A 69,594-nucleotide genomic window follows, 5' to 3' on the forward strand; every position below is an offset into this window, starting at 1 on the left:
TGATTTTGCTAGATGCAAGACCACTAACACCAAAGCATCAATAAGTATAATATCTCCACTCTTATAAAAAATTAAGTTGGTGTGATGGTGTGTCTGCCATCTTACAATATAGATCATCCGACCTATATCTGAAGGATAGAAAGCAAACTATGGCAATTTTGCAAAAAAAATACCCGCACCTCTCTTTACATTTGCAGATAAGGCCTTCCCTCGTTCGTCCTTATCTCCCACAACCTCATTATTGAGCACTTAAAAAAGGAAGCCTCTGGAACAATCTGGCATGGTGGCCGCTGCCGACGTCGTCCATCCCCATGCCTCCGCTCAGTCCGACTACAAATCACCACCACGCCCCACTCCTCACATTATCTCTCCTCTTTCTCAAGATATCATTAGTTTTTATACATGTGATTACTCCCGCATGGGTCAATCACAACAAGTGTTTTGTAATAAAAAATGCATTTTGATGTTCCGTGCAATGCATGGGCATCTTGCTAGTATATGAACTAAACAACAATGGCATGACACACAAGATAGAAAAAGAACACCTAAGATTAGATTACCATTTTATTTGACACGCAGACTCACACCAACGTCATAAATCTATCAATTGGATGACAATTTTCATCCTGGATGATAGGTCCCGCTAGTCAAAAGCCAGACTATCGGCAGGAAGACAAACATCTTAAAAAAGATAACAACACACTTGTGCCATTGAGTCTGGCCAGTAAAAGTTGTATGAATTTTCACCCGGACATGAAGCGGTGTTTTAGTCACTTATGCAATCGTACATGAAATCCCCATCTTCGTGGGGGTGTGGCGTAGCTGGCGAGAGCGTGTCGAAAATGGGCCAGAGCCAGGACGACACGACCGGTTGCGGGATCACCGGTGGTGGAGAGAGTCCGAGAGTTGTTGAGTGCGGGTGAAGGATGGGGATTCGTTGATGCCAGAGAAGGGGGTTTAGGGGGTGGTCAGGGCGGCAGCGGCTCCGCCAAGTTGATGTCTTGGCCAGGAAGGGGGCGAGGCGACACAGTAGCCCAGTGGCGACGGGTGGATCGATGGCGATGGCGGGAACACGGAACTTGATTGAACTTGAAAAAAAAAATCAGAGTCCGCTGTTCGAAAATGTTACTCCTACTTCTCAAAAAAAAAGGGAATTCGACTCCTACACAAGTCATGATTACTCGCTGCCTGAGGCCCTGAGGTGTGGGCTCGTTCGCTGAGAAGTGGCGATCGCGCGCGCGCGAACCAAACCAAACTCGATCGCGGAATGGAGCTCGACGCGTGGCCCCTAAATTCGTTGGGCCCGTCCTTTCATGCGTCCCTCTCCTACCTAGCTCACCGTCCCCAACCACCGCCGATTGGCCGCCACAGTGCACTGCGGCCCCGCAATCTTCCCGCTCACTCACACCTCCGACTCCCCCAGAGAAGAGCGCCGTCCTGCCTATATATCCCGCGCATGCACCGGCGTCTCGGCTTAGGCTGCAGCTCCATCGACCGACCGACGTCCGCGCCGCCGCCCGCAGAGACGCACCGACACGGAACGGCATACCTGAGAGCGCCGTAGCGCGCGCCTCCGCCAGGCCGGGTCACCATGAAGACCGGCGCCGGTGATGCGGTCAAGTCGCCGGTGGCCGGGCTGCGGGCCGGGGCCATCGTCAAGCTCAACGCCGCCTTCCTCGCCTTCTTCTTCCTCGTCTACATGGCCCTCCTGCTCCACCCCAAGTACTCCCACATCCTCGACCGCGGCGCCTCCTCCCTCGTCCGCTGCACCTTCCGCGACGCCTGCCCGTCCACGTCCCAGCTCTCACGGAAGGTAAGGTACGTGAGCGTGAGTCCCGGCCGCTGCCACCGGTGGGGTTCTTGCCTTGCCGCCCGACATTAACTCCGGCCGGCCTCGCCTCGCCACCGACACCGAGCATACGTTCTCGATTAATTAACGCGCTCAAATGCATTCCTGCAGCCGGGAGGAAGATCGGCGGCGTCGGCGAACAAGGTGGTGGCGACGGAGCGGATCGTGAACGCGGGGCGCGCGCCGACCATGTTCAACGAGCTGCGCGGCCGGCTGCGGATGGGCCTGGTGAACATCGGCCGGGACGAGCTGCTGGCGCTGGGCGTGGAGGGCGACGCGGTGGGCGTGGACTTCGACCGGGTGTCGGACGTGTTCCGGTGGTCGGACCTGTTCCCGGAGTGGATCGACGAGGAGGAGGAGGACGGGGTCCCCTCCTGCCCGGAGATCCCCATGCCGGACTTCTCCCGGTACGACGACGTGGACGTGGTGGTGGCGGCGCTACCGTGCAACCGGACGGCCCGGGGGTGGAACCGCGACGTGTTCAGGCTGCAGGTGCACCTGGTGGCGGCGCAGATGGCGGCGCGGAAGGGCCGGCGCGACGGTGCCGGCCGGGTGCGCGTGGTGCTGCGGAGCGAGTGCGAGCCGATGATGGACCTGTTCCGGTGCGACGAGGCCGCGGGGCGGGAGGGGGACTGGTGGATGTACACCGTCGACGCGCCGCGCATGGAGGAGAAGCTCCGGCTGCCCGTCGGCTCCTGCAACCTCGCGCTGCCGCTCTGGGGGCCAACAGGTACGTTTACGTACCTACGTAATTCTTGGATTGGATGGCGTACTACGTATAGCAGTATACGTACGTACGTGCGTGCGTCCGTGCGCATATATAATAATTTGCTCCGTCGTGTCGGTCTTGTTGCAGTTGCACCGACGCACGCGTGCAAATATATGCATGTAATGTAAATCAAGCGTGCAGTTGCACCCATGCTAACAACCAGTAGTGGTAAGATAGACAGATATGGGGACGCTGATGGTTCTTCTAGAAATCGGAAGAAAACATCTGAGATAGATAGCAGCAAAGGAAATGCTAAAAGATGACATCACAAGAGCAAAAAAACAAAAGAGCAAAGATTGCCAATTGACATCAAAACCAGAAAAATGTCATTTTTGGGGGAAATTTTCTGTCTGCCATATTTGAATCATGCGCGTAGATTTGTCCGAAAAGTACTTTTGTAGTACAATAATTGTTAATTTTATACTTCCATCTTTTGGAGCTTTGCTAGTTTCAGCTAACCAGTTTTCTTTACAAAAAAAAAAGACACGTAAACTTCAACTTTCAAAGTGCACAATTTTAGTGTTAATTATGTCAGTGCAATTTTTTCAGTCCGTGGGTATATAGTACTATAAACTCAGAGACTGAAAAAATGCATTGACATAACTAACACGAGAATTGCGAAATTTGAAGTGAGCGTGAGATGATAATGATTAGATGTTGATCCATTGGCTTACACTCAAGGCAATCTAGGAATTGACAATCCCATTAATTTACCGCTAATAAAAAAATAGTGTTATCCAGCTCTGAAGCAAGTGTTTGGAGAAAACATGATAATACCAAGAACAGTGATCCCCTCAAAAAAATAAGATATCGAAAAACTAGATTATAGCATCGGATCCCCCACGCGTACGTGTCGGTGCGTTACACAGCTGTGTTATAAGGACATAACACTCCACCTAATGCAATTGAGGCGACGATACAGCGCACAATAATCAAGCCTGCCTCTTTAATTTTCCCGCCTCTCTTTTCCCCCTTGGTAATGCGGCATATGTATGATCGTAGGGACCATATGCACGTTAATCAACGTGCATATATATATATATGTGTGTGTGTGTGTGTGTGTGTGTGTGTGTGTGTGTGTGTGTGTGTGTGTGTGTGTGTGTGTGTGTGTAGGACAAGCCACCTGGAAGAACATCTATATCTATCTACAGGAATCTGGTCGGGAAATGCTGCGTACGATGGATCAATCGATCGAGCTGATAATGCATCGATTCCTATCATCACTCCACTGTCCTTGATGCTAAAAACACAATGTTCCGTAGCCCCCATTCCCAACAAACTTAAGAATCTGGCCCGATCACTGGCTTAATCAACGTACTCATCACTCAGCCGCGTGATGATTACTCCATTCTCACATACTAGTAATACAAAAGTAATTGACGATTGTGCGTGGATAATTAGGGCACACACAAGAACGTACTCCGTCCGTCTAATACAAAGTTAGTATAAAGTTGAGTCGCTTATTTTGAAACAGAGGAAGTACTACGCTACCATATGTTTGGTAACTACACGTATGGCCGTACGTACATTTATTTGCGACCGTTAAATTGGTTCCCAAGTACGTACTATCATATGCATGCGTTCCACGTTAGCCCTACACGTCCTAGCCTTATATCCTAGCTAGTACCTAGCTAGCAAAGCATATATCCCACCATTTGAAATGGAAACTTCTGTTGGTAATCATGGAGCTATCTATCTATCAGCGTCGTGTCACCAGTGCTGCCCAAAAGCGACCCAAGATCTGTCCTCACGGCCACAGCAAGCAGATGGATCAGATCATGATCGATCTAGGTAGGTGCGGTGTGGCTCCGTCCCAAGCTAGCTAGCTATTCCCAAGTCTCGACCGATCACTTTCCTGTGCCCTCCCTGCTGCTAATTAGACAAGATCGTCGGACAAGGACGCCACTTCATTCATTGCTTCGAGTCACAACTCCTGGTCAGTGAACATGGTAAGAAAAGAAGAACAAGACATGAAATGTTTGAAGTGAGGCTTGAGAAATGACCCGTGGCTGGGGCCTCTGCACCTAACGCTTCTGGTTGCGAGTCCATCTCTCGATCGATCGCCTCCCCGGCCGGCCGGCCATGTCGACCTCGATCGGTCGGTCGAGGGGAGCACTGTGGCGGCGGATGCGTGCGTGCGTGCGTGCGTGCGTCGATCGGTCGATCGACACGAGGCCGTCGACACGTCAGATGGAGCTTAGATTCGGTTGGTGTGACAGACACAGGGTGGCTTGTCCGATTAGCTGGCTGGCTTAGCTTGTGCATGCACCAAGGGCAATGCCAGGCGATACTTGCATTGCATGCTACTACACTCTAGTAGCGGAGTAGATGGACCGACGGCCAATCCACACCAAACGTACGCAACGTCGGAAAACCAACGCAAAAAGTACCGTGTGTGTGGTTATATAATTCGATCTGCCTTTTGTTGTTGGTGGTGGTTTTGACCTCTCCAGTCTCCGGCAGTAGCTTGCAGTTTGTTTCAAGCTAGCTATGCTCTGGTTGATGGATGGCGTTCACAACTTGCACATGTGCACGTGTGCATGCTCGGAGAAGGACAGAGGCGTGCGTTGCGTGGGTAAAAAACTAAAATGCGTCTATACACATCTGATTCAGGAAAAAAAAAGGTTTATAACGTCTTATAGTTCGGAACGGATGGAGTACATCTTTGGTCCCTCGTCTATTACAATAAAGTTGAGATTTTCTCTGTTAACTCTAGAACTAAAAAACAATGATCTCTCAATACCATCTACACACCCCTTCGATCCATGTTAATTGACGTTGGTTTAGTACAAAGTTAGTACAACTTTTGTACTAAACCAACGTAAAACTGTGTAGTAAAATAGCGCCAATTAATATGCATCAGAGGGAGTAGTTTTTTTATTTCTATTTGCAACATTGAAAACGATTTTAGCAATGATGTGATGACGACATCGCACCCTGAGCAACCCAGTTGGTGTAAAAATGACCACAAAGATAAAAAAAATAGAAAGTAGGAAAGAGGGAAAATGATTTATAAACAACTAATTCAGAAGGAAATGAGGAAACATATTTTTTGCAGAATACATAAAAATAAAAATAAATTAAAATTATTATGAAACATATTTTAAGTTGAAAATTGAGTGTCCAAAAATACTACTCCCTCCGTTCTAAGATAAATGTTTCAACTTTATACTAACTCTAGCACAAAGTTGTACTAAGTTTAAAACACGTATTTCAAAACGGAGGGAGTACTTCATTTTACATTGTATAAAGGTTGCGTCAATTAACTCTGACCAGAGGGAGTAGTGTTATTTGTCTACTAATAAATGATATAGAGACGATAGTGCACATTAGCTTGTGTTTTATCTGTAAGAGCAATGATATACAGACGATAGCTTTCCTTTCCGATTTCTACACAATGGGTCAAAGCATCCATTGGATCGCATCATTTTACAAATAAGCACCTTTCAAAGAAGGAAGTGTTAAAAAATCGTGCGTGCACTGTCGTGTGTAGAGTAGTTTTGTACTTCCTCCGACTGGAAAAACTCATCCCTCAAATGAATGTATTTGACACTAAATTAATGTTAGATACATTAATTTGAGAGACAAGTTTAGGACAAACTTTTTTGGACGGAAGGAGTATCTATAAAGTGAGGCGAGGCCTGTTTCATGGTTTTATAGTTAGGTTCCATTTTTATTTATTTTACTGTTCCTATCACGTTCCGGAATTTAACTAACCATGCATTGCAACCCGTACGTACACAGGCATCCACGAGGTGTTCAACGCGTCAGACCTGACGGTGGTGGACGCCGGCAGCCAGCGGCGCGAGGCGTACGCGACGGTTCTGCACTCGTCCGACCGATACCTGTGCGGCGCCATCGTGCTGGCGCAGAGCATCCGGCGGTCGGGCTCCACCCGCGACATGGTCCTCCTCCACGACCACACCGTCTCCAAGCCGGCCCTCCGCGCGCTGGTCGCCGCCGGCTGGATCCCGCGCAGGATCCGGCGCATCCGCAACCCGCGCGCGGAGCGGGGCTCCTACAACGAGTACAACTACAGCAAGTTCCGGCTGTGGCAGCTGACGGAGTACTTCCGCGTCGTCTTCATCGACGCCGACATCCTCGTCCTCCGCTCCCTCGACGCGCTCTTCCGCTTCCCGCAGATCTCCGCCGTGGGCAACGACGGCTCCCTCTTCAACTCGGGGATCATGGTGCTCGAGCCGTCGGCGTGCACCTTCGAGGCGCTCGTCCGCGGGCGGCGCACCATCCGGTCCTACAACGGCGGCGACCAGGGGTACCTGAACGAGGTGTTCGTGTGGTGGCACCGGCTGCCGCGCCGGGTGAACTACCTCAAGAACTTCTGGGCCAACACCACCGGGGAGCGCGCGCTCAAGGAGCGGCTGTTCAGGGCGGAGCCGGCGGAGGTGTGGTCCATCCACTACCTCGGGCTCAAGCCCTGGCGGTGCTACAGGGACTACGACTGCAACTGGAACATCGACGACCAGCGCGTGTACGCCAGCGACGAGGCGCACCGGCGGTGGTGGCAGGTGTACGACCAGATGGGGGAGGTGATGCGGGGGCCGTGCGCGCTGTCGGAGCGGAGGAAGGTCGAGATCGCGTGGGACAGGCACGTCGCCCAGGAGATCGGCTACGCCGACCAACACTGGAAGATCAACATCACCGACCCCAGGAAGTGGGAGTAGAGCACCACGCGAAGGCGGGTCTCCGTGGACACGAACGTGACTAGTCTAACTGGCCGCGCCGGAGCGGCGGCAGCAGCTGATCGAGCTCGCGGCATTTTGAGTTTCGGTTTCTCTACTATTTTTTGTCCATATAATACGTACGTATACACAAGCATGCATGCATGTGGTCATTGCACAAACTTTGGTGGTTGAATAATGAGTAGTCATTCAGTTGAGGAAATCTCTAGCTAGTTGCAAGCACTAATACTGAAATCACTGGCAGCCCGTTCCATTGGCATTGGTGGCAATGGTCATGGACATCTCCACTCACATTCCCCTAGTACATAATCCTGCGATGAAAGACACATCTATCTCACATCATTGGAGGGAACTATGTGCAACGCAGACATCGTAAAAAGATATGTGCGTGATGCAGACCCATCGAACACGATTTAGAAAGGAGATGTGTGTGCTTTTTCAGGCAGGCGAGGATACAAATCTACTGCCCCTTCCAACCTCACCTGTCATAATTGCTCAAAGGTTCCTCGCCATTTATGAAATATAATGCTCAGAATATATCCACAAAACATTATGTCTACATTCTCTGATGAATATCATTTGTACTATTTTTCCCACCCAATTACACACGACATACATGCCACCTATGACAATACACCCGCAACTCATAAGCAAATGTCTATCTACATGAAAGACAACGAAACCAGGCAATGCTTCCTAAACTTCCATGCTTATTAAAATCATGTGATCAAACTCATGCCTAACTTTGTCTAGTTATAATGTAAGTATTAAAATTGCGACACACATCTGTGTTGGTGTTAAATGTCATTAGCTTGAACATTATTGTGTTTATATCTATCATGGCAAGATGGAGCATAAACATCTATGTGATTGCTTCCCCATTTCATAGCTTATGTTAAGGATACTTTTATGTGAAAGTCCGAAAGAAATTCAATCTTAATCCTTTCCCATCTACACCTTAGTTTGATAAATCAAATGATTGCTCTTTTCTATATGTTGCAATATGTAGTACAAACCCCAATTTTATTGTATTCCTCTGATCAAGCTTACTTTACATCCATATAATGTACATTAAAATCAGGGTCAACGCAAAAAAATGACTTTAAAGAAGGTGATGCCGACAAATTTAACAAGTATGACTACACTCACAAACCCAACAGAGCACCATGGTTTTCCAATAACTAGATAAGGTACACAAATACTAACTTGTTGGTAGCAGTTAGAAGTAAGTATCGGCAACAACCAAAGTACATAGTACTATAAATCACCTAAATCCTTTGGCAGTACCTGAAGCATCACATTTCTCAAATGGTGTTAAGCTTCAGTAAACTCAGAACCAATGTGTAAACATAAAATAATAATAAATGCAATAGCGATGACATGTCTTTACCATAGAGCACAAAAATTAGTAGTACCGAACACAAGGATTAAAAAAATCCTCCCAATTCTATCCTATCTCGGATGTCCGCTCCCTCCACGAGAAATCTCAATCCAAATCCATCCATAGCAGCTCAGACAACTACTCCAGCAATGCCAACCGCCCCCAAAAGGGTGTCGAGCTGTTAAGGCCACTGTTCTCAAGCGCATGAGACAGATGTGCCACCTGCTGAAGAGTTATTTTGGTACTTTTGGACCCTTCGTGAGACTTTTTTCTTGGGTTGCAACTTAAATGGGTGAATTGTTGGATCAAGATGTGGTAACACCTGTCTTGGGGCGGAGGAGTCTTCTCCATCTCTCCTTATGGCGTGCACCGCGAGAAGGGACAGCAGGCTTCCCAAACTTCGCCTCTTGTGATCCTATACGGGAGAAGGGCGATCAGGATTTTAGGAAGCGCACTCGCGCGATCGCTGGCGGCGACGGCTGCGCCGACGACAACTTCTTTCCCGACCTCGGCAACCTTTTCATCAACACATGGGTGACAACATCAACGTCGGCAGTCCTACTCCCGCTACACCGTATGGGATTCTGTCCTCCTTATTTGGGATAGTACTAGAATTCCTATTTCTAATATGTGCCTTAGATCCGATCTATTCATCTACTTTGCTAGTCCACATGATTAGTTCATTCCCTGTTAGTGTCATCAAGATTTATTTACTGTTTATCCTGACCAAAGTTGTATTCTGTACCTGCCCACCCAGATAAAAGTCATACAAGAACCAAGAAATATGATGCCAAGGAAGCAATGATTTAAGCTCTCTACGAACGGTACGATCAAACTACTCACTCAAGAGCCCCCCCACCCCCCCTCTCTTGATACTACGGCAATCAATTCTATAACCCAGGCTCCCAACTAACACCATGAGACCGGTAAAATAAAAAATATATCAAGGACAAACCTCCTCCTCGTCATCATCACCGCCACCGTTCCCTCCTCCCGTGCCGACGACGCCACCCCCGCCGTCCCACAACCCAGAGGCAGCACTATCTCTAGCCCGGGAGCTCCCAACCTCCACCTGGTATTTCTGCGGCTCGTGCTCATCGCCGTCTCCCCGGCCTTCCTCACCTACACCGCGTTCCTCTCCTCCCGCTCCCTCCTACCCCTCCCCACCGCCTCCTCCTCCTCCTCCTCCCGTTGCCTCGCCTCTGGCGGCACCGGCAGGCGGAGGCTGTTCCACACCGCGGTGACCGCGCTGGGGTCCGTGTACAACACGTGGCAGTGTCGCATCATGTACCACTGGTTCAAGGAGGCACCGCGGCAGCCGGGCGGCGCCGACATGGGCGGCTTCACCAGGATCCTGCACTCCGGGAAGCCTGACGAGTTCGTCCACGAGATCCCCACCTTCGTCGCCGACCCGCTCCCTGACAGGGCGGATCAGGTAACAGCAACACTCTACGCTTGGTTGCTCGGTTAGGTGAAATGGCAATTTTACCCTGTTGCTCGGTGTTTTTCTTAAAAAAATTGTCGCTTCCCAACAGACGATCGACCATCTTCCAGATGCCGCCGATGCAAACCACAATCTGCATTCGCTCCTGGATTACCTCCCAAGCTCCTCGTCGGCGATGGAGCAAACACTGCCGTAACGACAGAGCCCGAGAACACATGTCCACCACGAGGATATCGACGCCGCCGCACCATCCTTGCTTGAACAGACTGGATTCCAAATCCATCACCAACCATAGGACTGATCATCTCGTCGGAGTAGGATCTGAAGAGACTTCATTCAGCGCTGTCATCGCCGCCGCCGAACCCAAGACAATGAACAACCTAAAAACTAATCTACTTTGGTCTAAAACTATCCACACGCGTGGATCAGGCGACCCCACTCACCAGCGACGACCGAGGTCGTCGGCGGAGGGGAGCCGTCGGAGGAACTCCCTGGCGACGGGCGCTGGCGAGATCGCAATTTCCTCTGAGAGGAAGAAAGAACGACTTGATCATATTTCCCTGTCCCGGCTAAACTAGCCTGTTCTGTTAAACGCATACACTCATTCCTATAAATGTATGTACACACACCTTATTTCTATGAGTGCCCCCAAGATATCGAGGACACAACATCTTAAAATTGAAGAAGTCATCACAGATGCTTCATAATCAGACGGGACGTCTTTTTTCACTGAAAAGTCTGAAATAAATCTAGAAAATGCGAGCGCCTTACACTGGCCGGGCCGGTAGATGGATCGTGCGTGCTCCACCGACGCGGCGTCGCCGTTTTCGTCGCAAACGCGCCGTCGATGGACCCGATCGCACCCAAGAGGCCAAGACATGAGGCCCCCAAGCACGCTGCATTGACCCCTTCAACCTTGCACTGCTATATTTAAGCGGTGACCCTGCATGCATGCAAGCATGCACGAACCAAGACCAGCCGTACGTCCACTCTCCTCCCTGCGATCGACCTCCGTTCGTGGTGCGGCTGGCTGGCTGGCTGTCTGTCCTCCGGCGACGGCGCGCGCGTGCAGACGAGACGTACCCATAAACATTTCCCTCCTCCCTTCCGGAGCCCCCTTTCCTGGCCTCTTCTCCTCGGGAGCCTCCCCTTCGCGGGTGCTCCATCCATCCAATCCTATTATGACATTACGATGCCACTCCCCATTGCCTTCCTCCTCCCCCTCTTCTTCCTCCTCGCCGCCACCGCTCCCTCCTCCCGCGCCGCCGACGCCGACGCCGCCCCCGCCGTCCCGCAACCCAGAGGTACCAACGATCCAACCAGCAGCCTTGGATGAATTATCGGCATCGCGTTGGTTGATCCGTCCGTTTGACAGGGTTCTACATAAACTGCGGCGCGGACAAGGAGGTGCAGGTGGGGAGCATCAAGTGGGTCCCGGACGCCGGCTTCATCGCCGTCGGCAACGCCTCCGCCGTCAACAAGCCCGCCATCCTGCCGGTCCTCGCCACGCTGCGCCACTTCCCGGACGCCACCGCGCGCAAGTACTGCTACACCGTCCCCGCCGTCAAGGGCTCGCGCTACCTCGTCCGCACCACCTACTTCTACGGCGGCTTCGACGGCGGCGCCGAGCCCCCCGTGTTCGACCAGATCGTCGACGGCACCCTATGGAGCGCCGTCAACACCGCCGACAGCGCCCGCCGCGGCATGTCCACCTACTTCGAGATGGTGGCGCAGGCGCAGGGCAAGTCCATGAGCGTCTGCCTCGCCCGCCGCCCCGACACCAGGTCCAGCCCCTTCATCTCCGCCCTGGAGCTCGTCGACCTCGAGGACTCCATGTACAACACCACCGACTTCGACAAGTACGTCCTCAGCACCGTCACGCGCAGCGCCATGGGCGCCCAGGGCGAGATCATCAGGTACGCACGCTGCACGTCCGTCGGCGCCGATCGACCGGCACCGGCGCTGCAGCGCATGCATGCATGGCAGTGGCATGGCATCCATCCATGGAGACCCCTAACGCGACGTGCTGCTTGGCATTACCAATTCTAGCTATCCAGATGACCAGTACAACCGGTACTGGGCGCCGTTCACGGACGGCAACCCCACGACGGAGAGCCACTCGCCGATCGCGCCGGCGGATTTCTGGAACCTGCCGCCGGCCAGGGCGCTCAAGGGCGCCATCACCACCAGCCGGGGGAAGAAGCTGACCGTGCAGTGGCCGCCCCTGGAGCTGCCCTTCGCCAGCTACTACGTGGCGCTCTACTTCCAGGACCCGCGCACGGCCAGCCCCTACAGCTGGCGCGTCTTCGACGTCTCCATGAACGGCAAGGACTTCTTCCGGGGGCTCAACGCCTCCGCCGCCGGCGTCATGGTCTACTCCAACACCATTCAGCTGGCCGGGAAGACGGAGATCCTGCTCACGCCCAACGGGACCTGCCCCGTCGGCCCGCTCATCAACGCCGCCGAGATCTACCAGATCGTGCCCGTCGGCGGCAGGACCGCCACCAGCGATGGTATGTGCTACTCAATTTCAGACCCTTCATATCACATGCCGATATGTAGGTACTTTCAGACTGTAAATTGTCATCATCTACAGTAGTAATTAGTGTGTTTCACCTTACGTTTGTGAAATTAGTGATTGGGTGATAAAAAGGTTCAGGCTTCTTCTACATTGTGCAGTGGGTGCAATGGAAGATCTCGCGAGGAGCTTGAAGAACCCGCCGCCTGACTGGGCCGGCGACCCCTGCCTGCCGCGGCAGAACTCGTGGACCGGGGTCGGTTGCTCCGACGACTCACCCGTGCGTGTCCTGTCACTGTAAGCATCCAGATTATATGAACTCATCCAGTTGCTAACATGGCTCAAACTGAAATAATTTCGATCAAATTTGGCCACTGGAATTGTGATACAGTATTATGAAACTTAGAGTCAGTGAACTGTTCTGACCATTTCTGCAACAATATGACCTCTGTTCTGTACTACAGGGATCTAAAAAATCGTGGTCTTTCAGGATCGCTTCCCGACAGCATTGGAAATTTGACAGGGATGAATACCATGTAAGCTGTACAATAATAAAACCATTAACCATGTGTGTCAAATAGACAAAATAAGAAAAACACCCCTTCTAACCTTGCCTCTGATCTTTTCACTCCCTGCAGTTCTCTCAGTGGCAACAAACTCTCAGGACCCATACCTGACTTCAGCAGCACGCAGACCTTAACTGCACTGTAAGCCCAATGCATATATTGAATTATTCATCCCAGGATTATTTTCCTGCATGCTAACATTCCACATTTCAAAAAAGGCATCTTGATGGCAATCAGTTCAGCGGAGCGATCAACCCGTCGCTGGGAAACCTCACCAATCTTAAGGAACTGTAAGCGCTCAGTTTCTCCTCCTCAAGTTTCTTTCACCGGCTTTCTTCCCCTGATACATTTGCTCTGCACAATGTCAGGTTCCTGAACAACAACAATCTCTCCGGACTGATACCACCAAGCCTGAAAACCAAGCCTGGACTTGTCATGAGGTATGCCGATTGATGACGAGTAACGAATCGCTCCGCTTAAGTTGTTTACCTTTTTCCTCATGATGATGATATGGTTTGCATGAATAACTTCTGATAGGACTGAGGGAAACAAACTTCAATGAGGCTGGCAAGGAGGAAATATCGTGATGCTAATTTGTGAATCTAATGGTGCACTTATGTATACAAGAGATACAATTTGAAGAAGGGAGAAGAGTGAAAGGGCTTCAGAAAGTGTAGGATGATGATATACTGATGTACCATGTGTATTTATGTGAGCTGAAGATTGATATGATATTTGGCATCCTTTTGAGCCATTGTGTCCTTCTCCTAGTTTAGGAATTAGGACTTTAGGTACATACAATTTTTAGGCCAAAGAATCATTTCCTGGTCTATATAAGGAAAATTGTGTATTATGTTACACTAGAGACTTCATTTAGGAAGAGCAATATGTAGTAGCAGACAGACACACAATTAGCTGATTACTTGCCATCTGATCTCATTATCAGTACTGCTGGACACGGAAACATATTACATAGCTGCGCGGGTAATCCTGATACACAAAAGCCTACACCACGCCCCAAATCCTACTTGCCATCTTGTAAGCCACTGTTGGACATACCAACAAAATGCATAACCGCAGCACAGGCGATCCAGATAGATAAAGCTTAAGCCATACCAGACTCCTAACTAGTACCATCTACCGATAGGTTAGTTCTTAGCAGTGAAGCTGCAAGGTATGCTCACTCCATTTCCTCGTTGTCATCATCACCAACAGCAGCTCGGATGATATGCACCTGAAAAGAAATTCAGTTATTCACAGTAGTCAAAAGTAAACACCATCTTGAGTTCACAACTGCGTATCATTCAGATATTAGTGTCCAGTAGGTTTTCAAACCTTGAAGGTTGTAGGCTTGATCAGCTGAAAGACCGTCGAGTCTCCATCCCGAATCACATGATCCAGAGCAAAACCAGCCCAGCCACCACTTAGCCCCTTCTTGTAGGCAAGGTATTTGGACTCGAACTCCTCATCTTTCTCATCCACCAAAGTGATAGTGCAGTCATTCTTTGGCAGGTACGTGTCACAGAAATGGCTTGGGAGACCCTTTTGATCATGCCATACAACAAAGTTAGGACGCAGGAGAATACAAGATCGATGAGCTATGAATTTACTAGGAGGACAAGTCATAGTAGTGCAATACTCACCAACCAGAACCCTCGCACCACATGTGAATGTAGCATCCGCTTCATGAAGGATGGAAATTGAGGGTCAAGTTGTGATTCTAACTCCTCAGCTTTGCTTGCTGCCTCCATCCTAGCTTTCATGGAAATTGGTCCACCTCCACCTCCTGCTAAGTAGATGCTGCCACTTCGCCTTCTAGGAGACCACCTGCAGAAGAAATGGATAGATACGATGAAGTTATTTCACACGATGGAAGAGGTTACAGGTCTTGAGCTCCTATGATAATGATAGCACATATTCACAAACCTTCCCACTCTCTCACTATCTTCTCCCACCTGTCAATTGAAAACAAACCTTACTTGTCAGAGAAGCAAATATGGAATTCAGTTGATTACAGTAGGGACAATACTACAATGGCTCAATGCCTGTATAGTTCTCTTAAGGATACGAGATTTTCCAGAAAAGAATACAAGCTGCCTCTGAACAGAAGCAGTTGGCAGGAAATTTTAGAATCAGAATTTAGAATAACATACACTTGTTTTTATTCTTACTGCTTCATAATAAATTGACAGGGACAGTTCAACAGATAAAAAAAGTGAACTAAAATCATCTCCGGTTCTGCAACAGGCTGCACTTGCAATCACAGTATGAGCAGCACTAGGCAGTACAAACAGCTGAGTAAAAAGCAAATTAGTTGCTATCTCACAGCAAAAGGTGGCTATATCAGTTGCGATCTCACAGCAAAAGGCAAATTAGCTATGCAAGGGACAACGTAGAAAATGTATTTAAAGATCACAATACAATGGCTCAATGCCTGAGGCCTTTTGTTTTAGGATAGGACATTTTTAAGCCTTTTGTTCAGATGCCTCTGAACAGAAGCAGAGCAGTTCTAGAGCACCTATGCTAATGCTGCCCCTGTACTTGATTTAACTCTTACTAGTTCATACTTTTAGGAGTAGTAAATTTACATAATCTGGGTCACTTCAACAGACAACAACGTGGAGCAAATATCATCTTCAGTTGAGCAACAGGCTGTACTACTTACAGTATGAGCAGCACTAGACAGTAAAAACAGTGAGGAAAAGTCAAACTAGTTCGTAACGAATTGACATGATCTGGGACAAGACAAGTCATCAACAGATAAAAATGTGAAGTAAACATCATCTTGCAGTTCAACAGTGTATTTGCAGTTACAGTATGAGCAGCAATAGGCAGTAAAAAAAAACGGCGAGCAAGAGGCAAAATGAGTTGCCATCTCACACCAAAAGATGGACAAAATCAGTTGCCATCTCGCAGGAAAAGGCAAATTAGCTACGCAAGGGACGAAATAGAAACCGTGTGCACGCAAAAATCACAAGAAACAGGTGCATTTATCCATTATAAGCATTTCCCCCAAAAGCTTGGTACAGATCAGGCAAGGGGGCAGGAAGAGATGGACGGGTGGATGGATGGATACCTCCGCGCAGGCGTCGGCGTACTTGACCTCGGGGAGGTGGGCGAGCCGGCGGGACCTCCTCGGCGGCGACGGGACGGGGGTCGCGGCTTCGATGACCCTGCGCCTCTTGTGCTTCTGCTCAGGCGCGAAAACAAGAAAGGGAAATGCACGATTAATGGCGACGAAACGACCGATTCAGCAAAGGGAACGGCCGCGGAAAGAGAAGGCGGCGAGGAGGGAGGGATGAGGGAGAGGGGTGGTGACCATGGGGGAGGGGGTCTTGGGTGCGTAGGTGGCGACGGCGGCGGAGAGGTGGCGCAGGTTGAGCGCCTCCATCTTGCGCTTGTTCTCCTCCACCGTCCTCTCCCGCTCCGCCTCGTACGCCGACATCCCCTTCTTCTCGATCGCCATCGCCGCCGGCGCACCTCGATCCCGGAGCAGCCGCAGGTGGTGGTGGGATTGGGTTTCTTGGAGGCAGGCGGAGGCGGGGGCGGGGGAATGTTGGGGTTTTAGCCGGGGATTTCGGGGAGTGGTGGGAGGGGGTTGGGGGTTTTCAAGGTGCCTCGGGGGCGTAGCGCGGTGGAAATCGACCGTTGGAGGCTTCCGGAAGAACGTGTGGGCCGGGCCTGCATGGGCTGGCCCAAACGTCTCCTCGGCTGCACTTGTGTGGGCCGTCTCGTGGTGGTGAGTTCGTTGTGGTTGGGTTGACCGGTCCGCGGAGAGGGGAAGAGTGGTTGGCTGGATCCATCGGCTGCTCTGCTCTGGCTCTGCTGCTGCCGGGCGGGATGAGGGTGGTGGTGACGGGCGCGACGGGGTACCTGGGCGGGCGGCTGTGCGCGGCGCTGGCGGGGGCGGGGCACGACGTGCGGGCGTTCGTGCGGCGCACCGGCGACGCGTCCGGCCTGCCGGACGCCGTCGAGCTCGCCTACGGCGACGTCGGCGACGCCGACTCCCTCGCCGCCGCCTTCGACGGGCGCGACGCCGTCTTCCACGCTGCCGCCTCCGTCGAGCCATGGCTCCCCGACCCCTCCGTCTTCACCACCGTACGTGCACACACACTAGTACTACTTGCTGAATCAAGCTCTTCTCTTTTCGGTTTTTCCTTCCAAGGATTAGAGGTCACTGTAGAAAATTGGGTGGTTTGGTTCGTGGTGTGGGTGGTCACCAGTGATCCAGGGTCGACAGTGAACCATGACGCATTTCGTGCTTGCTTGTTCTATTCGGTTCATCGGTTGTATGGTCAGCACAAATCTTTTGTCAGCTGTCCATGCTGCCGCGGAGTACAATTTGGCCAGTACAGTAATAATTACTACAAGGCACATAGCTGGATGATAGCAACTTTGCAAGACAGTAAGTGAAACAAGAGCATACTATTGAACATGTGTGTTTCATGCTGCCATTATCAGGTCAATGTGAGAGGGCTTGAGAATGTGTTAAAGGCGGCCAAGAGAACACCGACAGTAAAGAAGATCATATACACGTCGTCCTTCTTCGCACTTGGCCCAACGGATGGTTGTGTCGCAGATGAGACACAGGTAAAATCGTATTGTTCAACTGTATTGGCCTTTGTCATTGTCCATCTTGCTAGTTTCTGTGAACATAAATGATATGATATCATTTCCTCATGAATGATTCTTTAGCAAAACTTGGTTGGTAGTCCTGTTCTGGGCGGATGCATTATCAATGCTGTTTGTTAGCTAGCACGTTGGTTTACAAGAGCATACAGATATTTACTTGACTGCATCACATTGCAAGGGTAGATAGATATTCTACAATGTTCAAACCTTGAAACCTAACTGCTTTGGTCGCTGTTGCTATTTCCAAGAACAGTTCTGCTAGTCAGACTGCTACTCTGCTATTAAAATTAGGGTACTGAGTTATCTACATTTACACAGAGATTTTGCGCAAACGCTGCAAGCTGTAAAACAGTTAAATTGTTCTAAATTGCAGATGCACAAAGGAAAAACATTTTGCACGGAGTATGAGAAATCAAAGGTTCTTGCAGATAGAATCGCATTGCAGGCAGCAGCAGAGGGGGTGCCAATAACCATTGTCTATCCAGGAGTCATCTATGGTCCTGGAAAACTTACAACTGGAAACCTTGTTTCCCGCATTGTATGACGACCTTCTTGCCCATGAATAAGTCATATATACTCCCTCTGTCTCAAAATATAAGACTTCGTTTGGCCTAAATCATGTCTTATATTTTGAGACAGAGGGAGTAGTTATTTATCACACATTTGTGTATGATTCATAAAATACAGCGTCTTGACAAATAGTCAGGACCAGAAACTGAACCTCGGTGATTTTTTGCAGTTAATTGAAAGGTTCAATGGCCGTCTACCTGGCTACATTGGAGATGGGTATGATAGAGAATCATTTTGCCATGTCGACGATGTTGTTAGTGGGCACATTGCAGCTATGGAGAAGGGCAGAGTGGGAGAAAGATATCTGCTCACCGGCGAAAACTTGTCATTCATGCATATTTTCAATATGGCTGCTAATATCACAAACACAAAGGCCCCGTACTTCCACGTACCACTCTGGCTGATTGAAATATATGGCTGGATTTCAGTTTTCATTGCTCGAATCACTGGAAAGCTCCCTCTTATCAGTTACCCCGTATGTCCCAGCATTTTTTTAAAAAAATTCTAAGCATTTAACTTTATTGTTTGCATATAGTCCATCCTTGTGGGTTTAATAGTGTCTCCATACTGTGGATTGCAGACGGTTCGTGTTATTAGACATCAATGGGCGTATTCATGTGACAAAGCAAAGAGGGAACTGGGCTACAATCCAAGAAACTTGACTGAAGGTCTAGCTGAGATGCTTTTATGGCTGAAGAACGAGAAACTGATCAAATTTTAGTGTACTTTGCTATTGCTTCCGTTACATTTCACACTTCATGTAGACCGTGATGTTCTATGTACTAGAATCATCAACATGTATATACTGCAGTATGCCACTGTCTTGTTGTATCAAGTTGAGATGTAATAATGTAATACTGAGTCCGTATTCAGATACAGGAAGAAACGGTATTATTTTTCAGATACTGGTTGATTCTATGCATGCTGCAATTGCATGAATAGTTGCTTTTGGAGTATTGAAAGAAAGACAGAGTTGAGAACAAATGCACCCAAAAGTATGAAAATTTTGTGTAGGCCGAATACTTGGGAGTTGATAGATATGCGCAGATCTTTTGGAGCAATCCATGCTTTGATCAAGATATCAAACATGGCCTTCTGAATACAGTTCCGTATTGAAAATTACACAATGCCATATTGAAACTCACAACAAAAATGCTGAGACAAAGAAAGATAATAACATGAGTAACATGCAACATTCAGCCATTTCATAAATCTTAAGTGATGGATAATCTATGTAGAACAGTATGGAATACTCAACTGAGTTAATTTCATGGTAACACTACATGTAGCAGATTAATCCTCTCCTTTGGAAGAGTTTTGCTGAATCAAATAATCAACCGAAAGGTAAAAAATTCAGAATATCAGGCCAATTCTTGCAGCAATTTCCCCAGCGCATCAGGAACAAGGGGGATGTGGAGGCAATCTTGGCCATCAGAGTGCTTTTTGATCTTTATAAGATCATGATCTTTAAACTCTGTCAGGTGGGAGTTCAATGTCACTTGACTGCTCACCAGGAAACGCTCACGGCATTTGGTATACAAGCTGCTGACAGGCATACCTGACAAACATTGCAAATGTGATTTAGTGTACAAAATATGGAAAGTCTTGCAGGGAAAATAAGTTCAATAAAACAGGCTGCCCTGTGCTTCTCAAGAAAAAACACCACATTACTTACCTTCCTCTTTTTCATTTGCTAACTGATATTCAGCAAGAACTCTAAAGACACTTTGTGCATTTGGTGTCAGACTCTGAAGAACAACGAGGGCAGTTTTTGTGGTTTGTGCATGACCGCCACTGGCAAGTATCAATGGGTAGAACACACATTCAACTTTGTAGGGTGCAAATGTTGGGACATGGTACCAGCTCCACTTGAACTGTGTGTGCACCATCTTCTTGTCCCACACTACAGTAAGTCAGTAATTGCCAGTTTAGGATACCTTAAACAATGAAGGCGTTAGAAAAGAAGGAAGCTAAATGTGGCAGGAACTTACATAAAGGTGCGTTGACATGATCCACTGATGCAACAACGTGGATTTGTGGACAGCAAGAAACTTGTGCTAGACACTGCTGTGATTCAGCATCACGCAATGCAGGTCCATCTATATTGTGAATGAGAAGGCACACGCCATCAACCCCATCTTCTGATGTCTGGTTGTTCAAAAACGAGATAATATCATCCATTGATTGGGATGCAAAATTTTGTGATGGTTGGGACCTTGTTCCTGAGTGACGTTTTCGCTTAAGTTTTGTCTGCTCCCAAAACATTTCAGCTATTGTTGCCAATACCTGAAAAAGAAGAGATTAAGAGAGGCAGAATTGGTACTTCAAAGTGCGTTTATGTTACAAATCTAGCAATCAAATGCGGATGCATTTCCTTTACCCAAGGCATCAAATCTGGCAATCTGGATGTGCAAACCAAGATCGCACGGAAACTTCCTCTAGGTGTTCCATACAATACAACTATAAGACCAATTTTTTCATAGCAATTGAAGTTGTAGTTGGTAGATTTTAATATGCAAAAGTTTACCCCTGTTTCATGTGGTTGTTTCATCTACTTTTCATTCCCAAACCTGTTAGCTAACAGAGGTTAAAGCCAATTGATCTCTGTGAGCGTTGGTTGATAGAAACCAAGCCAATTCAGCCATTTTTGGTTTGTTTGTCCACGAAGACTGAAAGTTCAAGACAGCTACACATGATACATGTGCAACAGTTTTGAAAGCATTTAAAAGAGAGTACAGAGGCAAGCAATTATACAGGCAATAGATCAGTATATTAGGCAGAAGGCCATACTTGCTTCAAGTTGATGGACGGAAGATAACCATTGACCACAATGACAGTGAAATCGGTCAAGGTCGTGGAGGCAAAATCCTCCAGCAACAGCTTCTTAGACCCAAATCCATACATCAACAGGCCAAAACCGCACCTACAGCAGAACAGCGCGACCATTCATTTCGATCGACATTATCAGTAATCCAAGCAGAAATGAAATTTGTGCGGTGCCGTGGCGCTTATTAGCGTCGGAAGAAGGCGATACCTCAGCTCGAAAAGCCAGTTGCGGTACTGGTCCTTGTAGCTCCTCGTGAGGGCCTCCACCTCCTTCTCGTGCTTCGGGGGGATCTCGGCGAGGGACGCCCGCAGCACCTGCCCAGATCCCAAATTAATCAGCAAATCGTAGCAAGATAAATAAGGGCGCGAGAAGCGAAGAGGTGGGTCGGAGGATTCCGAGGAGAGGTGGATTGGTAGACCTGCTCGTCGACGAGGTTGAGGTCGGAGAGCTTGCCGACGGCTGCGGCGGCGCGGGCGCGCTTCTTGGCCGAGGAGGTCTCCTTCTCCTTGGCGAGGAAATAGCTCCTGGAGAAGCCCGCCTCCGCCTCCTCCTCCTCGTCCTCCGAGCCGGAGCTCGCCGCCGCGTGACCGCCTCTCGGGGCCATAGGAACTCGCTTCCTCTTCCCCCGCCGCCGCCGCCACCGCCGCCGCAAGGATGGAGGACGGGGAAGGGGCACACGGGCGGTTAATGCTCGGTGTCAATTGCCTTTCCCGCGCTTCGTTGCCTCTTCTAGCGGGAAATGGGGCTCGGCTTTGTGGGCCGGGCTGCGCAAGGCGGTTTTGTTCGGCCTTGGTTTGTACCGGTTTTAGAAGCTTCAGCGTGGATTTTTATCGATTTTTTTATATTGGGTTTTCATTTTTTTACTTTTAAATATTTTTTACTTTCAATACAAGTCTACTTTTTCCAATACACATTTTACATTTTTCATATTCAAGTACATTCTTTTAATATATGTTAAAAAAATTCAAATAAATGTTGAACATTTCTTTGAATGGTGTGAAATATTTGTTTGAAATTCTGCGGACATTTTTTTACATTGTAGTATTAACATTTTCGTAAAATGTCATGAACATATTTTTGAAACAAGTGAACATTTTTTTCAATGTCATGATTTTTTTGAATGATACAGGCTTTCAAAAGATGTGTGAACATTGTATTAACATTTCCTTAAAATGTCACTGACGCCCTTCCCCAGATTTGTTGGCGTGGTGCTAGCAGAGTGGAACCCCTTGACTTTGGGCGATTGACGGCTGGGGCTTGGATGCTAAAGACGGGCTGGAGGTCAGACCGGCAGCCGGGTGGCGGATCTTCTTGCGCCTCTCCTGCCCGATGTCTTCTGACGGGTCTGGTGGCTCGATCTGGGAACCCGTGGCTAAGATTTTGAGTTCTTGATCTTCATTGCTATATTTTGTTGATTATATGAATTTCCAAATATTTACTTAAAGAAGTTTAAAATTGAACTACAGGTGTGTTGAATTTTGGTCCTAAAAATTGACAAAAATCGTTTTAAGGTACTCAACTAGAATTGTATAGAATATCCACACACAAAAAAATCAAAGAGTTAACCCCTTGCTACGAATACTCATGCATGCAATTTTGACATCGTTTAAAAATTAAAGAAAATGAAGAAAAAAATCCAAAATTACGATCCATTCGCATGTACTCATTTTTTGTGTAGTGCTTGCGAGGAAAAATGATAAACTAGGAACACTGTGATTTAAAAAAAATGTTCGCAAAATGGTCATAGCTTTCAAGCCAAATGACAAAATTCATGGCCATATCCACGACATAGTTTATGATATGGTGATCATATTTAGCACACGCGCGCGCACACACACACATGTGGCTTGGCATGCCAAATAAGAACGGGAGAGAGTCTCTAACTTTTTATGGGAAGACATTGATTTTCCGTTTGCGAAATGCCAGAGATATTTTTTAGTCAAGTACCACACATAAGATTGAAATTTTGATTTTGCTATTTTCACATAAAGTAGACCGTATTGGCGGCATACCGCCAAAAGATTTCGAGTCTTTGCTATATTCCAATGATTATATGAATTTTTGGACATTTACTAAAAGTAATTCAAAATTGAACTGCGAGTGTGTTATATTTTGGTACTAAAAATTTGCAAAAAACAGTTTAAGATGCTCAAGTAGGATTGTATATAGTATCCAAAAAAAGTAAAAACTTCATACCTTACTATGAATGGTCAGGCTTACAATTTTGATCTCATTTAAAAAAGTGAAGAAAATTGCACCCCTTTCACATGGAGTCCTTCTATATGTATTAGTTGCCAAGAAAATAATAAACTAGGAACATGATGATTTCTTAAAAAGGTGTTCACAAATTGAACTAACATGTAGGAAGATCCATGACTTTCAAACCAAATAACCAAGCTCATGGCCATATCCATGACATAGTTCATGATAAGGTGACCATATTTGGCACATACACACATGTGGGTTGGCATGCCAAACAAGAATAACAAAAGGAGTTTCCAACTTTTTATGGGAAAACATTGTTTTTTCTTTTTTTCAAGTGCCAAAAATGGGGAGGGGGCTAGGAATCAAGCACCACAAGTAAGATTGAAATTTGGCTTCTGCTATTTTCCACACGGATTAGATCATATTGGAGGCCTATTGTTGAAAGATTTTGTGTTTTCGAGATTCTTTGCTATCCTCCATTTATTGTATATTCCGGACATTTACAGAAAGTGTTACAAAATTGAATTACAAGTGTGTTACAATTTGATCCTAAAATCAGCAAAAAATATTTTAAGGTACTTCAGTAGAATTGTATGTAAATGACCAAAGTGCACCATAAATAAATTCAAATGAATTTGAAATGATGATCGAACAGGCCTCAGAATGATTAATTAAAGTGTTGAAACCGTAATTTTCCTTCATTGTATCCAAAGTACCTTTCTAAACCCTAGAGATATTGGCTAGAGCTCATCCTATATACCTAAGAGATGTTGGGGAACACAGTAATTTCAAAAAAATTCCTACGCACACGCAAGATCTATCATGGTGATGCATAGCAACAAGAGGGGAAGAGTGTTGTCCATGTACCCTCGTAGACCGTAAGCGGAAGCGTTATGACAACGCGGTTGATGTAGTCGTACGTCTTGACGATCCGACCGATCTTATTACCGAAAGTACGGCACCTCCGCAATCTGCACATGTTCGGCTCGGTGACGTCTCACGAACTCTCGATCCAGCTGAGTGTCGAGAGAGAGCTTCGTTAGCACGACGGCGTGATGACAGTGATAATGAAGTTACTAATAATCCATAAGTATAGGGGATCAATTGTAGCCTCTTTCGATAAGTAAGAGTGTCGAACCCAACGAGGAGCTAAAGGTAGAACAAATATTCCCTCAAATTCTATCGACCACCGATACAACTCTACGCACGCTTAACGTTTGCTTTACCTAGAACAAGTATGAAACTAAAAGTACTGTGTAGGTGTAACGGGTTAGGTTTGCAAAAAATAAAGAGCACGTAAATAAAAAGTAGGGGTTGTTTAGGTAAAGAAGCAATAAAGTTAGTATAGCGAGTGTGGAAAAGTGGTGGTAGGAGTTGCGAAATTGTCCCTAAGCAATTGACTACTTTACTAGACCGATAGCAAGTTTTATGTGGGAGAGAACACTGCTAGCATGTCATCCCTGACTTGGAATTCTATGCACTTATGATTGAAACTATTAGCAAGCATCCGTAACTACTAATGTTCATTAAGGTAAAACCCAACCATAGCATTAAGATATATTGGTCCCGCTTCAATCCCGTATGCATCAATTTCTATACTAGGTTGAAGCTTTTTGTCACTTTTGCCCTCCAATACATAGTCCTATCAACATACGACTAACCCTATGGTGTGATCCACACGCGCGTTCATCAACCACCGATAGGACAACGAAAATCTACTCAGACATCATAGGATGGCAACACATCATTGGATAACAATATGAAGCATAAAGCACCATGTTCAAGTAGAGGGTACAACGGGTTGCGGGAGAGTGGACCACTGTAGATAGAGGGGGGTGATGGAGATGTTGGTGAAGATGGTGAAGGTGTTGGTGTAGATTGCGGTGATGATGATGGCCCCCGACGGCGTTCCGGCACCACCGGAAGCGAGGGGGAAGAGCCCCCCTCCTTCTTCTTCTTCCTTGACCTTCTCCCTAGATCGGAGAAGAGTTTCCCCTCTGGTCCATGGCCTCCATGGCATGGGAGGGGCGAGAGCCCCTCCGAGATTGGATCTGTCTCTCTGTCTCTCTCTGTTTCTGCGTTCTGGGATTCTGCCCTTTCACCGTTTCTTATATATCCGGATATCCGTAACTCTGATTGGATTGAAACCTTTGCCCCTGCCTTGTGGCCTCCTCGGGCACCTTCTCGCGTTGATTCTTTTCCCATATTTCACAAATATTCCAAAAATACTCTCTGTCCGTTTTTATTCCGTTTGGACTCCGTTTGATATGGATATTCTGCGAAACAAAAACATGCAACAAAGAGGAACTGGCACTGGGCACTGGATCAATATGTTAGTCCCCAAAAATAGTATAAAAAGTTGCCAAAAGTAAATAAAAGTTTTAGAATATTGGCATGGAACAATAAAAAATTATAGATACGACGGAGACGTATCAGCATCCCCAAGCTTAATTCCTTCTCGTCCTTGAGTAGGTAAATGATAAAAAAGATAATTTTTGATGTGGAATGCTACCTAGCATAATCTTGATCATGCATCTAATCATGGCATAATATTAATACATGAGTGATTCAAAGCAATAGTCTATCATTTGACATCAAGACAATAATACTTCAAGCATACTAACCAAGCAATTATGTCTTATCAAAATAACATAGTCAAAGAAAGCTCATCCCTACAAAATCATATAGTCTGGCTATGCTCCATCTTCACCACACAAAGCATTCAAATCATGCACAACCCCGATGACAAGCCGAGCAATTGGTTCATACTTTTTAACATGCTTCAGCTTTTTCAACCCTCACACAATACATGAGCGCAAGCCATGGACATAGCACTATAGGTGAAATAGAATATGATGATGGAGGTTGTGTGGAGAAGACAAAAAGGAAGAAAGTCTCACATCAACGCAGCTAATCAACGGGCTATGGAGATGCCCATCAATTGATGTCAATGTGAGGAGTAGGGATTGCCATGCAATGGATGCACTAAGAGCTATAAGTGTATGAAAGCTCAAACTGGAAACTAAGTGGGTGTGCATCCAACTTGCTTGCTCATGAAGACCTCAGGCGTTTGAGGAAGCCCATCATCGAAATATACAAGCCAAGTTCTATAATGAAAATTCCTACTGGTATATAAAAGTGATAACTCAAGAGACTCTCTATATGAAGAACATGGTGCTACTTTGAAGCACAAGTGTGGTAAAAGGATAGTAACATTACCCCCTCTTTTTTTCTTTTTTTGCGGGCTTCTTTGGCCCCCTTTTTTTATTTAGGCTTCCTTGGCCTCTCTTTTTTTCATGAGGCAATGTTCTAATAATGATGATCATCACACTTTTATTTACTTACGACTCAATATTAGAACTCGATACTAGAACAGAGATATGACTCTATATGAATGCCTCCGGCGGTGTACCGGGATGTGCAATGATCTAGCATAGCAATGACATCAAAAAACGGACAAGCCATGAAAACATCATGCTAGCTATCTTACGATCATGCAAAGCAATATGACAATAAATGCAAGTCATGTATATGATGATGATGATGGAAGTTGCATGGCAATATATCTCGGAATGGCTATGGAAATGCCATGATAGGTAGGTATGGTGGCTGTTTTGAGGAAGATATAATGAGGCTTATGTGTGATAGAGCGTATCGTATTACGGGGTTTGGATGTACCGGTGAAGTTTGCACCAACTCTTGAGGTGAGAAAGGGCAATGCACGGTACCGAAGAGGCTAGCAATGATGGAAGGATGAGAGTGCGTATAATCCATGGACTCACATTAGTCATAAAGAACTCATATACTTATTGCAAAAGTTTATTAGCCCTCGAAGCAAAGTACTACTACGCATGCCCCTAGGGGGATAGATTGGTAGGAAAAGACCATCGCTCGTCCCCGACCACCACTCATAAGGAAGACAATCAATAAATACCTCATGCTCCAACTTCGTTACATAACGCTTCACCATACGTGCATGCTACGGGACTTACAAACCTCAACACAAGTATTTCTCAATTTCACAATTACTCAACTAGCACGACTCTAACATCACCACCTTTATATCGCAAAACTATTGCAAGGAATCAAACATATCATATTCAGTGATCTACAAGTTTTATGTAGGATTTTATGACTAACCATGTGAATGACCAATTCCTCTCAACTCTCTAAATAGATATAAGTGAAGCAAGAGAGTTTAATTCTTTCTACAAAAGGTATGCCCATGCTCTAACAAATATAAGTGAAGCAAAAGAGCATTCTACAAATGGCGGTTTTCTATGTGAAGAGAAACAGGCAATCCAAACTTCAACTGATATAAGCGAAGCACATGAAGCGTTTATAAAGCCATACTCAAAAGATATAAGTGAAGTGCAAAGAGCATTCTATAAATCAACCATGGACTATCTCATACCAGCATGGTGCATAAAATAAAAGTAAAAACTAAATGCAAAAGACGCTCCAAGATTGCACATATCGCATGAACGAAACGAATCCAAAAACATACCGATACTTATTGAAAAAAGATGGGATACCTTCTGGGGCATCCCCAAGATTAGACGCTTGAGTCTCCTTGAATATTTACTTGGGGTGCCTTGGGCATCCCCAATCTTGAGCTCTTGCCTCTCCTTCTTATCCTCACATCGCGACCTCCTCGATCTTCCAACACTTCATCCACACAAAACTCAACAGAAAGCTCGGTAAGATCCGTTAGTATAATAAAGCAAATCACTACTTTAAGTACTGTTGCAAACCAATTCATATTTTTGTTTTTGCATTATAGCTACTGTAATATAAATTTTCCATGGATTAATCCACTGATATAAATCGATAGTTTCATCAAAACAAGAAAACTATGCATCAAAAACAAAATCTGTCTAAAACAGAACAGTCTGTAATAATATGAACATTAACCATACCTCTGGTACTCCAAAATTTCTACCAAAATTAGGAAAAATAAACAACTTGTATAGAAAGACAGTGCAAAAAATATCAGAACCGTTTGACGTTCCAGTAAAAAATGTAAAATCACGCACTACAGCCAAAGTTTCTATCCTGCACCGCACAAACCAACAAGCAATGTAAACATCCTAAAGGCAAACATTGGCACATTATTTTTACTCTAAACTTTATAAAAGCACATAACAGAAATAAATGACTCTCTAAAACTTCCGTATTGTCTCCCTAGCAGCGCTTTCTTTAAAGCCATTAAGCTAAGCATATAGTGCTCAAGTAATGGATCCATACGGATCCCAAGGTATATCAAATCCAATTTTAATTAATAATGATTTGTAATTTAGTACTGAGCACAAGTAACATATATCATGTAACAACTAAGTCTAACTCTCTTCCTATGCATCGGCATGTCATAAAAGAACAATTCATGCACACAAAGTAAAGGCCAATGTATAATATAAACAGTTTCTTGCAATTTTATCATGTTGGAAACATAAAGAGGCGGAGATGTAGTTCCTCTCTCATAATAATTGCAAGTAGGAGCAGCAAGCACATGCATATTATATCTATCAAAATCATCATGTGTAATAGTAAAACACAACCCATCAATATAATCCTTAATGAGGGCAAACTTCTCCGATATAGTGTAGTCGGGAGAATTCAAAAAGATAATAGGACTATCATGCGTGGGTGCAATAGAAACAATTTCATGTTTAACATAAGGAACTATATCAAGTTCATCTCCACAAGCATAATTCATATTGGCATCTTGGCCACAAGCATAGTAAGCATCATCAAAAAGGGATATTTCAAGAGAATCAACGGGATCATAACAGTCATCATAGCATTCATCCTTCGGTAAGCACGAAGGGAAATTAAACAATGTATGAGTTGAAGAGTTACTCTCATTAGAAGGTGGACACGGGTGATCAATCCACTCTTCCTCCTTTTGTTCTTCACTCTCCTCCTCATCTTTTTTCATCCAATGAGCTCACAGTTTTGTCAATTTCTTTTTCCATAGACTCCTGCAAAATATTAGTCTCTTCTTGGACAGCGGAGACTCTCTCAATAAAATCATCAATATCGGAATTGAATTCATAATTCTCATAGCAATATTTAAGGATAGCTAAATTTTCAGGTCTATAAACTGAATCATCAAAATTTTCACTCTTTAAACAAAGATTCAATTTCGTAAGCACCCATAAAAGCAACAAATTCTTCTATTTGTTCCACATCATAGTAATCATATATACCATTAGCATAATAAGCCAAGGTTTTATCATCATTAAATTTGCATGAAAAGGGAAGGTGTGGAGCCTTCATCCTAGAGCAACAAGTATAGTCATATCTCAAGCATAGTTCCCGAGCATACCAATGCAACATATGAATTTGATCCCATAATAGTTTCCCTTTTTGAGTCAAGCGATAATCCCTAAAGTATTCACGTTGATCCAACGTGTCTCCCATTACATAATTGAATGGGGTTTTCTCGGGATTATCAAAGTAGTACATAATATTTTTCACATAACCAGCATCGAGGGTTTTAGGAGGTTCCCCATCTCCATGAGTAACAGGTACACCTAATGTTTTTGGTATTTCGTGTTCCATATCCATAACTAAAGATAGAGAACAACTTAGAACAACAAATAAAAATTACTTAATGATAAAGCAAACAAGCACACACGAGAATATTCACCCCACGCTATTACTCCCTGGCAACAGCGCCAGAAAAAGGTCTTGATAACCCACAAGTATAGGGGATCAATTGTAGCCTCTTTCGATAAGTAAGAGTGTGGAACCCAACGAGGAGCTAAAGGTAGAACATATATTCCCTCAAGTTCTATCGACCACCGATATAACTCTACGCACGCTTAACGTTTGCTTTACCTAGAACAAGTATGAAACTAAAAGTACTTTGTAGGTGTAACGGGACAGGTTTGCAAGAATATAAAGAGCACACAAATGAAAAGTAGGGGCTATTTAGGTAAAGAAGCAATAAAGTTAGTATAGCGAGTGTGGAAAAGTGGTGGTAGGAGTTGCGAAATTGTCCCTAAGCAATTGACTACTTTACTAGACCAATAGCAAGTTTTATGTGGGAGAGGCCACTGCTAGCATGTCATCCCTGACTTGGAATTCTATGCACTTATGATTGAAACTATTAGCAAGCATCCGCAACTACTAGCATTCATTAAGGTAAAACCCAACCATAGCATTAAGATATATTGGTCCCCCTTCAATCTCGTATGCATCAATTTCTATGCTAGGTTGAAGCTTCTGTCACTCTCGCCCTCCAATACTTAGTCCTATCAACATACAACTAACCCTATGGTGTGATCCACGCGCATGCTCATATGATGGGCACCAAAGGACAGCAACATAACCACAAGCAAATTAAACCAATCATAGCAATTTATCAACCACTGATAGGACAACAAAAATCTACTCAGACATCATAGGATGGCAATACATCATTGGATAATAATATGAAGCATAAAGCACCATGTTCAAGTAGAGGGTACAGTGGGTTGCGGGAGAGTGGACCGCTGTAGATAGAGGGGGAAGGTGATGGAGATGTTGGTGAAGATGGCGGATGTGTTGGTGATGATTGTGGTGATGATGATGGCCCCCGGCGGCATTCCGGCGCCACCGGAAGCGAGGGGGAGAGAGCCCCCCTCCTTCTTCTTCTTCCTTGACCTTCTCCCTAGATGGGAGAAGGGTTCCCCCTTTGGTCCATGGCCTCCATGGCATGGGAGGGGCGAGAGCCCCTCCGAGATTGGATCTGTCTCTCTCTGTTTCTGCGTTCTGGGATTCTGCCCTTTCATCGTTTCTTATATATCTGGATATCCGTAACTCCGATTGGATTGAAACATTCGCCTCAATTTTTTTCGGAAATAGCTTTCTTGCGGCCAAAGAAGAGCAACAACCACCTTACGGGGGGCCCACGAGGGTCAGGGGCGCGCCCAGGGGGGCAGGCGCGCCCCCTGCCTCGTGGCCTCCTCGGGCACCTTCTCGCGTTGATTTTTTCCCCATATTTCACAAATATTCCAAAAATATTCTTCGTCCGTTTTTATTCTGTTTGGGCTCCGTTTGATATGGCTATTCTGCGAAAACAAAAACATGCAACAAACAGGAACTGGCACTGGGCACTGGATCAATATGTTAGTCCCCAAAAATAGTATAAAAAGTTGCCAAAAGTATATAAAAGTTGTAGAATATTGACATGGAACAATAAAAAATTATAGATACAACGGAGACGTATCAGCTACCGGCGCAGGGCTTCACCTAAGCACTACGACGATATGACCGAGGTGGATTATGATGGAGGGGGGCACCGCACACGGCTAAGACAGTTGTTTGTTGTGTGTTCTAGGGTGCCCCCTGCCCCCGTATATAAAGGAGCAAGGGGGGAGGCTTGCCGGCCCTAGGGGGCGCCAAGGAGGGGAGGAATCCTCCTCCTAGTAGGAGTAGGATTCCTCCTTTCCTAGGGGGGGGGGGGAAGGAGTGGGAGAGGGGAAGGAAAGGGGGCCCCCCTCCCAGTCCAATTCGGACTCAAGGGAGAGGGGGCGCGCGGCCTGCCTTGGCAGCCCCTCTCTCTCTCCACTAAGGCCCATCTAGGCCCACTAGTTCCGGGGGGGGGGGGGTCCGGTAACCCTCCGGCACTCCGGTTTTCTCCGAAATCACCCGGAACACTTCCGGTGTCCGAATATAACCGTCCAATATATCAATATTTATGTCTCGGCCATTTCGAGACTCCTCGTCATGTCCGCGATCCTATCTGGGACTCCTAACTATCTTCGGTACATCAAAACACATAAACTCATAATACCGATCGTCACCGAACGTTAAGCGTGCCGACCCTACGGGTTCGAGAACTATGTAGAAATGACCGAGACGCGTCTCCGGTCAATAACCAATAGCGGAACTTGGATGTTCATATTGGCTCCTACACATTCTACGAAGATCTTTATTGGTCAAACCGCATAACAACATACGTTGTTCCCTTTGTCATCGGTATGTTACTTGCCCGAGATTCGATCGTCGGTATCTCAATACCTAGTTCAATCTCATTACCGGCAAGTCTCTTTACTCGTTCACTAATGCTACATCCCGTAACTAACTCATTAGTCACATTGCTTGCAAGGCTTATAGTGATGTGCATTACCGAGAGGGCCGAGAGATACCTCTCCGATACACGGAGTGACAAATCCTAATCTCGATCTATGCCAACTCAACAAACACCATCGGAGACACATGTAGAGCATCTTTACAGTCACCCAGTTACGCTATGACATTTGATAGCACACTAAGTGTTCCTCCGGTATTCGGGAGTTGCATAATCTCATAGTCATAGGAACATGTATAAGTCATGAAGAAAGCAATAGCAATAAACTAAACGATCATAGTGCTAAGCTAACGGATGGGTCAAGTCAATCACATCATTCTCTAATGATGTGATCCCATTTATCAAATGACAACTCTTGTCCATGGCTAGGAAACTTAACCATCTTTGATTAACGAGCTAGTCAAGTAGAGGCATACTAGTGACACTCTGTTTGTGTATGTATTCACACATGTACTAATTTTCCGGTTAATACAATTCTAGCATGAATAATAAATATTTATCATGATATAAGGAAATATAAATAACAACTTTATTATTGCCTCTAGGGCATATTTCACTCATCCCTACTACCATGTTCATCTTAACATGCAAACTGTCTACATCAGCAACCCAACCACACCAACAATTATAGGAGGGTCTACCACAGGTTGATAACAAATCGTGTGATCAATTACATGTACCCATCCCATGAACCCTTGTCACCAAAAAGACTATTCAGTTACAACCACAGAACATGCACACCATAAGATGACTAGCGTACTACACGGCCTTCTCTCTCCCACCATTGATCCCTCTCATGTATTTTCCCTATCATCGAGTCCTCCTTTCCTACACAAATTTGTTCCCATGGCTACAACAGCGTGCGGTCCTGATCCCATCTTCGAGTGAAGGCTCTCCTCCGGCACGACCGCCGGTCCGGCTCGCCTTCGCGGCTCTTCGTAATTCTCTTAAACTATATCCCCCTTTGGTGTGGTGATTGCGTTTGTCAAGATGGTGTCCGTGGTGCATTGGTCCTCCTCTCCCTTATTTCTCTCCGTTCAAGCCAAGGTACCTCAGGGCTTTGGCGTTGTTCGGGAGGTTGAATCCATTCAGTTCCACCGGATCAAATCGACCGTTGGGGTTCCGGAGTTGGCTTTCTTACCGATCCGGTGATGACGCCGACCTCAACCATGGATAAGACATGACATTGGGCAGGGCCATATCCATAGGGTGTAGTGATTTTCCTTTTGGCCTTGAAGGACCATGCTGGTGGCAATGCCGGATAGGGCCTCCATTATCAGTGATAACTTGGAGGAGTGTTGGCGCGGGTGTCATCGGAGCTGATTCATAGATGAGCTCCTACTATGGCAATGGGTAGTTTTTTTGTAAGTCGGCCTCAAGTCAAATCTTTGATCTCTAATTCTCTATACATGGAGGAGGGGTGGATCCAACTCCTTCTGCGGGTGTCATCCCGGCTGGTTCATAGACGAGCTTCTATTGCGGCAATGGTAGCTTTTTTGGAAAGCCGGCCTCCACTCTAACCTTTAATCTCTAATTATCTCTACAATATCCCCGGTCCATGGCTCCTGTTGGTACGCCCCCTCCCTCGATGTCATGTGCATCCATCATGATAAACGTCAATATCAGGCTCCCAGCAAGAAACCTTCCCTAAAAGCGGCGTGAGAAGCAATGATCGGCAAACGAGTGGATCTACTATTGAATCTATGCTCCAGCCGACTGGTCCAAAAGTCTAAACTGATGGAGAGAGGCGGGCAATCTATTTCAACACCCCCCTCACGTCTACACTATTTAAGTCCTTAGACGTGGGATCAATGTACGCCGCAGAATCATTTTATTTAAGGGACTCTCTATTCTACATCCGGATGAAATCTAATTCGTTTTCAGCCATATTTTTCAGCCAACTAAAGGATGACAAGTGTCATATGTAACGCCCCGAGACCGATGTGCCAGGTGTTGTTCAGTTATTCGCTGGTGTTGCCTTGTCATTGCTTGCGTGTCATGCATTGCATATCATGTCATCATGTACATTTCATCTGCATACGTGTTCGTCTCATGCATCCGAGCATTTTCCCCGTTATCCGTTTTGCATTCCGGTGCTTCGTTCTCCTCCGGTGGTCATTTCTACCTTTCTTTCGTGTGTGGGCATTAAACATTTCCGGATTGGACCGAGACTTGTCATGCGGCCTTGGTTTACTACCGGTAGACCTCCTGTCAAGTTTCGTATCATTTGGACTTCGTTTGATACTCCAACGGTTAACCGAGGGACCGAGAAGGCCTCGTATGTGTTGCAGCCTAACACCCCTCCAATTTGGCCCAAAACCCACCTTACTCTGCTCCATCATCTAGAGTGTTCGATCACGATCGCGTGGCCGCAAACCGTACCTCATTTGGACTCTCCTAGCTCCCTCTACCTATATATATGTGTCTCCCTCCAAAATCCTCGCGCAGATCTAACCCTAGCTTCTTCCCACTCCGCCGCCGGACATGTCCGCGCCTACCGGACGCGTCCAGCCTCCACCTCACGCTATCCAATCAGAAGCCGCCACATCGCCCCGCCGCCACTCTCCTCCAACCACAGCGCGCCATGTCAGCGCCCGCGCCGCCCCACTTCGTCGTCGGCCCGCGGAGCCCATCCGGGGCCCGCGCGGGCCCAGTTTCGCCGCCGCCGCACAGGAGCGCCCGGCTCCCCTTTGCCTTGCCGGATCGGCGCGCCGCCGCCGCCCCTTTGCCGGCCATCGCCGGAGCTTCGCCCAGCCGCTTTGCCAGGTCACCAGCGCCGCCATCCTCTTCCTCTCTGCTTCTCTCTCTCATGAGCGTCCTCTCTCTGTTCTCCCCAGGGGCCCTCGCTAGAGTCCCATGCCTCGTGCTCGTCGCCGGAGTGGACGGGTCTCGCCGGAGCTGCCGCCCTCTCGTCGAACCCGGCCTCCCCGTCGTCCTTGGGCGTCCTCCGCCCCAGATCCGGTTGCCCCGCCGCCGATCTACCCATTTTCGGCGCCTCCCGCGCGCCCCCGGCCTTCGCAGCCCTCGCCGGAGTCCCTGTACCGCCGCGCCGCCGCCATGGCCATCCTCGGCTTCGAGCTCAGGAGGAGCACGACGGGGCTCTCGCTCACCTGTGCCTCGTGGGCCGGCCCATCTCTCCAGCTTCCCCGGCCCAGCTCCAGATCCGCGCCGCCCTTCCGGCCTGCCTCCTCTTCCTTCACGGGCCGCAGCCCAGGGGTGAGACACCCCCAGCGCCCCGCCTCTTTTTTTTTCCTTCCTGCTGTTGGGCTAGTCCATTTCGGCCCGTGATGTTTTTTTTTCAGCGCCTGGGATTTTTCCTAATTATTCCAGAGATTGCCAGTTTTGCAGAATAGTCCCCCTAGTTCATGCATTTAATAACTCACTAACCGTGCATCGGATTAAAATGATTTATATATGAAACTTGCTCGGAATTTTGTGTAGATTAATAATATCCAACTTTCATCCATGTTTAAAATATTTAAAATGTTGTTTGCATTAATTTGCTCCTATGTCATGCTAAAATGGTTTAATTCATAACTAAATAACCGTAACTCGGAATTTAATAAACTTTATATGTAATTGGGGTGGAATTTTGTCTAGTTTAACATGGTGCACTCATCTTGCATGCTTAACAACTCTAAAATTATGTTTAGGGCAGAACAGTACCAAACCTAATTTATGCTCATGAGGAGTTTCCGGATTTGTTGTTCGTTGCTCCCGGCCTCATTTAAACTTGCCTAGATAGGTAGTTTTGTTGTGCTTCACCCTCTTGCCATGTTTAACAACATTTAATATTGTTGAGTACCTAACCGGGAGAGAACTAACTAATTGACGTGGTGTTTTGTCAATATGCATCCCGATGCATATTGAGCTCCACTTAATTTGTAGGATTGTTTGTGCACTTTGCCATGTCATGCTTCATTAAACCGGACATGCATCATACTTGTTTGTGCATCATGCCATGTCTTTGTGGTGGTTGTTTACTATGTCGTTTGCTTCTTTCCGGTGTTGCTTCTTCGGGTTGGTTCCGATAACGTCGCGTTTGTGAGGACCCGTTCGTCTACATCCGTTTGTCTTCTTCATGGACTCGTTCTTCTTCCTTGCGGGATTTCAGGCAAGATGACCATACCCTCGAAATCACTCCTATCTTTGCTTGCTTAGTTGCTCGCTCTTTTGCTATGCCTATGCTGCGATACCTACCACTTGCTTATCATGCCTCCTATATTGTTGAACCAAGCCTCTAACCCACCATGTCCTAGCAAACCGTTGATTGGCTATGTTACCGCTTTGCTCAGCCCCTCTTATAGCATTGTTAGTTGCAGGTGAAGATTGAAGTTTTGTTCCTTGTTGGAACATGGAGATGTTGTTCCTGGTTGGAACATGTTTACTTGTTGGGATATCACTATATATCTTATTTAATTAATGCATCTATATACTTGGTAAAGGGTGGAAGGCTCAGCCTTATGCCTGGTGTTTTGTTCCACTCTTGCCGCCCTAGTTTCCGTCATATCGGTGTTATGTTTCCGGATTTTGCGTTCCTTACACGGTTGGGCTATAATGGGAACCCCTTGACAGTTCGCCTTAAGTAAAGCTCTTCCAGCAATGCCCAACATTAGTTTTACCATTCGCCACCTAGCCTTTTGTTTTCTCTTGGGAGTCGCGCTCCTGAGGGTCATCATTATTTTACCCCCCCGGGCCAGTGCTCCTCTGAGTGTTGGTCCAAACTAGAGTCCTGTGCAGCGCCCCCTCGGGGAAACTCGAGGTTTGGTTTTAGTTGTATGGAGCGCTCATCTGAGTGTGCCCTGAGAAAGAGATATGTGCAGCTCCTATCGGGATTTGTCGGCACATTCGGGCGGTGTTGCTGGTTTAGTTTTACCCTGTCGAAATGTCTTGTTGTATCGGGATACCGAGTCTGATCGGAACATCTCGGGAGGAGGTCTATTCCTTCGTTGACCGTGAGAGCTTGTCATGGGCTAAGTTGGGACACCCCTGCAGGGATTTGAACTTTCGAAAGCCGTGCCCGCGGTTATGGGCAGATGAGAATTTGTTAATGTCCGGTTGTAGATAACTTGAACCTTAACTTAATTAAAATGAATCAACCGCGTGTGTAACCGTGATGGTCTCTTTCCGGCGGAGTCCGGGAAGTGAACACGGTGTTGGAGTTATGTTTGACGTAGGTTGTTTAGGATCACTTCTTGATCATAGTTTCATCGACCGTGCTTTGCCTTCTCTTCTCGCTCTCATTTGCGTATGTTAGCCACCATAAATGCTAGTCGCTTGCTGCAGCTCCACCTCATACCTTTACCTTACCCATAAGCTTAAATAGTCTTGATCGCGAGGGTGCGAGATTGCTGAGTCCCCGTGGCTCACAGATACTTCCAAAACCAGTTTGCAGGTGCCGATGAGTCCTTGCCGATGACACAACCAAGCTCAAGGAGGAGCTCTTTGAAGATCTTGTCCTTTATGTTGTTTTGTTCTAGTTGTTCAGTAGTGGAGCCCAGTTGGGGTCGATCGGGACCTTTTGTCGCATTTGGGGTTCTTCTTTTATTTTGGCTCCGTAGTCGGGCCTTGATTGTATTTGGATGATGTAATGTTTTATTCCTCTAATTGTGTGAAGTGGCGATTGTAAGCCAACTATGTATCTCTTTCCCTTATGTATTACATGGGTTGTGTGAAGATTACCTCTCTTGCGACATTACTTTCAATGAGGTTATGCCTCTAAGTCGTGCTTCGACACGTGGGAGATATAGCCGCATCGAGGGTGTTACAAGTTGGTATCAGAGCCTTCCCCGACCTTAGGAGCCCCATTGCTTGATCGTTTTTAGCGGCCGAGTTGTGTCTAGAAAAATGTTTTGAGTCATTTAGGAATTATATATCGGAGAGTTTAGGAATTCTTTTTACTTCCCAGTCCCTTCATCGCTCTGGTAAGGCATCCTGACGTAGAGTTTTGACTCTTCTCTTCTCAAGTTTCACTTAAATTTTTTTTAGGATCACACGGGTATCTTGGAATTGTTCCGATGGTTTTATGATGAGAACATTGTCTTGGTGCCTCCTGTCAGGGGTTTAGTGGAAATGTCTCGGGGAGTTGAGCTCTGAGGTGTTGTCATCATAATTTTATCGTTGCAATTCTGGAATACCTGAGTTTAGTACGCCAACATCGAAAATCTCTTTTATGCAGTTCGTTGGTGAGATAACCTCGACGCCACCCAGTACTGGGGTGGGAGTTCGGGAGTATCGCCATAACTCGTATAACGGATGCTTTTCGAAGGTTGAGGTAGATGATTTTCGAAGGTTTATTGGTTATGTGTTGAAGGATGGATACAGCTGGATGTAGGATTTGTTAGTTTTGGGTGAGATATTATGCTTCCCCTGTATCCCCAACACCTGATTGCATAAACCGGAAAGGTTCGGGAGTTTCATAGGTGGGAAATCAAGTAGCTCTTAGGATATCTTTCCGACAGATGTATGATATGAAATTGGGGTTCGACGTCTAGTGGTCCGCCTATTCACGGTCGGTTTTACAGTGGTCTCGTTGTGTCTTAAAGAGTCCTTGGCTATGCCGACTCGGGGACGCTTCGTATGTCATGTGCACTGCCTTGTACATGATGGTGCTATACAATCGAGCCCGTGTAGGCCCCACCATGAAAACTTCGGGCGAAATCTCTATCATATGTTTGTTCTGGCTGATTCTGCAAGCCAATCCTTTGTTTTGTTTTGAGTTGTGGTATTCGAGTTGCTTCGAAGTCAAATGTTGATTCCATACCTTTTCCAAGTGGTGTTATCATACTTCTATGTGAATACTAATCCGTCATGATAATCGAGATTGTCATGTCAATCCTTTTCACCGATGTGCTTCTCCTCAAGTGGATCCGTACATTTCAACATCCGCAAGTTTCAATCTCAGCTTTCTCTACGGTGTTCGTTTCATCCATCCCAAATTGTCTTTGTTTTTCCCGCCCTCCCACCCCTTTTCTCCGAGAACTCAGATTTCTTAATCAAGTATCCATTTTATTGATGTGAAGTCTCTCCTTTCTTTTCAATCAATATCCTTATCCGGTGATTCTCATGAAGATTCTAACAGAGCTTCAAGTTCATCATCTTTCGTTCTTTTCTTCTCCGGTGGAACCAAGTCAAGCTTTGTGGATCATATCCTTTTTCCTTGTTTCAAATACCTTCTCATGCCGGTGCAATCCTTAATCATTCACCTCTCGCTGTTCAATTGTTCCGGAGTGCTAAAGATATCTCAGAAGGCTCGTCTTGTCATCCAAGATCCGCTCAACCTATTTCGAGATTGTTATCTCATTCAAGCCATGTAATTCAACCGTTGCTTTCTCTCTTTTGAATTGTTCTACGGTGTTTCTTTTGAGTGGGCCCTAACCCACAGGTCTTTTCCCAGGATCTTACCCGACTCTTCCAATTTCTACCGGAGTTATTCTCAAATCCATTTCAAAGTTTGACGTAAGAATGAAGTTTTTCATCAGCCAAATGTTTTCTCCAAGATCTATCAAATTCTTTTCATCATTGGTTCAACTTGCCTATTCTTCTTTATTCCGGAGTTTCTCAACAATTCACGGTGGTGTTTCTCGTCGTCATTCTCAACATTTGAAGACCGAAAAAGAGTTTCTCTTTAATCTTGCTCCATTCTCTTCAAGATTCGTGGTTCAAGCTTGATACCATCCTCTCATAATTGTTTTGATTGTGAGAATTCTTTTCACCATCCGAAGTAATTCAAGAGTCTTCTCAGTTGGATTATCCGGAGCCCATCATTTCAGAAGACTTGTTCATTCCCAGCTTTCAGCTCTCGTTCCCCAAAATCTCACCGGTGCATCATTCAATATTCTTTAATCAGCGCGTGATCTCTTCGTTCCAGGTGTATCTAAATTCTCTCAAGTACCTTTGTTCATTTGCTAATTCTTACCGGTGATGCACCCCTACTTCGATCATTTTCAATTCTTACGGTGGTCCGTTCAAGAGTTCTCTTCCTTGGTCATCATATCAATTCATTCGTTGTTTCAACCCTACCGGTGGTTCATTGAAGACCTTCTCAAGTTTATGTTATATCTCTCTTAATCTTTTCTATGAGAATAAGTAATATGTCAAATCCGTTGATTGTCATCAATTTAAATTGGTGAAGGATAAGCATAATGTAATTCTTATTCTGGTTTCATTGAAGTGATTAATTCTTTATTCCGGAGGCTCATCAAAAATTCTTGGTTTCACTTGTTTCATCTTTTCTTTTCCGGAGTTCCAAGTACTCTCAATTATATCATCACGGAGATCCATCTAAAGCATTGCAAGGTTTCACCTTGTGTTTTCAACTTCTCTTTCTTCTCGTTATCCTTTCGTTACCGGAGTTCTTCTTGGAGATTCTACATGTTGGTTCATCAAGGATTTATATTCCTTCTCGAAATGTTCATCGAGATTCTTTTCTAAGGAGTTCAAGCATTCTTCATCTTGCTATCCGGAGTGCATTTCTGTCTACCTTATCATTCGAGGTGGTATTATGTCATTCTTGATAATTTAAGTTCGGGTTTTCATGATTCACATGGTGTCTAGAATGAGACATTTTTAAATCCATCAATCTCGTCATTGGAGCTATCTTGGGTTATATTTCACCTAAAGCTGTCCCTAAGGATTGTTGCTATTATGGTGCTCATAAATGATCCAAGCTCTTCATTTGTCCTTTCCGGTGCGACATACCTTTCTCGTAAATTTGTTCATATCAATCCAATTCTTTTCCGTGAGTGGCAGGTTGTCACCTCATAATTCGAGATGTATTCCATAAGACCATATCAAACTTATCCTTTTCGTTGTTGGTTTTCCAACAACTCCGTTCGACCTTTCTCCTAAAGATGCCTTTTCAAACTCTTTTGTGGCAGAAATTGGCATTTTCTTCTCAATTCTCTTATTTCAATTATCTATCTTCTATTCTTTTGTTCTGGAGGCTTTCTGATGTTGCTCTCTTCAACCCATCTTCTTGCTTTGACAGGATCATGTTTTTTCATGTCTATCCATTAAACCGGAGTGCCGTGCCCTTTTGCTCAAGTTCTTTTCATTTTATCAAGTTTTTGCCTTCCGTTTCAACCGGAGCGCTGCCCGAATTTTGGTCTTACTTGATCCCCTTCTTTAACCGGAGTGTTATCAATAAATATCTTGCCCCTTCAACCTCAAGATTTTCGCAATGTTCTTTGTCCCTCCTTGCTAACGGAGTGTTTTCGACTTTGTTCACCTTCGTTGTATTCGTTCTTAAATTTGTGTAACCTTTTCAAGGTTCTTTGGTTTCACTCGTTTGTCAAAGAAGCAACTTAGTCTCACCTCTTCTCTTTCTCTTCCGTTGTCCCTCCGGTGCCATTCTAGATCTCGGGACGAGATCCTCTCGTAGTGGTGGAGTGTTGTAACGCCCCGAGACCGATGTGCCAGGTGTCGTTCAGTTATTCGCTGGTGTTGCCTTGTCATTGCTTGCGTGTCATGCATTGCATATCATGTCATCATGTGCATTTCATCTGCATACGTGTTCGTCTCATGCATCCGAGCATTTTCCCCGTTATCCGTTTTGCATTCCGGCGCTTCGTTCTCCTCCGGTGGTCATTTCTACCTTTCTTTCGTGTGTGGGCATTAAACATTTCCGGATTGGACCGAGACTTGTCATGCGGCCTTGGTTTACTACCGGTAGACCTCCTGTCAAGTTTCGTATCATTTGGACTTCGTTTGATACTCCAACGGTTAACCGAGGGACCGAGAAGGCCTCGTGTGTGTTGTAGCCTAACACCCCTCCAATTTGGCCCAAAACCCACCTTACTCTGCTCCATCATCTAGAGCGTTCGATCACGATCGCGTGGCCATCGCCGGAGCTTCGCCCAGCCGCTTCGCCAGGTCACCAGCGCCGCCATCCTCTTCCTCTCTGCTTCTCTCTCTCATGAGCGTCCTCTCTCTGTTCTCCCCAGGGGCCCTCGCTAGAGTCCCATGCCTCGTGCTCGTCGCCGGAGTGGACGGGTCTCGCCGGAGCTGCCGCCCTCTCGTCGAACCCGGCCTCCCCGTCGTCCTTGGGCGTCCTCCGCCCCAGATCCGGTTGCCCCGCCGCCGATCTACCCATTTTCGGCGCCTCCCGCGCGCCCCCGGCCTTCGCAGCCCTCGCCGGAGTCCCTGTACCGCCGCGCCGCCGCCATGGCCATCCTCGGCTTCGAGCTCAGGAGGAGCACGACGGGGCTCTCGCTCACCTGTGCCTCGTGGGCCGGCCCATCTCTCCAGCTTCCCCGGCCCAGCTCCAGATCCGCGCCGCCCTTCCGGCCTGCCTCCTCTTCCTTCACGGGCCGCAGCCCAGGGGTGAGACACCCCCAGCGCCCCGCCTCTTTTTTTTTCCTTCCTGCTGTTGGGCTAGTCCATTTCGGCCCGTGATGTTTTTTTTTCAGCGCCTGGGATTTTTCCTAATTATTCCAGAGATTGCCAGTTTTGCAGAATAGTCCCCCTAGTTCATGCATTTAATAACTCACTAACCGTGCATCGGATTAAAATGATTTATATATGAAACTTGCTCGGAATTTTGTGTAGATTAATAATATCCAACTTTCATCCATGTTTAAAATATTTAAAATGTTGTTTGCATTAATTTGCTCCTATGTCATGCTAAAATGGTTTAATTCATAACTAAATAACCGTAACTCGGAATTTAATAAACTTTATATGTAATTGGGGTGGAATTTTGTCTAGTTTAACATGGTGCACTCATCTTGCATGCTTAACAACTCTAAAATTATGTTTAGGGCAGAACAGTACCAAACCTAATTTATGCTCATGAGGAGTTTCCGGATTTGTTGTTCGTTGCTCCCGGCCTCATTTAAACTTGCCTAGATAGGTAGTTTTGTTGTGCTTCACCCTCTTGCCATGTTTAACAACATTTAATATTGTTGAGTACCTAACCGGGAGAGAACTAACTAATTGACGTGGTGTTTTGTCAATATGCATCCCGATGCATATTGAGCTCCACTTAATTTGTAGGATTGTTTGTGCACTTTGCCATGTCATGCTTCATTAAACCGGACATGCATCATACTTGTTTGTGCATCATGCCATGTCTTTGTGGTGGTTGTTTACTATGTCGTTTGCTTCTTTCCGGTGTTGCTTCTTCGGGTTGGTTCCGATAACGTCGCGTTTGTGAGGACCCGTTCGTCTACATCCGTTTGTCTTCTTCATGGACTCGTTCTTCTTCCTTGCGGGATTTCAGGCAAGATGACCATACCCTCGAAATCACTCCTATCTTTGCTTGCTTAGTTGCTCGCTCTTTTGCTATGCCTATGCTGCGATACCTACCACTTGCTTATCATGCCTCCTATATTGTTGAACCAAGCCTCTAACCCACCATGTCCTAGCAAACCGTTGATTGGCTATGTTACCGCTTTGCTCAGCCCCTCTTATAGCATTGTTAGTTGCAGGTGAAGATTGAAGTTTTGTTCCTTGTTGGAACATGGAGATGTTGTTCCTGGTTGGAACATGTTTACTTGTTGGGATATCACTATATATCTTATTTAATTAATGCATCTATATACTTGGTAAAGGGTGGAAGGCTCAGCCTTATGCCTGGTGTTTTGTTCCACTCTTGCCGCCCTAGTTTCCGTCATATCGGTGTTATGTTTCCGGATTTTGCGTTCCTTACACGGTTGGGCTATAATGGGAACCCCTTGACAGTTCGCCTTAAGTAAAGCTCTTCCAGCAATGCCCAACATTAGTTTTACCATTCGCCACCTAGCCTTTTGTTTTCTCTTGGGAGTCGCGCTCCTGAGGGTCATCATTATTTTACCCCCCCGGGCCAGTGCTCCTCTGAGTGTTGGTCCAAACTAGAGTCCTGTGCAGCGCCCCCTCGGGGAAACTCGAGGTTTGGTTTTAGTTGTATGGAGCGCTCATCTGAGTGTGCCCTGAGAAAGAGATATGTGCAGCTCCTATCGGGATTTGTCGGCACATTCGGGCGGTGTTGCTGGTTTAGTTTTACCCTGTCGAAATGTCTTGTTGTATCGGGATACCGAGTCTGATCGGAACATCTCGGGAGGAGGTCTATTCCTTCGTTGACCGTGAGAGCTTGTCATGGGCTAAGTTGGGACACCCCTGCAGGGATTTGAACTTTCGAAAGCCGTGCCCGCGGTTATGGGCAGATGAGAATTTGTTAATGTCCGGTTGTAGATAACTTGAACCTTAACTTAATTAAAATGAATCAACCGCGTGTGTAACCGTGATGGTCTCTTTCCGGCGGAGTCCGGGAAGTGAACACGGTGTTGGAGTTATGTTTGACGTAGGTTGTTTAGGATCACTTCTTGATCATAGTTTCATCGACCGTGCTTTGCCTTCTCTTCTCGCTCTCATTTGCGTATGTTAGCCACCATAAATGCTAGTCGCTTGCTGCAGCTCCACCTCATACCTTTACCTTACCCATAAGCTTAAATAGTCTTGATCGCGAGGGTGCGAGATTGCTGAGTCCCCGTGGCTCACAGATACTTCCAAAACCAGTTTGCAGGTGCCGATGAGTCCTTGCCGATGACACAACCAAGCTCAAGGAGGAGCTCTTTGAAGATCTTGTCCTTTATGTTGTTTTGTTCTAGTTGTTCAGTAGTGGAGCCCAGTTGGGGTCGATCGGGACCTTTTGTCGCATTTGGGGTTCTTCTTTTATTTTGGCTCCGTAGTCGGGCCTTGATTGTATTTGGATGATGTAATGTTTTATTCCTCTAATTGTGTGAAGTGGCGATTGTAAGCCAACTATGTATCTCTTTCCCTTATGTATTACATGGGTTGTGTGAAGATTACCTCTCTTGCGACATTACTTTCAATGAGGTTATGCCTCTAAGTCGTGCTTCGACACGTGGGAGATATAGCCGCATCGAGGGTGTTACAAGTTGGTATCAGAGCCTTCCCCGACCTTAGGAGCCCCATTGCTTGATCGTTTTTAGCGGCCGAGTTGTGTCTAGAAAAATGTTTTGAGTCATTTAGGAATTATATATCGGAGAGTTTAGGAATTCTTTTTACTTCCCAGTCCCTTCATCGCTCTGGTAAGGCATCCTGACGTAGAGTTTTGACTCTTCTCTTCTCAAGTTTCACTTAAATTTTTTTTAGGATCACACGGGTATCTTGGAATTGTTCCGATGGTTTTATGATGAGAACATTGTCTTGGTGCCTCCTGTCAGGGGTTTAGTGGAAATGTCTCGGGGAGTTGAGCTCTGAGGTGTTGTCATCATAATTTTATCGTTGCAATTCTGGAATACCTGAGTTTAGTACGCCAACATCGAAAATCTCTTTTATGCAGTTCGTTGGTGAGATAACCTCGACGCCACCCAGTACTGGGGTGGGAGTTCGGGAGTATCGCCATAACTCGTATAACGGATGCTTTTCGAAGGTTGAGGTAGATGATTTTCGAAGGTTTATTGGTTATGTGTTGAAGGATGGATACAGCTGGATGTAGGATTTGTTAGTTTTGGGTGAGATATTATGCTTCCCCTGTATCCCCAACACCTGATTGCATAAACCGGAAAGGTTCGGGAGTTTCATAGGTGGGAAATCAAGTAGCTCTTAGGATATCTTTCCGACAGATGTATGATATGAAATTGGGGTTCGACGTCTAGTGGTCCGCCTATTCACGGTCGGTTTTACAGTGGTCTCGTTGTGTCTTAAAGAGTCCTTGGCTATGCCGACTCGGGGACGCTTCGTATGTCATGTGCACTGCCTTGTACATGATGGTGCTATACAATCGAGCCCGTGTAGGCCCCACCATGAAAACTTCGGGCGAAATCTCTATCATATGTTTGTTCTGGCTGATTCTGCAAGCCAATCCTTTGTTTTGTTTTGAGTTGTGGTATTCGAGTTGCTTCGAAGTCAAATGTTGATTCCATACCTTTTCCAAGTGGTGTTATCATACTTCTATGTGAATACTAATCCGTCATGATAATCGAGATTGTCATGTCAATCCTTTTCACCGATGTGCTTCTCCTCAAGTGGATCCGTACATTTCAACATCCGCAAGTTTCAATCTCAGCTTTCTCTACGGTGTTCGTTTCATCCATCCCAAATTGTCTTTGTTTTTCCCGCCCTCCCACCCCTTTTCTCCGAGAACTCAGATTTCTTAATCAAGTATCCATTTTATTGATGTGAAGTCTCTCCTTTCTTTTCAATCAATATCCTTATCCGGTGATTCTCATGAAGATTCTAACAGAGCTTCAAGTTCATCATCTTTCGTTCTTTTCTTCTCCGGTGGAACCAAGTCAAGCTTTGTGGATCATATCCTTTTTCCTTGTTTCAAATACCTTCTCATGCCGGTGCAATCCTTAATCATTCACCTCTCGCTGTTCAATTGTTCCGGAGTGCTAAAGATATCTCAGAAGGCTCGTCTTGTCATCCAAGATCCGCTCAACCTATTTCGAGATTGTTATCTCATTCAAGCCATGTAATTCAACTGTTGCTTTCTCTCTTTTGAATTGTTCTACGGTGTTTCTTTTGAGTGGGCCCTAACCCACAGGTCTTTTCCCAGGATCTTACCCGACTCTTCCAATTTCTACCGGAGTTATTCTCAAATCCATTTCAAAGTTTGACGTAAGAATGAAGTTTTTCATCAGCCAAATGTTTTCTCCAAGATCTATCAAATTCTTTTCATCATTGGTTCAACTTGCCTATTCTTCTTTATTCCGGAGTTTCTCAACAATTCACGGTGGTGTTTCTCGTCGTCATTCTCAACATTTGAAGACCGAAAAAGAGTTTCTCTTTAATCTTGCTCCATTCTCTTCAAGATTCGTGGTTCAAGCTTGATACCATCCTCTCATAATTGTTTTGATTGTGAGAATTCTTTTCACCATCCGAAGTAATTCAAGAGTCTTCTCAGTTGGATTATCCGGAGCCCATCATTTCAGAAGACTTGTTCATTCCCAGCTTTCAGCTCTCGTTCCCCAAAATCTCACCGGTGCATCATTCAATATTCTTTAATCAGCGCGTGATCTCTTCGTTCCAGGTGTATCTAAATTCTCTCAAGTACCTTTGTTCATTTGCTAATTCTTACCGGTGATGCACCCCTACTTCGATCATTTTCAATTCTTACGGTGGTCCGTTCAAGAGTTCTCTTCCTTGGTCATCATATCAATTCATTCGTTGTTTCAACCCTACCGGTGGTTCATTGAAGACCTTCTCAAGTTTATGTTATATCTCTCTTAATCTTTTCTATGAGAATAAGTAATATGTCAAATCCGTTGATTGTCATCAATTTAAATTGGTGAAGGATAAGCATAATGTAATTCTTATTCTGGTTTCATTGAAGTGATTAATTCTTTATTCCGGAGGCTCATCAAAAATTCTTGGTTTCACTTGTTTCATCTTTTCTTTTCCGGAGTTCCAAGTACTCTCAATTATATCATCACGGAGATCCATCTAAAGCATTGCAAGGTTTCACCTTGTGTTTTCAACTTCTCTTTCTTCTCGTTATCCTTTCGTTACCGGAGTTCTTCTTGGAGATTCTACATGTTGGTTCATCAAGGATTTATATTCCTTCTCGAAATGTTCATCGAGATTCTTTTCTAAGGAGTTCAAGCATTCTTCATCTTGCTATCCGGAGTGCATTTCTGTCTACCTTATCATTCGAGGTGGTATTATGTCATTCTTGATAATTTAAGTTCGGGTTTTCATGATTCACATGGTGTCTAGAATGAGACATTTTTAAATCCATCAATCTCGTCATTGGAGCTATCTTGGGTTATATTTCACCTAAAGCTGTCCCTAAGGATTGTTGCTATTATGGTGCTCATAAATGATCCAAGCTCTTCATTTGTCCTTTCCGGTGCGACATACCTTTCTCGTAAATTTGTTCATATCAATCCAATTCTTTTCCGTGAGTGGCAGGTTGTCACCTCATAATTCGAGATGTATTCCATAAGACCATATCAAACTTATCCTTTTCGTTGTTGGTTTTCCAACAACTCCGTTCGACCTTTCTCCTAAAGATGCCTTTTCAAACTCTTTTGTGGCAGAAATTGGCATTTTCTTCTCAATTCTCTTATTTCAATTATCTATCTTCTATTCTTTTGTTCTGGAGGCTTTCTGATGTTGCTCTCTTCAACCCATCTTCTTGCTTTGACAGGATCATGTTTTTTCATGTCTATCCATTAAACCGGAGTGCCGTGCCCTTTTGCTCAAGTTCTTTTCATTTTATCAAGTTTTTGCCTTCCGTTTCAACCGGAGCGCTGCCCGAATTTTGGTCTTACTTGATCCCCTTCTTTAACCGGAGTGTTATCAATAAATATCTTGCCCCTTCAACCTCAAGATTTTCGCAATGTTCTTTGTCCCTCCTTGCTAACGGAGTGTTTTCGACTTTGTTCACCTTCGTTGTATTCGTTCTTAAATTTGTGTAACCTTTTCAAGGTTCTTTGGTTTCACTCGTTTGTCAAAGAAGCAACTTAGTCTCACCTCTTCTCTTTCTCTTCCGTTGTCCCTCCGGTGCCATTCTAGATCTCGGGACGAGATCCTCTCGTAGTGGTGGAGTGTTGTAACGCCCCGAGACCGATGTGCCAGGTGTCGTTCAGTTATTCGCTGGTGTTGCCTTGTCATTGCTTGCGTGTCATGCATTGCATATCATGTCATCATGTGCATTTCATCTGCATACGTGTTCGTCTCATGCATCCGAGCATTTTCCCCGTTATCCGTTTTGCATTCCGGCGCTTCGTTCTCCTCCGGTGGTCATTTCTACCTTTCTTTCGTGTGTGGGCATTAAACATTTCCGGATTGGACCGAGACTTGTCATGCGGCCTTGGTTTACTACCGGTAGACCTCCTGTCAAGTTTCGTATCATTTGGACTTCGTTTGATACTCCAACGGTTAACCGAGGGACCGAGAAGGCCTCGTGTGTGTTGTAGCCTAACACCCCTCCAATTTGGCCCAAAACCCACCTTACTCTGCTCCATCATCTAGAGCGTTCGATCACGATCGCGTGGCCATCGCCGGAGCTTCGCCCAGCCGCTTCGCCAGGTCACCAGCGCCGCCATCCTCTTCCTCTCTGCTTCTCTCTCTCATGAGCGTCCTCTCTCTGTTCTCCCCAGGGGCCCTCGCTAGAGTCCCATGCCTCGTGCTCGTCGCCGGAGTGGACGGGTCTCGCCGGAGCTGCCGCCCTCTCGTCGAACCCGGCCTCCCCGTCGTCCTTGGGCGTCCTCCGCCCCAGATCCGGTTGCCCCGCCGCCGATCTACCCATTTTCGGCGCCTCCCGCGCGCCCCCGGCCTTCGCAGCCCTCGCCGGAGTCCCTGTACCGCCGCGCCGCCGCCATGGCCATCCTCGGCTTCGAGCTCAGGAGGAGCACGACGGGGCTCTCGCTCACCTGTGCCTCGTGGGCCGGCCCATCTCTCCAGCTTCCCCGGCCCAGCTCCAGATCCGCGCCGCCCTTCCGGCCTGCCTCCTCTTCCTTCACGGGCCGCAGCCCAGGGGTGAGACACCCCCAGCGCCCCGCCTCTTTTTTTTTCCTTCCTGCTGTTGGGCTAGTCCATTTCGGCCCGTGATGTTTTTTTTTCAGCGCCTGGGATTTTTCCTAATTATTCCAGAGATTGCCAGTTTTGCAGAATAGTCCCCCTAGTTCATGCATTTAATAACTCACTAACCGTGCATCGGATTAAAATGATTTATATATGAAACTTGCTCGGAATTTTGTGTAGATTAATAATATCCAACTTTCATCCATGTTTAAAATATTTAAAATGTTGTTTGCATTAATTTGCTCCTATGTCATGCTAAAATGGTTTAATTCATAACTAAATAACCGTAACTCGGAATTTAATAAACTTTATATGTAATTGGGGTGGAATTTTGTCTAGTTTAACATGGTGCACTCATCTTGCATGCTTAACAACTCTAAAATTATGTTTAGGGCAGAACAGTACCAAACCTAATTTATGCTCATGAGGAGTTTCCGGATTTGTTGTTCGTTGCTCCCGGCCTCATTTAAACTTGCCTAGATAGGTAGTTTTGTTGTGCTTCACCCTCTTGCCATGTTTAACAACATTTAATATTGTTGAGTACCTAACCGGGAGAGAACTAACTAATTGACGTGGTGTTTTGTCAATATGCATCCCGATGCATATTGGGCTCCACTTAATTTGTAGGATTGTTTGTGCACTTTGCCATGTCATGCTTCATTAAACCGGACATGCATCATACTTGTTTGTGCATCATGCCATGTCTTTGTGGTGGTTGTTTACTATGTCGTTTGCTTCTTTTCGGTGTTGCTTCTTCGGGTTGGTTCCGATAACGTCGCGTTTGTGAGGACCCGTTCGTCTACATCCGTTTGTCTTCTTCATGGACTCGTTCTTTTTCCTTGCGGGATTTCAGGCAAGATGACCATACCCTCGAAATCACTCCTATCTTTGCTTGCTTAGTTGCTCGCTCTTTTGCTATGCCTATGCTGCGATACCTACCACTTGCTTATCATGCCTCCTATATTGTTGAACCAAGCCTCTAACCCACCATGTCCTAGCAAACCGTTGATTGGCTATGTTACCGCTTTGCTCAGCCCCTCTTATAGCATTGTTAGTTGCAGGTGAAGATTGAAGTTTTGTTACTTGTTGGAACATGGAGATGTTGTTCCTGGTTGGAACATGTTTACTTGTTGGGATATCACTATATATCTTATTTAATTAATGCATCTATATACTTGGTAAAGGGTGGAAGGCTCGGCCTTATGCCTGGTGTTTTGTTCCACTCTTGCCGCCCTAGTTTCCGTCATATCGGTGTTATGTTTCCGGATTTTGCGTTCCTTACACGGTTGGGCTATAATGGGAACCCCTTGACAGTTCGCCTTAAGTAAAGCTCTTCCAGCAATGCCCAACATTAGTTTTACCATTCGCCACCTAGCCTTTTGTTTTCTCTTGGGAGTCGCGCTCCTGAGGGTCATCATTATTTTACCCCCCCGGGCCAGTGCTCCTCTGAGTGTTGGTCCAAACTAGAGTCCTGTGCAGCGCCCCCTCGGGGAAACTCGAGATTTGGTTTTAGTTGTATGGAGCGCTCATTTGAGTGTGCCCTGAGAAAGAGATATGTGCAGCTCCTATCGGGATTTGTCGGCACATTCGGGCGATGTTGCTGGTTTAGTTTTACCCTGTCGAAATGTCTTGTTGTATCGGGATACCGAGTCTGATCGGAACATCTCGGGAGGAGGTCTATTCCTTCGTTGACCGTGAGAGCTTGTCATGGGCTAAGTTGGGACACCCCTGCAGGGATTTGAACTTTCGAAAGCCGTGCCCGCGGTTATGGGCAGATGGGAATTTGTTAATGTCCGGTTGTAGATAACTTGAACCTTAACTTAATTAAAATGAATCAACCGCGTGTGTAACCGTGATGGTCTCTTTCCGGCGGAGTCCGGGAAGTGAACACGGTGTTGGAGTTATGTTTGACGTAGGTTGTTTAGGATCACTTCTTGATCATAGTTTCATCGACCGTGCTTTGCCTTCTCTTCTCGCTCTCATTTGCGTATGTTAGCCACCATAAATGCTAGTCGCTTGCTGCAGCTCCACCTCATACCTTTACCTTACCCATAAGCTTAAATAGTCTTGATCGCGAGGGTGCGAGATTGCTGAGTCCCCGTGGCTCACAGATACTTCCAAAACCAGTTTGCAGGTGCCGATGAGTCCTTGCCGATGACACAACCAAGCTCAAGGAGGAGCTCTTTGAAGATCTTGTCCTTTATGTTGTTTCGTTCTAGTTGTTCAGTAGTGGAGCCCAGTTGGGGTCGATCGGGACCTTTTGTCGCATTTGGGGTTCTTCTTTTATTTTGGCTCCGTAGTCAGGCCTTGATTGTATTTGGATGATGTAATGTTTTATTCCTGTAATTGTGTGAAGTGGCGATTGTAAGCTAACTATGTATCTCTTTCCCTTATGTATTACATGGGTTGTGTGAAGATTACCTCTCTTGCGACATTACTTTCAATGCGGTTATGCCTCTAAGTCGTGCTTCGACACGTGGGAGATATAGCCGCATCGAGGGCGTTACATCATATGTCTTGTGTCACTGTTCCTTTGTTCTTTCTGCCCCGCAAATTGCCTCTGTCCCGCAAATCACTTCTAAATAGGTCCATACACTAAACTATAAACGGGCACGCTCTGAGCAATTCAAACCCGTACAGAAAGCAGCTAAAAGGGTTAAAATCTAACAAAAGGTGGACTAAGCTAACTACAGGAGGATGAAAAGGACCAAAACTGATGGCATCTAATCACAAGCCGAATTACAGAAAAAATACAGTTGCTGCTGCTGTGAATCAACTATACAAAGGCCCAAAATTACACTAATAATTACAGTGTAAAAACCATGGAAATACACAGTAATTCCACTAAAAATGCCACTTGCAAATACAGAGCAAAAATCCACTAGAAGTACACTGTAAACCCACTAACATTTACAGTGTAAATTCCACTAACAATTACAGTGTAAATTTCACTGAAAATGCACAGTAATTACACTAAAAGTACACTGTAAATACCACTTAAAACACACAAAAGAATTACACTGCAATTCCACTGAGAAAGTGCTAAATTTACCCCAGAGAAGCGCCACCAGAGAGGGCGATTCCTCCATGATCTAGAGTTCTAGACACAAACATGGCTGGAGAAGCAAAAAAAAATAATCACAGGTAACACCCCCCTGGTCTCCTGTGCATTCATCACCTCCTGTCGTCTCTCTCCTGCCTGAACAAATCTGGAAGAAAGAACATACCTCTAGCTAGTGAATCATTACATAGGATAAGTTAAGCACAAAATCTACACAGATCAAAAATAAGAACATAATCACACAAAAGCATGAAACAGGAGAAACCCTAGGAACAACTAGGATATGGTCTCATGAACTAGTTGTCTATGATCACAGGAAAACTGAAAACTACATGCCCAGATCATAGATTTCTGGATTTGCAGAAATAAACACACTACAGGGATCAAAACATGCTCAGGAAGCTAGCAATTCCATTTTGGGAAAACTAGTTAAAACATAAAAGGGGGAGGATTGCTCCAGTTGAGAGAAAATATGACTATTTTCACACCCTTTGGAAACTGAAAAACCAAACACTGTTAAGACACTTTAATCTACTTGTTTTAGACACTTTCTACCTGTTCTTAAATAGTTGTGATTGAAGGACTGAATTTAAGTAACTTTAGAAGTGTAAACTACTATGATCGGATGCTTGCTTACACTGAATATTGACATGCATTAACATGAGCACTAAAAATTGAAATTAACAGGAAAAAGGACAAACACAATCAGGCTAAAAACATTCACACTAGAAGGCACTCACACAAGTAGCAACAAACAAAAAGAATCTATAAAAATGATTACATATTTACAGTTCAGAACTAAAAGGAGAAATTTGTGACTGTTAGATCAAATTACTGGGACCTTCTCTGCAAAATTACTCTGCACTTATTTACAGTTCAAAACTGAATACTTGTTTGCATTAATAGATAATTTACTCAAAATATTGAGTGCAGGTGCCTACAATCAAACCAAATGCAATGAAATCCAGCATCAAAGGACATGCGATGTACCTCAATGAAGATGAAGTTGATTTCCTTAACATATGGCTTTCTAGTAGCAGAAAACAATCCTGAAAACAAAAAAAGTTATCAAAAACATGCTTTCTTTAACTAGAGTCTTGACAAATAACAGAGTGGATCATACTCTTTTACTGAGCTACTTCAGGTGGTTCATACCGCTTTTAAACGGACCCGCACCAAGATGTTATTGGATCCACACCCCAACTCTTTTCAACCCACACAGGCAAAGCAGCGAGAAAGGAGAAAAAGAACCCGGGCAATACTTTCCCATCTCTAATCTACTAACCACACACAATTAAAATGAAAATGACAAAAACCACTAAAATTACACTATAAAATCAACTAAAATTACACTAAGATTTACACTTTAAATACCGCTGTAAATCTAGTTTGAATCCACTGTAAAATCTACTACACTAAGAAAAACACTGAAAATACGGTAGGAATTACAGTGTAAATCCAGTAGGAATTACAGTATAAATCTACCTAGAATTACACTGTAATTCTACCTAGATTTACAATGTAAAATCGACCTGGAATTACATTGTGAATATAGTAGGAATTACAGTGTAAATCTAGTAGGAATTACAGTGTAAATACCTAGATTTACACTGTAAAATCGACCTAGAATTATAATGTAAATATAGTAGGAATTACAGTGTAAATCCACTTAGAATTTCACTGTAAATCTACCTAGAATTACACTGTAAGAATTGCAGTTTTGAACAAGCCAACAAAAATGAACACTAACCAACAGTAAGGAAGTGCTAAAATTACTGTGTAAACTACTTTGTAAATTAGTGTGTGAACCCGCTAAAATTACTATGTAAGACCAATTAACATACAGTGTAATTCCACTGGGCATTACAGAGCAAAATCAACAAATAATTACACTACAACCCATCAAGGACTACAGTAAAAAAACTGGAACAGGACATGACCAGAAATAAATCCACTTCATCATAGCAGCACATGCCCTGAGCGGGTAACACCCCATCTTTATCAGAGCCAGACTAGAAAAAAAGCAGCTAAAAAGCATAGCCTAAGACTTTCTCGAAATCATGATCATCCATTTGACGTTCCTGCAGTTAACAGATGAAACAAATGAATGAACTAGAAAACCGGAACAAATAAGCTACCAAACAAGAAATAAAAGAAAATAAAAGAAATAAAAAATCAAATTAGAAATATAACCTCCGAATCTTGAAAAGGATCATCCTCAGGAAAATCATTGGGGACAAAAGGTTCCCAATCTGAATCATCACAATCTTGAACACAAGCAGCATAAGTGCCCTTACCAAAAGCCTTCATGAGTCTCCCCATACTTTAATCTATAACCTAAATATGTACAAACACAAAGAAAAGGACAAAATGTCTGAGATGAAATGGCAAAAGGGATAAAACATAACAAAAATATAATGAAGAAATGCATTGATAGTATTTACAGTCTACATCTATTTTATTTCACTACATAACCCACTAAGAATTACAGTGAAGAAATCCCATGCGAATTACAGTGGAAACCAACTGAGAATTACATTGTAAATACACTGTAATCACCCACTAAGAAAATACACTGGAATTCCGATGAAGATTAGAGTGTACATCCGAATATAATTATAGTCTAAATCCTCAAGAAAATACACTGGAATCAGATGCATCACAAGAACATACAAACTAGCGGTGCATCACAAGAACAGTCACAATTCCTCTGCTACTCAATTAAAGTGTAAATTACACTGAATTTACACAGTAAAACCAGCTATGAATTACACTGTAAATTTGCTGACAAATACACTGTAAATCCAAAACGCAATTCCACTATAAAAATTCAAGTGAATTACACTGTAATTCCACTAGCGAATACAGTGCAAATCCATGGCAATTACACTGTAAATCAGCTATCAAATTACACTGTACATCACTGACAAATACACTGTAATTCCACTAACAAATACAGTGCAACCCCACTGACAAAAATACACTGCAACTAGGACATATACACTATTATTCCACTAGCAAATACAGTGCAAATACACTGAAATTACAGTGTGAAATAACCGGGGATTACACTACAAATTGCTTTGGATTTACACTACAAATATACTACCTATCCACAAGAAAATTACACTGGAAATCCAGTACGGATTATAGTGAAAATCAATGAAAATCCAGTATGAATTACACTGAAAATCACTCTAAAAAACAATAGGGATTGCACTGTAAATCCAAAATAGAAATTACAGAGTAAACCACATACCCACTAAACGATACCAGTGAAGAGAAATGGTCTAGGGATTAAAGGCCAGGGAACAGAATACATCCGTTCGAATTGACTGAATACATCAGAGTACTACAACTAAGCAAGCCAGCCTCACATGAACAACTCGGACTCCAACATCCAATCAATTATAGATCAGCACATCGAACTGACACACATCCCAGCTACGGCAGCTACCGCGCTTAGCAGAACAATCAAACGCATCCCAGAAACGGTGCAACCTAAACAAATCTACACGGAAAAAAGCTGCGGGGGGTGGATACAATCATCAAATCTGACAGACAAAACCAACTCCCTACCTAACAGATGACAAGAACAACAAAAAGGGAGGGGGGGGGGGGGGGGGGGACTGAATCCGACGAACAAAATCGCCAGCAACGGAAATGGGGACGGATCGGTGCGGGGCCGAGAGATGCCGCAGATCCCGCCGGCAGGAACAGAAGGGAGGCGGAGGAAGCGGGGCAGCACGAGGGAGAGCGCGAACAAGTCACCACCAAAATACTGGATCGAGCGGTGAGGCGGAGCTCCAAATCGCCATGGCTATCTCTCTCTCGCTCGACTGTTCGGGGTTGCGTGTTCGGCTGGGAGGAGGAGGGCGACAGTGTCAACCACACAGACACGCGGGTTGCGATGGAAAAAATAACGGGTCAACCACACGGGCCCGATAAGAGAAACGAGACAAATAACGGGTCACACACACGAATCTCCATGCACAGATCGCAGGGCACAGAAAACGGATGAAGGCGAATTGTTTTCATCCGCATGAAAATTAGCAGATCCGTTATTTAATACTGCATTGCAGGATCTTAAACTCAAGACCTCTTGACTCGAATACCATATTAAATTCATGCTTCAATCAGCTCGTTCAAAAGTCCGAACTAATGGAAAGAAGCAGGCAATATATTTCAACATCTATGAGGCGAGGTTAGTGGAGGATAGGGGACGACAAACATTCCTTTCATATAGACAGTGGTTTTCATGGCTGACTTCAACTCGGGCCTCACGACTACGACCCGGAAGTCCGGGTTAAATATTTTTTGTTTTTGAGCATGCATATATATGGCAATCAAATATTTGTTTCTCCCTTATGGCAGCATGTAGACTGCAGATGTGAGGTCCCTCTTCTTATTCAGCTGCAATTCTTTTTTACCAATACCTTGTCCTTTGCTGCCTTTTGTTTTTTATGCAGTACACAGTTTCATACATACTACTCCCTCCGTTCCTAAATATTTGTTTTTATAGACATTTCAAATGACTACTGCATATGGATGTATGTAGACATATTTTAGAGTGTAGATTCACTCATTTTGCTTCGTATGTAGTCACTTGTTGAAATGCCTAGAAAGACAAGTATTTAGGAACGGAGGGAGTAGTACATATATGTACTCACCTTGTAAACACACACATGTACATCATATCCCTACAAGCACCTCTAAGAGACTGAGCCGACACATCATCTTAAGATTGACGAAGTCATCACAGACGCCTTCGTAGTTGACACTGGCGCTCGCATTTCCTAAATTTATTTTAAACATTTCGGCGATGTTTTTTCGGTGGGAGGAGATGTCTCTGTCGACTATGAAATGTCTGTGGTGACTTCATCAATCTCAAGATGCTACGTCGGCTCGGTCTCTCGGAGAAGCTCATAGAGATAAGATGTGTGTGTGCGCGTGTTTCATATGGGTGAGTGCATACTCGTACATGTGACCGACTTTGATTGGGACTTTGATTGTATACTATGTTAAGAAAAAACTGCTTGACAGTTGAACATGGGACGCTGGAACTGGAAGAGACGTGCGCAGCAGGGATGCGTTTGGAACAAAGTCTCCGCCCCGCCGAATCGAACCCAACCGTCCCGGCGGAGATTCGTCGGTCGCGTTCATGCGCCATTTGTCGATGGCAACTTGCCACCGTGATTCCGTCCGTGCTCACTCCTGTCCGTCGTGTGTCGCGCACTTGCCAGATAATCTAGAGTTGCTGGAAATGCCCGACTACACACCCCCGAGCAAAGGCTCACGCAAAACTGGCTCCTCCGCGCCCGCGGCGGCAACCTCCTCCTACCCGCGCCCGTGGTTTCTTCCCAGCGGAAGCCTCCCTCAAGCAACCGCCCCCCCTATCGGCCCCATCTGCCTCCTCCTCTCATCCGCACCAAACCCCACGCCCCCCACCAAACCAGACCCGGCCGCCGCGCTCCAGTCGAGGGAGCGAGTCTGCGGGCGGGCGGGAGATGCTGCTGATGGCCGCGCCCGCCGCCGCCGACGAGCACCAGAGGGGGCGCCGGGGACGGCCGCCGCGCGCCGATCTGCTCCTCAACTGCGACCTGCCCCCTCCGGCCAAGCTCTTCGGCCCGCTCCCGGCTCTGCACCTGCAGAGGTAAGGCAAGGCGCCGTGCTCTTTTCACTGTCGCGCGGCGCGTTCGCCTCGACGGATTTGCGTTGCTCGGACTGAGTGGCCTCTCTCTCTCTCTCTCTCTCTCTCTCTCTCTCTCTCTCTCTCTCTCTCTCCCCCTATTTTTGCGCAGGGCGGGCCGGACCGACGAGAAGGGTAACGGCGACGGCAAGGACAGCCTGCTGCGGGCGCTGCGGCTGTCGCAGTCGCGGGCGCGGGAGGCGGAGGAGAAGCTGGCCGCCGCGGCCGCGCGCAGCGGAGGCCTCGCGGCGCTGCTCGTGCGCGACGCGGTGGCGCTCTCGGCGCACCGCCGGTGGGTGATGATGCTGGAGGCCGAGAACTCCGCGCTCAGGGCAGGAGGAGGAGGAGGAGGAGCCGCCGGCGCGGAGCCCGAGGAGGAGGAGGAGGATAGCGCGGGGGCCGCCCGGCACCCGGTGGCCGCCGCGTGGTGGGTCGCGCTGGCGGTCTGCGTCGGCCTCGCCCTCGGCAACCTCCTGCTCTGAAACTAATCATCCTTAATTTGACTTTTGTATAAAAATCACCGGACGATCCACTGCTCCAGGACTTGTTTGAGTCACTCAAAATGTTACTGACATCCAGCCGATGCTTGGCATGGGAAACCTCGTGTTGTTTTGTGGATAAACAGACGAAATCAAGATGGGGAATCCTTGGAGGGTTGGTAGATTGGACCCTGCACGCTATCAGCACATTCGTGCCAGTCAGTTGTAGGTTAATGAGTCAGTTTGTCTGATTCACATCTACTTGCTCCGTTCCTAAATATTTATCTTTTTCGAATGGTTTGCTTTGTATGTAAGACACCGTGCAAAACAGCTCAATTTCACTTGTCTAAAACAACTTATAAAAGTGAGGGGGGAGGGGGGGGTATTTAAAAACAGAGGAAGTAGATGTTTTCTAAGGATGTTACATCTAAGCTCCCACAAATAATGCAGCAACAAGGAACAAAAAAAAACTGAGACAAAAAAATAGACCACAAATATAGTGGAAATTAAGTTAGATGTGACATAACTATTTCACATCTAGATGTGTCCTAGACAGACCCTGTTATAGATTTTTTTTGGACGACGATAACTGCCACACGTGTGGCATCTAGGGGGTATGTGCCGCACGCCCCGTGTGGCATCGACACAGGCCCGCCCGCACGAGCACGTCCGCGCGCACCCCACCACAGCCCGCACGTTCGGTGTGCGGCGCAATCGCCCGCACTAGCACGTCCGGGCGAGCGACCTCACGGCCCGCACGACCCGTCTCGGCCCTCGCCCCTCCCCGCATGCGAGCCACACGCCTCGCGTGGCAGTAACCACGCGTCCCACCGTGATTGCCATGGTCCGAACCCTGTTCCATGTTCGTTTAACTGTACTTGCCATGTTGCTGAACTGCAGTTGCCATGTCTGAAAACTACAGTTGCCATGGTTGCTCAATTGCAGTTGCCATCTCAGGTCAAGTGTCGGATGCCATTTTTGGGCAACTGTAGCTGTTGCCATGTATGGTCTGGTCTACTATAGTTGCCATGATTTGAAAACTTTAGGATTTGCCACCTACTAACACTAGATAGTTGCTATTTAGCACTACAAAAACATGGCAAAAAACATGTTCGGGTAAAAAAGAGAGTTGCCATCTGCTTATAAGCACACTAGGGCAGTTGCCATGTACCCTGCAAAAACACATGGCAACTGATAGCTTTTGGTGTGTGGGAGAGGAGACGGGCATGTGGGCGACGGTGATATCTTTAGGAGTTGCCACCTACTAACACTAGACAGTTGCCATGTAGCGCTACAAAACAGACGTGTCAACAATAACATGTTCGGGGTAAAGAGAGTTGCCATCTGCTTATAATCACAAATAGGGCAGTTGCCACGCACTAGCACTGGACAGTTGCCATTTAGCGCTACAAAAACAGACGTGGCAACAATAACATGTTCGGGGTAAAGAGAGTTGTCATCTGCTTACAATCACAAATAGGGCAGTTGCCATGTACCCTGCAGAAAACATGACAAATGACAACTTGGTGTGGGAGAGTGGGAAAAAGGGCAGTCATGGGAGATGGGGAACAGAAGTCGTGCGCGGCGTGCGGGCGTGACAGCAGTTCCACCGCACGCCCCGACTCGCAACCGGTCTCGTCCGAGAGAGAAACAGCGTGCGGGCGAACTACCTACACACCACACACCGGGCTTGTCCTACGTGGCACACCAAATCCATCTTTTGGTGTCAGGATTCGTGCAAAAAACAACCAACGACGATCCAGGCGTGTGGGCGAGTTGGAGACGTTCCACACGTGTGGGTGTTAGTGTTTCCGTTTTTTTTAAAAAGTCCGTTCTAGGTTAGTGAGTAGTACTACTAGTAGAGTCCTATCTCCGTCCCATAATATAATAATAACCTTTTTCAAACTTCTTAGCATGAAAGATATTACTCCCTCGGTCCCATAACTTGTTAGTTTGATAGTAAAATAAAATCTTACATTATAGGATGGAAGAAGTACTTGTTAGCTTCAAAAATATTTTTATATTATGGAACAAAGAGAGTACAATTTAGCCTGGTTTGGATGTCTGGGATGCCTTCAAGTCGTGTTTAATATGGGAGATGGTCTGGTCCTGGCTGCTGGCACAACGCTCCATGAGCCATGACCGCGACATTTCAGGTAACCGTGCTAGCTAGTTTTTCGACAACGCTACGAGTCAGCCACGCCATTGATCTTTTGAAAAGAACGGTCCGGTTATGAGCTGTTGGATCCATCGCAGGATGGTCTTGACGAGGTTTGCAACATGGGTCATGTTGCACTTGAAGGTTTGCAACATGACTATGTTTTGTTCGGTCCAATCCACTTGACGAGGTTTGTAACATGGGCCATGTTACGCTTGGAGATTTGCATGAAGAGTGTTTTGCAACATGACTCGTGTTGCTCTCAGGAGGTTTGCAACATGGCTGATGTTGCGGTCGTCGTTGATGTCGGTACATTCTGCGCTTCGATAGAGATTCCAACATGGTTGATGTTACGATGGTCGACTGGAGCATCGCCGATGTTTGCGGACCGTCTTTGCATAGCGCCGTCTCCCCATGCCTCCCTTGTCGTTACATCACTCCTAGATTGTTGGCCCATGTAGCTTGGTGCGTTGCCCCTATAGGCTTGCAACGGTGGGGGATGCGTTGCGGTGCTCGAGGTCGGTCCTCCCGATTTGAAGCGCGGTGGTCTGCCATGGGAGCCATCTCTTTCTTGTCGAGCCTGGTGGTGAGAGAGAGAGGAAGGTAGGGAGGGAGCGAGGAAGGGATGGATGGATGGATGGAGAGGGGGGAGAGAGAGAGGCACACTCGAGCGAATGAGTGGATGAGAGGAGATAAGGCTAGGAAGGAAAGAAGATAAGGTTGGTAGGCCCATCGTGCACGTGTCGCACTGAGGAGGCGGCATATGCATTATCTTTTTTCAATCGGGTGAATCAAAGCGTTTCCCTTAGTTTTCTTCTTCTTTTTAATTCCATCATTGTATCTTTAAAAAGATCTAGCATTTTGACTTTGGAGATCTTCACCTGAGCATTGTTGCCCCCTGTATCCTAACCGAAGAATGTAGTACGGGGATTTATGCCATTTAATTTTTCACGTCAATATGTGCATTGAGTAAGGACGTGTTTGATTGCTGACATTACACCCATGCAGGCTCTGGGAGTGCAATTTTTCCTCGTTTGGTTACTTGGTCTCATGGAAGTGGCCCACACAAACCTCAAAACACCCTCATAGCTTGCCCCACGCGGATCTCCCAAATCTGCAGTTTCCATAGAACCAGGATCGACGCATGTAGGGAGGGCTAACCCAACGCCAAATTCATGCGGGCGGGGAGATGGCATGAGCTAGCGTGCGTCCAATAAATATGGCGGGAGTAATTTTGGTCACATCCCATCGATTTGTCACCCTATCTAGCCCCCTTCAACTCACCTCTAAAACCCGTGCCGTGCTACCTCTTGAGCTTGCGTTGGTTTTTCCCTTGAAGAGGAAAGGGTGATGCAGCAAAGTAGAGTAAGTATTTCTCTCAGTTCTGAAAACCAAGGTATCAATCCAGTAGGAGACAACGCGACAAGCCACCGAATACCTACATAAACAAACACCAACTTGCACCTAACGCGATAAAGGGGTTGTCAATCCCTTCACGGTTATTTGCAAAGTGAGATATGATAGAGATGGATAAACGGTAAAGTAATATTTTTGGTTTATGGAACGGAAAGTAAAAGATTGCAAAGAAAGTAAATCGGAAACTAAAATTATAGATCGAAAACTTATATGATGGAAAATAGACCCGGGGGCCATAGGTTTCACTAGAGGCTTCTCTCAAGATAGAAATTATTACGGTGGGTGAACAAATTACTGCCGAGCAATTGATAGAAAAGCGCAAAGTTATGACGATATCTAAGGCAATGATCATGAATATAGGCATCACGTCTGTGTCAAGTAGACCGAGATGATTCTGCATCTACTACTATTACTCCACACATCGACCGCTATCCAACATGCATCTAGAGTATTAAGTTCATAAAGAATGGAGTAACGCCTTAAGCAATATGACATGATGTAGAGGAATTAACTCAAGCAATATGATGAAAACCCCATTTTTTATCCTTGATGGCAACAATACAATATGTGCCTTGCTGCCCCTACTGTCACAAAGAAAGGACACCGCAAGATTGCACCCAAAGCTAAGCACTTATCCCATTGCAAGAAAAACCAATCTAGTTGGCCAAACCAAATCGATAGTTCAAAGAGACTTTTAAAGATATCAAATCATGCATTTAAGAATTCAGAGGAGATTCAAATAATATTCATAGATAAGCTGATCATAAATCCACAATTCATCGGATCTCGGCAAACACACCGCAAAAGAGTATTACATCGAATAAATCTCCAAGAACATCGAGGAGGACATGGTCTTGAGAATCAAAGAGAGAGAAGAAGCCATCTAGCTACTAGCTATGGACCCGTAGGTCTATGGTAAACTACTCGCGCTTCATCGGAGAGGCAATGGTGTTGATGTAGAAGCCCTCCGTGATCTAATCCCCCTTCGGCAAGATGCCGGAAAAGGTCCCTAGATGGGATCTCACGGGTACAGAAGGTTGCGGCGGTGGAAAAGTGGTTTCGTGGCTCCCCTCGAAGTTTTTGGGGTATATGAGAATATATAGGAGGAAGATCTAGGTCAGGGGGAAACTGAGGGGCCCACAAGGTCGGGGGGCGCCCTCCACCCTTGTGGACGCCTGAAAGGATCGAGAAGAGGTGTCTAGAGGGGGGGGATTAGACACTAAGTGCTAAAAGTTACAGTTTTTAATTTTCTTAAGTTGAAGTGGAGTTTAGGCACAAGTTTAACAAACACAATACATATCAAGCAAGCATGCAAAGAGTATATGAGCAGCGGAAAGTAAAGCATGCAACTTGCAAGAATGTAAAGAGATGGGATTGGAGTGTGCAAACGCAATTTTGAGACATGGAGATTTTGGAGACGTGGTTCCGATAGGTGGTGCTATCGTACATCCACGTTGATGGAGACTTCAACCCACGAAGGGTAACGACTGCGCGAGTCCACGGAGGGCTCCACCCACGAAGGGTCCATGAAGAAGCAACCTTGTCTATCCCACCATGGTCGTCGCCCACGAACGACTTGCCTCACTAGCGGTAGATCTTCACGAAGTAGGCGATCTCCTTGCCCTTACAAACTCCTTGGTTCAACTCCACAATCTTGTCGGAGGCTCCCAAGTGACACCTAGCCAATCTAGGAGACACCACTCTCCAAGAAGTAACAAATGGTGTGTTGATGATGAACTCCTTGCTCTTGTGCTTCAAATGATAGTATCCCCAACACTCAACTCTCTCTCACCGGATATGGATTTGGTGGAAAGAGGATTTGAGTGGAAAGCAACTTGGGGAAGGCTAGAGATCAAGATTCATATGGTAAGAATGGAATATCTTGGCCTCAACACAAGTGTAGGTGGTTCTCTCTCAGAAAAAGGTAAGTTGGAAGTGTAGGTTTGTTCTGATGGCTCTCTCCGCGAATGAAGAGGTGGTGGAGGGGTATATATAGCCTCCACACAAAATCTAACCATTACACACAACTTGCCAATCTCGGTGGGACTGAATTGATAAACTAGGTCAGACCGATTCAGCAAAGCTAGTGACCGTTAGGGTTTTCGGTGGGACCGACTGGATCAACTCAGTCAGACCGATGTGCTAGGGTTAGGGTAAATCCAAAACTCGGTTTGACCGATTACTCAAGCTCGGTGGGACCGATTTGGGTAATAAGAGAAACAGAGAGTTGGCCAAGCAAACTCGGTGGGGCCGATTGCATATCTCGGTGGGACCGAAAATATTGCAACAGGTAACAGAGAGTTTGCAAGCCCATCTCGGTGAGACCACGATCCCATCGGTGAGATCGAACTGATTAGGGTTTCTGGCAGTGGCTATGTGAACTGAACTCGGTGGCTCCGGATAGAAAGAATCGGTGGGGTCGAGTTGGATATTTGGCATGGGACATAAGTGAGAAAGTGGTTGAGGGCTTTGGAGCATATCACTAAGCACTTTGAGCAAGCAAGCCATTAAGCAACACCTCATCCCTCCTTGATAGTATTGACTTTTCCTATAGACGCAATGTGATCTTGGATCACTAAAATAGAAAATGTAGAGTCTTGAGCTTGGAGCTTGAGCCAATCCTTTGTCCTTAGCATTTTGAAGGGGTTCCACATCCTCTAGTCCATGCCACTTCATTGTTGAACTTATCTGAAACATACTAGGTAAAAGTGTTAGTCCAACAAGAGATATGTTGTCATTAATTACCAAAACCACCTAGGGAGCACTTGTGCTTTCAATTTCCCCCTTTTTGGTAATTGATGACAACATACATCAAAGCTTTAGATAAAGATATAGAGAATGGTAAGTAAAGCTTTGGAAATACATGTAACTTGCATGGGCTCCCCCTACATGTATGCAATCATGTGAATATGGAATATAGAGGCACGCGAATGGATAAACATGACAGAGTAAGCAATGTGTTACATGTATCTTGGCTATATGCATCAGAGCAAATGATGTGAATATGAGAAATGTACCTTCATGCTCATGAGTCCTTCTTGCAAACAGTATGTACATCAGCAAGAATTTCTCATACACATGATTGTGATGCATATACTTACCTTGTGGTCTTGAGTTGGCTTAGGATGGGATGAACCTGCGTAAACAAGGTTAGATAACACAGATACACCTACTGGCCAGAGCAAACAAGATAAACCACAAGAGTACCAAGACTGGGATGACATGTAGAGTGAGTACTAAGTACCACATTGAATATAGACATGTCCCCAAAGGTAAAGATGTGCAATAAATTCAAGGATTTCCTTCCCTTAGATGTCTTGCTCCCCCTGAATCTTAGCATAGGATACTGGGAGAAGATAGGGATCGTACCAAAGTCAGAGCTCAAAAAAATCTTAGTCAAAGGAAATAAACAGAGCTAATGCAAATGAGCAAATATGAACATGTCTTTCCCCTCTTGAAGACATGTAACTTCTCTCCTCTTGAACACCAAGCATCTGGGGTCCTTGATGATTACTCTTTCCTCCCTTGAGTATTCTCTCCCCCTATAGATATGATTAAGCTTTGATGTGTGATCTCTCTCTCCCCCTTTGACATCAATTTCCAAGAAGGGTTCTTCTGGATTTTTGTCATGATGGGTTTGGTCCTTGAGTCAAAGAACAAGGCAGCAAGTTGAATAGGATGTTGGTCGAGGACAAGATTCATTGAGTGGAGCTGGATCAAAAAGAATGCAGAAACAAGTGGCAAGTTGTCTTTCCTGTAGTGAAATCGGTGACACCGAGTTGTATGGTTCAGTTGTACCGAGAGGATTCGGTTGGACCGAAAGCATCAGATCGGTGAGACCGAGTTCATCGCAGAGAAAACACTTGTCACCTCAGCTCACTAGACAAGTAAGATCTCACAAGGATTTGCAAGGAATTAACTGAAATATTTGCAATGAATTGGTTACAAGGAATGTAGAATAGAAAACAAAAGAGAAGAAACTAAAAAGAAGTCTAGATGAAGTTGGAAACAAATATGCATGAGACAAATGCACGAGCACAAAAAGAACACAAGAGAGCTTCATCTAGAAATGGTCGGCGACAAAGTCACCTATGTTAGAGTATATTGACTTAGGAGTCAAGTGAGATCACTTGATCTTAGGTCATACTCATCGTTTAAGCTCAAAATGGGGTTACCAATTTTTGTTTAAGCTTTTTGATGTATTCATATCTTGTAGAGTTGCTTTGACTCATGGCTTGGAGTAAAGCTTCTCTAAGATGGAATAACATACCTTGGGTGGTGGTTTTGATCATGATCATGTAGTTGAACTTGTGTGGGTTGCTCAAGGTTGATGTAGCTCATCAAGAGTTGGGAGCACCACTTGGAGTTTGAGTTCATCTACCTACATGGGTTAGTTTTTGCAAGGAAGAGCACTTGTATCCAAAATGACAATCATGAAACTCAACATAATTTTTTTCCAAGGATATGTTTAAATGGTTGCGTGCTTCCTTGTCTTCATCCACCGTTGTGTAGAGACTTGGTGATATAGAAATTGCTCAATATGTGAGTGAGTTGCAATCTCATAGATTTATATTCATCCAAGTACCTACACGGGTTAGATAACATGCAAGGTGCAAAAATATCCAAGACATAAGATAGTCAATCACAAGAGAAATATCAAGGATCAGTCATCGGCTCATGCCTTGCATGTATCAAATGGAGTTCCTACTCCAAGTTTGAAGCATCAATGATGTTAAATTCACCTCTTAACCTGCAAAACACTTTCTCATCAAGTGGTTTCGTGAATATATCAGCTAACTGCTTTTCGGTGCGAACATGCTTAAGATTAATGTCCCCTTTGGCAACATGATCTCGAATGAAATGATGACAAACTTCAATATGCTTAGTTCGAGAATGTTGCACGGGATTGTGAGCAATCTTAATGGCACTTTCATTGTCACAAAGTAATGGAACATGTTTCACAGATATCCCATAATCTTTAAGAGTTTGGGCCATCCAAAGTAATTGAGCATAACATGATCCAGCGGTAATGTATTTCGCTTCGGCGGTGGATAAAGATACCAAGTTTTGTTTCTTGGAAGACCAAGACACAAGAGATCTACCAAGAAATTGACAAGTGCCCGAAGTGGACTTCCTATCAACTTTGTCACCGGCATAGTCTCCTCCAGAGTAGCCAACAAGATCAAAGGAGGCCCTCTTTGGATACCAAATGCCAAAATTTGGTGTATGGATTAAGTATCTCACTATCCTTTTCACGGCCTTAAGATGACATTCTTTAGGAGCGGCTTGATATCGTGCACACATGCACACACTTAGCATAATATCGGGGCGTGAAGCACATAGATATAACAATGAACCAATCATAGAGCGATAAACCTTTTGATCAACCGGTTCACCATCTTTGGTTAAATCAAGATGTCCACTAGTAGGCATGGGTGTAGTCATACTTTGCATTCTTGCATATTGAACTTCTTGAATAAGTCCTTGGTGTACTTCTTTTGAGAGACAAAGGTACCTTCCTTAGTTTGCTTGATTTGCAAACCAAGAAAGAATTTGAGTTCACTCATCATCGACATCTCAAACTTCTCTGACATTAGCTTTCCAAACTTTCACTAAAATGAGGGTTAGTTGATCCAAATATAATATCATCGACATAAATTTGGCACACAAATAGTTCTCCATTAACCCTTTTAGTAAAAAGAGTAGAATCTATTTTTCCAATTTCAAAGCCTTTTTCAATAAGGAATTTGGTCAAGCATTTATACCATGCTCTAGGAGCCTGTTTAAGACCATAAAGAGCTTTGTGAAGTTTGTAAACATGATTAGGTTTCTTAGGATTGACAAATCCGGGAGGTTGCTTAACATAAACTTCCTCCTCTATTTCACCATTTAGAAAAAGCACTTTTAATGTCCATTTGGTACAAGGTGATATCATGATGATTAGCATAGGCAAGTAAGATGCGAATGGACTCAAGTCTAGAAACGGGGGCATATGTCTCACCATAGTCCATACCTTCGACTTGAGTGTAGCCTTGGGTGACGAGATGTGCTTTGTTGTGAACTAGTTGTCCATCTTCATCTTGCTTGTTGCGAAACACCCATTTGGTACCGATGATGTTGTGGTTGTTGTCAGGCTTCCCAACTAATGTCCAAACTTGATTTTTCTCAAAGTTGTGTAGCTCTTCATGCATGGCATTTATCCAATCCGGATCTTCCAAAGCTTCTTCAACCTTCATAGGTTCAATGCTAGAGATAAATGAATAGTGTTCACAAAAGTTAGCTAAACGAGTTTTTGAGCGAGTGATTCTCCCGGTTTGGATATCATTGTAGATTTGCTCAACGGGGTGGTCTTTAGCAATTCTTGCTCGAACTCGTGAAAGCTTTTGCTTGGATCTAGGTTGAACATCTTCTTCATCTTGTTCTTCTTCTTGGCCTTCTTCGTTGTTGACGTTGTCGTTCTCTTGTCGTGGTGGAGAAGGAGATTGTTGGCGTTCATCTTGGTGCACTTCCTTGTTTTCTTCATTTTGGCGTGTCCCACTTGTGGATGCTTCCGTATCAACTCTTGGTTCACCTTGTCGTGAGGTAGAAGCTTCCACTTGGATGGACGAGGTACTCTCCTTCACCTCCGTTGGACGAATCTTACCAATAGACAAGTCTTGGATTGCTTCCGAAGGGTCTTTGTCTCCTACATCAATTGGCAATTTCTCTACTTGCGAGCCATTAGAATCATCAAACTTCACATCAACCGTCTCTTCAACCTTTCGGGTGAAATTGTT

General features: G+C 45.5%; 6 protein-coding genes and 1 long non-coding RNA gene across 10 annotated transcripts; 4 read left to right on the forward strand and 3 right to left on the reverse strand.

Moving 5' to 3' along the window:
* The first annotated feature begins 1,351 nt into the window (after positions 1-1,351).
* On the forward strand, positions 1,352-7,520 carry PGSIP3 (plant glycogenin-like starch initiation protein 3). 2 transcript variants are annotated; one of them, XM_048716556.2, is made up of 3 exons: positions 1,352-1,818; positions 1,961-2,579; positions 6,363-7,520. In XM_048716556.2, the coding sequence occupies exons 2-3, from the start codon at positions 2,039-2,041 to the stop codon at positions 7,298-7,300; spliced, it is 1,479 nt and encodes a 492-aa protein (XP_048572513.1). In that variant the 5' UTR covers positions 1,352-1,818; positions 1,961-2,038; the 3' UTR covers positions 7,301-7,520. The 2 variants fall into 2 exon arrangements, with proteins under 2 accessions (XP_048572513.1, XP_048572512.1); XM_048716555.2 differs by having other exon boundaries at positions 1,353-1,813.
* Positions 7,521-11,240: 3,720 nt separating this feature from the next.
* LOC125552855 (putative LRR receptor-like serine/threonine-protein kinase PAM74) lies at positions 11,241-13,968 on the forward strand. The gene is made up of 9 exons (XM_087518987.1): positions 11,241-11,447; positions 11,519-12,059; positions 12,193-12,656; positions 12,823-12,958; positions 13,126-13,197; positions 13,300-13,368; positions 13,446-13,517; positions 13,596-13,667; positions 13,765-13,968. The coding sequence occupies exons 1-9, from the start codon at positions 11,336-11,338 to the stop codon at positions 13,787-13,789; spliced, it is 1,563 nt and encodes a 520-aa protein (XP_087375113.1). The 5' UTR covers positions 11,241-11,335; the 3' UTR covers positions 13,790-13,968.
* A 161-nt stretch (positions 13,969-14,129) lies between these two features.
* On the reverse strand, positions 14,130-16,809 carry LOC125552858 (B3 domain-containing protein Os03g0184500). The gene is made up of 6 exons (XM_048716554.2): positions 16,547-16,809; positions 16,304-16,417; positions 15,154-15,182; positions 14,871-15,054; positions 14,563-14,769; positions 14,130-14,461 (listed from the first exon to the last, which is right to left on the reverse strand). The coding sequence occupies exons 1-6, from the start codon at positions 16,691-16,693 to the stop codon at positions 14,408-14,410; spliced, it is 735 nt and encodes a 244-aa protein (XP_048572511.1). The 5' UTR covers positions 16,694-16,809; the 3' UTR covers positions 14,130-14,407.
* Positions 16,810-16,988: 179 nt separating this feature from the next.
* FLDH (NAD(P)-binding Rossmann-fold superfamily protein) lies at positions 16,989-19,330 on the forward strand. The gene is made up of 5 exons (XM_048716553.2): positions 16,989-17,325; positions 17,689-17,817; positions 18,233-18,397; positions 18,599-18,904; positions 19,010-19,330. Exons 1-5 carry the CDS (start codon positions 17,068-17,070, stop codon positions 19,148-19,150), a joined length of 999 nt encoding a protein of 332 aa, XP_048572510.2. The 5' UTR covers positions 16,989-17,067; the 3' UTR covers positions 19,151-19,330.
* Positions 19,331-19,608: 278 nt separating this feature from the next.
* On the reverse strand, positions 19,609-21,968 carry ORC2 (origin recognition complex second largest subunit 2). The gene is made up of 6 exons (XM_048716552.2): positions 21,675-21,968; positions 21,464-21,570; positions 21,220-21,352; positions 20,421-20,715; positions 20,105-20,332; positions 19,609-19,987 (listed from the first exon to the last, which is right to left on the reverse strand). Exons 1-6 carry the CDS (start codon positions 21,858-21,860, stop codon positions 19,791-19,793), a joined length of 1,146 nt encoding a protein of 381 aa, XP_048572509.1. The 5' UTR covers positions 21,861-21,968; the 3' UTR covers positions 19,609-19,790.
* Positions 21,969-52,796: 30,828 nt separating this feature from the next.
* LOC125552854 (uncharacterized) lies at positions 52,797-57,012 on the reverse strand. 3 transcript variants are annotated; one of them, XR_015601642.1, is made up of 4 exons: positions 56,721-57,012; positions 55,270-55,413; positions 54,067-55,157; positions 52,797-53,224 (listed from the first exon to the last, which is right to left on the reverse strand). It is a non-coding gene; the product is annotated as an uncharacterized LOC125552854 (long non-coding RNA). The 3 variants fall into 3 exon arrangements; XR_015601641.1 differs by having other exon boundaries at positions 56,656-57,012; XR_015601640.1 differs by having other exon boundaries at positions 55,270-57,011.
* Positions 57,013-58,335: 1,323 nt separating this feature from the next.
* LOC147976702 (uncharacterized) lies at positions 58,336-59,451 on the forward strand. Its single transcript, XM_087518988.1, has 2 exons — positions 58,336-58,729; positions 58,878-59,451. Exons 1-2 carry the CDS (start codon positions 58,584-58,586, stop codon positions 59,245-59,247), a joined length of 516 nt encoding a protein of 171 aa, XP_087375114.1. The 5' UTR covers positions 58,336-58,583; the 3' UTR covers positions 59,248-59,451.
* Positions 59,452-69,594: the final 10,143 nt, after the last annotated feature.

This window comes from Triticum urartu, chromosome 4A, assembly GCF_056163025.1.
Source record: "Triticum urartu cultivar PI428250 chromosome 4A, HENAU_Tu73, whole genome shotgun sequence".
NCBI classification, from domain to species: domain Eukaryota; kingdom Viridiplantae; phylum Streptophyta; class Magnoliopsida; order Poales; family Poaceae; genus Triticum; species Triticum urartu.

What these genes read in the sequence shown, in the direction of transcription:
- PGSIP3 (XM_048716555.2), top strand. Translation starts at nt 1,592, where the DNA reads ATGAAGACCGGCGCCGGTGATGCGGTCAAGTCGCCGGTGGCCGGGCTG. An exon ending in CGTCCCAGCTCTCACGGAAG is followed by an intron (nt 1,814 to 1,960) that starts GTAAGGTACGTG and finishes GCATTCCTGCAG; the next exon opens with CCGGGAGGAAGATCGGCGGC. An exon ending in GCCGCTCTGGGGGCCAACAG is followed by an intron (nt 2,580 to 6,362) that starts GTACGTTTACGT and finishes GTACGTACACAG; the next exon opens with GCATCCACGAGGTGTTCAAC.
- LOC125552855 (XM_087518987.1), top strand. Translation starts at nt 11,336, where the DNA reads ATGCCACTCCCCATTGCCTTCCTCCTCCCCCTCTTCTTCCTCCTCGCC. An exon ending in CCCGTGCGTGTCCTGTCACT is followed by an intron (nt 12,959 to 13,125) that starts GTAAGCATCCAG and finishes TCTGTACTACAG; the next exon opens with GGATCTAAAAAATCGTGGTC. An exon ending in CTCACCAATCTTAAGGAACT is followed by an intron (nt 13,518 to 13,595) that starts GTAAGCGCTCAG and finishes GCACAATGTCAG; the next exon opens with GTTCCTGAACAACAACAATC.
- LOC125552858 (XM_048716554.2), bottom strand. Translation starts at nt 16,693, where the DNA reads ATGGCGATCGAGAAGAAGGGGATGTCGGCGTACGAGGCGGAGCGGGAG. An exon ending in GATAGTGAGAGAGTGGGAAG is followed by an intron (nt 15,055 to 15,153) that starts GTTTGTGAATAT and finishes TTTCTTCTGCAG; the next exon opens with GTGGTCTCCTAGAAGGCGAA. An exon ending in TCAAGCCTACAACCTTCAAG is followed by an intron (nt 14,462 to 14,562) that starts GTTTGAAAACCT and finishes ATTTCTTTTCAG; the next exon opens with GTGCATATCATCCGAGCTGC.
- FLDH (XM_048716553.2), top strand. Translation starts at nt 17,068, where the DNA reads ATGAGGGTGGTGGTGACGGGCGCGACGGGGTACCTGGGCGGGCGGCTG. An exon ending in ACCCCTCCGTCTTCACCACC is followed by an intron (nt 17,326 to 17,688) that starts GTACGTGCACAC and finishes TGCCATTATCAG; the next exon opens with GTCAATGTGAGAGGGCTTGA. An exon ending in GAAACCTTGTTTCCCGCATT is followed by an intron (nt 18,398 to 18,598) that starts GTATGACGACCT and finishes GATTTTTTGCAG; the next exon opens with TTAATTGAAAGGTTCAATGG.
- ORC2 (XM_048716552.2), bottom strand. Translation starts at nt 21,860, where the DNA reads ATGGCCCCGAGAGGCGGTCACGCGGCGGCGAGCTCCGGCTCGGAGGAC. An exon ending in CGTCCATCAACTTGAAGCAA is followed by an intron (nt 20,716 to 21,219) that starts GTATGGCCTTCT and finishes CTTCTTTTTCAG; the next exon opens with GTATTGGCAACAATAGCTGA. An exon ending in AGCAAATGAAAAAGAGGAAG is followed by an intron (nt 19,988 to 20,104) that starts GTAAGTAATGTG and finishes AATGTTTGTCAG; the next exon opens with GTATGCCTGTCAGCAGCTTG.
- LOC147976702 (XM_087518988.1), top strand. Translation starts at nt 58,584, where the DNA reads ATGCTGCTGATGGCCGCGCCCGCCGCCGCCGACGAGCACCAGAGGGGG. An exon ending in CCGGCTCTGCACCTGCAGAG is followed by an intron (nt 58,730 to 58,877) that starts GTAAGGCAAGGC and finishes ATTTTTGCGCAG; the next exon opens with GGCGGGCCGGACCGACGAGA.